The sequence below is a fragment of the Nymphalis io genome, chromosome 20 (assembly GCF_905147045.1).
Source record: "Nymphalis io chromosome 20, ilAglIoxx1.1, whole genome shotgun sequence".
NCBI classification, from domain to species: domain Eukaryota; kingdom Metazoa; phylum Arthropoda; class Insecta; order Lepidoptera; family Nymphalidae; genus Nymphalis; species Nymphalis io.
This window is the reverse complement of record NC_065907.1, coordinates 951,726-1,010,767: the sequence shown is the minus strand read 5'-3', so window position 1 is coordinate 1,010,767 and position 59,042 is coordinate 951,726. Positions and strand designations below refer to the sequence as shown.

The 59,042-nt window shown below is 36.1% G+C and overlaps 2 protein-coding genes across 2 annotated transcripts; both read left to right on the top strand.

Moving 5' to 3' along the window:
* The first annotated feature begins 26,276 nt into the window (after positions 1-26,276).
* Positions 26,277-35,009, top strand: LOC126776510 (Bardet-Biedl syndrome 5 protein homolog). The gene is made up of 7 exons (XM_050499095.1): positions 26,277-26,341; positions 29,571-29,719; positions 30,841-31,018; positions 31,351-31,441; positions 32,422-32,568; positions 33,600-33,791; positions 34,791-35,009. The coding sequence occupies exons 1-7, from the start codon at positions 26,277-26,279 to the stop codon at positions 35,007-35,009; spliced, it is 1,041 nt and encodes a 346-aa protein (XP_050355052.1).
* A 1,789-nt stretch (positions 35,010-36,798) lies between these two features.
* LOC126776541 (uncharacterized) lies at positions 36,799-50,909 on the top strand. Its single transcript, XM_050499137.1, has 9 exons — positions 36,799-37,041; positions 37,886-38,077; positions 39,309-39,462; positions 40,049-40,218; positions 41,032-41,098; positions 44,481-44,612; positions 48,586-48,725; positions 48,854-49,468; positions 49,651-50,909. The coding sequence occupies exons 1-9, from the start codon at positions 37,006-37,008 to the stop codon at positions 49,987-49,989; spliced, it is 1,845 nt and encodes a 614-aa protein (XP_050355094.1). The 5' UTR covers positions 36,799-37,005; the 3' UTR covers positions 49,990-50,909.
* The last annotated feature ends 8,133 nt before the right edge of the window (positions 50,910-59,042 follow it).

The window sequence follows — 59,042 nt, the reverse complement described above, 5'->3', positions numbered from 1 at the left end:
CTGTAATTCTAATTCGATGGAATAAATAACATCACATTACATAAAAACGGTTTTATCCCAATTCTAGACAATGTTAAATGACTAAGGTGGTATTTGGGTTCCGTATAATATAAATATTAAAATTAAAAAAATATATGTTTATTCTTAATTTGAAAATAAATATTGATTTGTTTTATTCGAGTTAAAGTGATACTGAGAATACTGTTTTTTTTTTGTTTTTTTTTTATTTGTGATAGGTAGGCAGTTTGGCAAATGGTTCAGATGGTAAAAAGTTGTAACCACCGTTAACTGTTGCCACCACAGAAGACATGGACACTGAAAGAACTATTTAGCAAGAAATATATTTTCTTTACACTCTTATTTATTATATATATATATATATATATATATATATATATATATATATATATATATATATATATATATATATATTGTTTTGTAGTCAATGGCTACTAAACAAAAAAAAAAAGAAAATCGATCACAAAAAAGTACAGAAAAGGATACTAAGCTGTTTTGTCTTTGCGTATTTGTATTTAAACCAGTTTCCGCCCGCTGCTTCGTCCGTGTAGGCAAATGCGCCACCAACTTTGGAAATTAAGATGTTACGACCCTTGTGCCTGTAGATACACTGGCTCGCTCACCCTTCAACACACGGAACGGAACACAACAATATTAAGTATTGGCGCTAGAATATGCGATGAGTTGGCCGTACATACATACCCAGAGTTTGCATAATGCCGTTCCTTAAAGTAAATTTTCAATTTTATATAAATATAATATAAAAATAACATCAAGCTATTCAAGATGCACAATAAGGCGCTCTTACCTATGATATTATCGCTTTAATTCGCTTCGCTGCTTCCATCCAGACTTTATTGGCTAGCGTAAGGTTTTTCCAAATGTACCGTGGATCCCTAAAAGCATCGAGAATAAACATAAAAACCCCGTAAGGCTAACAGGAGCAATAACAGTTACCAGTGGAACTCCAATTAGCAGTTAACACTTAACGCCTTTCCGTACAACTTGAGAACAACAAACACTATCCAAGCATCCCGGCTTTCATTTAGAATCAACTATTCATTATGTAAAGTAGTATGTTTGTTTGTATATTACCGTTAATCTCAGAAACATAGGATTTGAAAGATTTTTGGCTCTGCAAAAGTAAGCTTAAATAGGATATTTTATTTTATGTATGTATTATGTAAGTGTTTTTATCTATATATCGCTCAAATACTAATAAATATATATATATATATATATATATTTGATATATATTATTCTTCTTCTTCTTTCTTCTTTGTTCAAACCCTCTTCCCAATTCAGCTGGGATCGGGTCTCCTTGTACATCTGCGTCAGAGAGCTCTGTTCTGGGTTGTCTGTGTACTCAGATTCTCTTTCTGGGCATCTTTTTGTATGTTTGACCACCAGGTTGCGGGCGGTCGCCCATTTGATGTGTATTATATATATGGGCGAAATTTTTGGAATATATATATATTTTGGAATATATTATATTTTTATATATATATATAATACATAGCCGTGTGGTGACGGTGACGAATCACCACCCCATTTCATCCCGTGGGGGCGTAGAAGTCGACCCGAGGGAATATACCAGAGAACGGGCAGCAGCGTCTCAGCAGCAGTCATGATGATGATATAATACATATAGTTACGTGCTCATTGTTATATATTGGTATACGCATAATACACACAAATAGACAAACAATGATTATAGTCAACGCTTTTATGCTCCATATTGACTATAATATAACTTAGAATAATCTGTATGATCTTATCTACGGAGTATATGACGTCACTAGATATCTGAGATAGCGGACGGTGGCCATATTGCTTGACAAACAAAAAAAAGCGTCCTACTGCTGAACACAGGTCTCCTCTCCTCCGGAAGAACAGGCCGCCTTCCCTGGTGGAGTGTGCTGCATGGGAGCCTTGGAGGCATTCCCTAGTGGCGGTAACCGGCGGAGTTCTCTCCGGAGTTGTCGACCGTGATTGCATCAGATGAGTGAGCCAGTTTAATTACAGGCACAAAGGACACAACATCTAATTTTTTGTAGCGCATTGGCGATGTAAGCGATGGTTAACATTTCTTACAACGCCATTTTCTATGGGGATTGGTGACCACTTACCATCACCCGGCCCATATGCTCGTCCGTCTAGGTAGACGGACGAGCATATGGGTTGGTGTTTTTTTAATATAGAATATTAAAAAAACAACAAAAGATACACTTACGAATACATTACATTATGGGATTGCGTTGAAGACCACATCAAGTACATTAAATAAAACTAAAACTAAACAAAATTAAATAAAGAAAAAAAAGTGTTACATAGTGGGACTCAAAAAATGAACATACGAACTACAAATAAGGTAAATAAAGGTTATTAGGACTGTTACGAAAATGTGAATTTAAGTAAATGTTAAAAAACAAAATATATAAATCATTTAAATTAAAGAATATAATATAATTAAAATAACGAAAAAGGATTTCCGTCAGAATTCCACGCTGGTGTACTCACGGATTTTTCTAGTAGAATGAAGGATATATTTGTATAAATGTGATTATATGTAGCTGTTGTGTCATTATCATACTATTGTGGATGTTTGTTCCTTTTGGTGTCTTATATAAAGTTATTAAAAAAAAAACAATTTAAATATTGTATAATAATTTGAATATCGGTTAATATATTTATAACTAAATTGTTATGTAATCTCTGTTCTACCAAAAATATCTTCAGCATTTCAAAAGATGGCGGACATGAGACTTGACTGCAGTTAATTAGATCTTAAAGTCATTTGTAACACGCTTATAAAGCTAAAATAGTACTAAAGATATAGCGCTATATAGCATTTATACAATTGTCCTCTGGACGAATTGTCCATCAAAGACATTCTCAACTCAATATAACCGCAGACATCATATCAATCATGAGATCATACCACCAACCAACCAACCAAGACGGACTATACGTTATATAAACCCATTTCTGAGTGACAGAAGTATATCGCTTGCGCACACCGGTTGCGCCCCAACGGTTGGCCCACCTATGAAGGCCAAAGAACCCCAGCAGGAAGAGAAAGTGCGCATAGCACAGACGCCTTAAAAGTCTATATAATCCTTTACATAAATATGTAGCCACAAATGAACGTAACAAGTGTAAGCGAATGTCAAAAGAGAATCATTGATTAGTTAGAATTAAGGGTAAATGCAACAGCATTGCTGCTATTCTTTAAAATTTCACTTTGTATTTCACTCGCGTAACGTTGAAAACCGTTCTACATTGATACGGCATTTTGAACCTATAAATGTTATAATTATTATAATTAATGTCGCATATCACCTTTGAAATTTCACGATCATGTCCTAAGTTTTTAGTTACAGAATAGCTCTTCAGTTGCGTCACAAAAAAAAACTATAAGATAGCCAAAAATATGTCGCTTGAAAACGAAAATTATCGCATTAAATAGCGCTAGGTTAAACAACGAAGTGGAAGATTACTCTTAATCTGGAGTCACGTACTTGCAGGCGAAGATAACAGCTAATCTCAAGTCCTGAGATGTCTGTAAGATTTACCGTGTACGATCTGTTTACCTTACAGCTAATACTGTACCAGCTTACCGTTTCGTGTTACGACTTTTACCTTCGCTGTACAGATTAATGGAACCATTTAAGAACAAGCAAATACGTAAAAAGTATACTAATGCTGTTATTAATTATATTTTTACTGTAATTTTGTATATAATAATAATAAATATATTTCTTGCACACTCAAACATATATAATTAGAAATCAAGATAGAAACGTATGTCGACACGTACAATTTATCCACACAAATAGAACAAATGAATCAAAACTGAACAACTGAAATATCATTTCGGTGAGTTGTTCCAGCGACTCTGCTATGATGACGATATCGTCGGCAAATCGAAGGTGTGAGATGTACTCGCCGTTTACATTGACTCCATACCTAGTCCAATCCAGCGTTTTGAAAACGTCTTCCAACGCGTTGGTGAACAGTTTCGGGGATATTACATCCCCCTGTCTCACCCCTCTGCGCAGTTCGATCGCCTTCGTCTTACAGTCCTGGATGTGGACAGTCATTGTAGCGGCGTTGTACAGACATCTCAGTACCTCGATATATCTCCAATCGATATGACATCTCTGCAATGAGTCGAGCACTGCCCAGGTTTCGATGGAGTCCAAGGCTTTCTCGTAGTCCACAAATGCCATACACAGCGGCTGATTGTACTCTTCGGTCTTCTGCACAATCTGCCGAACAGTATGGATGTGGTCCACGGTGCTGTAGCCTGATCGAAAGCCGGCTTGCTCTGGGGGCTGGAACTCGTCAAGTCGTCTGGCGAGACGGTTCGTGACGACTCTTGAGAACAGCTTATACACGTGACTCAGGAGGGAGATTGGTCTGTAGTTTTTCAAGAGGGTTTTATCACCTTTCTTGAAAAACAGTACCACCTCACTCCCGCTCCACGTTTCCGGGGTCTTGCCATGTTGGATGACGGAATTAAAGAGGCTTGCTAGCTCTTTCAGGACCGGAGTCCCGCCTGCCTTAAGCAACTCTGTTGTGATTCCGTCATCTCCCGGAGCTTTGTTGTTTTTAAGCTGTTCTAGAGCCGCCCTAATCTCTCCTTGGTCAACGACCGGGATCTCCTCGGAGTAATGGCGCATAAGAGGGGCGCGCTGGTCATCAATACTGATTCCCACGTGTTTATCCGATCTTGAAGAGAACAACTGCCCATAAAACCTCTCTACTTCTCCGACAATCTCAGGCCTAGAGGTAACGACCCCACCATTTTCAGTTTTAAGTTTTGTCAGACGCGGCCTCCCAAACTTGCGAGCGAACACTTTCGATCCCCGATTTTGCTCAATCGCAGCCTTGATGGCACGGGTATTGGAGTGTCGGAGATCGCGTCGCGTCAGCGTTTTTATTGTTCGGTTTAAGGCCTTATCTGACAAAAACGATGGTAGTTCTCGTCGTTTTCTCATGAGCTCGAGTGTCTCAGCAGAGAGTTTTGGTGCGTTGTCTCTTCTCTGTGGCGGAAAACACTTGCGGGATGTGTTTTGCAGTATTTTGACCAGCGTGTCGGTTCTCTCATCAATGCTGCTTATGGTTTCCAACGCGGTGAATTGATTTTGAAGTTCCATTTGGAACTTTTCGGAGCCTTGAGCAGCTTGGAGCATGGTAGGTCGGAGAGTAGACCTCATCATTCTCGATCTTTCGGCTTTTAAGTTGATATTTAGAGTGCCTCGAACCAAGCGGTGATCACTTCCGGTATTAAACCTGTTGATCACTGAAACATCTCTAAATATGTGCCTTTTATTCGATATGATAAAGTCTATCTCGTTCCTTGTCACGTTATCGGGGCTTCGCCAGGTTCACCTCCTCTGAGGCTTCTTTTGAAAGAAAGAATTCATCAAAAAAAGCCCCTGCGCTTCGAGAAAGTTTACCAGCATTTGCCCCCTGTGATTTCTGCAGCCCAAGCCGTAAGGTCCGACTTTCGATTCACCGCTATCTTGTACTACCACTTTAGCATTAAAGTCTCCCATAACAACATTGTAGTGGGCCCTCGAGGTGTCGTTGAGGGCCTTTGCGATGTCCTCGTACATCGCTTCGACCACATCATAGGAGTATGTCGAAGTTACCGGACTCTAGAGTTATCGTGTCCTCCCCCTGTCTTCGGACTTCAAATAACCCCAGTATATGCCAGTTTATATGACTTAACTCTACTTCTAATTCGGCGAGGTGATGGTCCAGCCTCATCGAGCGTCCATTATATGTTGCCATGTTCAGTCGTTTTATACGGTAGCCTGCCGTGAACCGGTGATTCTTAGCACCCCCTGCCCTGCCGATACCGCGACCGCTACCTTGGTCGGGCCTAGCGGGCTTGCCGGTAACTGGGGGCCTTTTTTTGGGCGCATCTGCCATTAAGGGAGGGGTTTGCCCATACTCGCCGCGCTGGGCAGGCGTGTTGGCGAGCGCAGTAGGGGGGTAAGATGTTTATGGGAGGGGGGACACTGCTGCCCATCCCCCCTTTTCCCCTTCCCTCAGTCGCCTCTTACGACACCCACGGGATGAAATTGGGGGAGTACTATTCTAAGCCAGTACTCCACGGCACCGAAATGCTGCGTAGCCTAGGCGAGTCTTCCCGGCGTGTCGGTCTCGGTATGAACTTGGACAAGATCAAGGTCATGTTCAATAGGCATGTCGTGCCGGGACCGATATACGTCGAGGGGAAACCTCTCGAAGTTGTTAGTGAATATACCTACCTAGGACAGATAATACAAGTCGGTAGGAACAACTTCGAGAAGGAAGCCGATCGAAGAATTCGCTTGGGATGGGCAGCATTTGGCAACCTTCGTCAAGTCCTCAAGTCGTCTATACCGCAATGTTTGAAGACGACAGTCTTCAACCAATGCGTCTTACCTGCCATGACATACGGTGCCGAAACGTGGACACTAACTGCGGGACTAGTCCACAAATTCAAAGTCGCTCAGCGTGCTATGGAGCGAGCTATGCTCGGAGTATCTTTGAAGGATAAGATCAGAAATGAGATTATCCGGAAAAGAACCGGAGTCACCGACATAGCTTGCAAAATTAGCAGGCTGAAGTGGCAGTGGGCTGGTCACGTATGTCGTAGGACCGATGGCCGTTGGAGCAGACGAGTCCTAGAGTGGAGACCGCGAATCGGCAAGCGCAGCGTAGGGCGCCCTCCAGCCAGGTGGACCGACGACCTTAAGAAGGTGGCGGGCACCAACTGGATGCGGAAGGCGGAGGACAGGGAGCTTTGGCGCACCTTGGGAGAGGCCTATGTTCAGCAGTGGACAACGATTGGCTGTTGACTGATTGATTGATTGAACTGAAATATTATTTATGAGATATCCGCCACAACCGAGAGTCCAAGCAGAAGTGTCTAAAGCCAGCCCGGCCGGCCGATGAGCTCGGCAGGGCCAGTTCCCACCACGGTGATCAACAGGCGCCGCTAGGCCCGTCGGAAGACATTCCTAACAACATATATATCAAATTGCTATAAAAGAAGCCAATATTCCATTTTGTTTTTATTGATTTGATTGAATAAATCTTTCTTTTAATACTTTATATGGTTACCATTTACTTTTATACCGGAAGTGAGTAAAATATTAATTCAAAATATACAACTTCTATATTCAATTCTATATTCAATTCTATATTCAACTACTAGTTGTTGTATTGATGTAAAAGATTGATGCGTTGGTGTAATGAGGACAGTCTTTGGAGATTTCGAAGTCATTGATCTTTGCTAAATAGATAAGTAATTATTTTGTTTTATATAACTAATACACAATTATGTTTAAAAACGAAATATATGTTCTTTATTGAAGAAGGGTCTTATATTGATTTGATTTATCATATTATGTAGAATTAAATGTAAATATCTTTATTAAATGTAAATGTAAGATTCTACTAGAACCGACGAGAAAGCAAATTATTACCTTTATTATCAATTGTAAATTTTTAATTAGCATATAAAATTTTATGAAAATTCAACGAATTTTATGAAATTGAAATGTAGGTATTTATTTGTAAATATATATTTAATCTGTTCTTGCTCCAGGTAGGCTGTATTGACTGTGAAATCGAAAACTTGGTACAAATTTAAATATCGTTTAATAAATAAGATTGTTTATTTAATGCTTAATCGTTAGTTTTTGATTGTAAAAAATTGACAATTTTCTCGATTGTATTCGGATTTTAACCGAAAAACCATTTCATAAATATAGATAACGCCAGCGATATTGTGTATTTCCTGAATTTATAATACACGTACAAACATATGCAACAAAACCTTCCCGTATTGCAATCAGTTACTTCAAATTCCAGGCAGTAAACCTCACCGTAATGATAATTTACAATTAGAGAAATAAATTTTCATCTGAATCGGATTAAGGATGCCGTGAAAACTGCACCTCGTTCCATAAACCTGGGTCACGTAGACGCTGCTAAAGATTAGCTAATCTCCGGACGTGTCTTGAGATTTACGCTGTAAGATGCTTAATTACTTGACTGAATCCAAATAAATCTAGACAATGTTTAGGTGCAAATTTAAAATAAGACATTTTATGTTAGTATGATACAGTGATAATATGCTGTGGACTTAGTAAAGTAACATTGAATATCCAACTGCTGGATTGAAGAATCATCTTCCTTTAGTTTGGAGGTTGAAGTTTGGAGCTTATTCCACCACGCTGCTCCAATGCGGGTAGGTGTATACACACGTGGCAGAATTTCAGTGAAACAAGCAGGTTTGGTATTTAAGCTGGTAGATTTAACACTATAACGAGATAAAGTTTATATGTTTTAACAATTAGATATGAACATATGATCTTTTCAAATGTTAAAACCTAATTCGTTAAAAAAAAAAATATGATAAAGTCCTTACATTATCCGTACGAAGTCGGAACGTAAACCATTAAAAAAGCAGTAATAAATAAACCTTTAATAAAAATTAGTTAGGCTAGGTTACGTCCCATATATGATCTGCTTTACTTTGAGGAAAAGGTTTGCAGCATATTCAACCACGCTATTTAAATGCGGTTTGATGAAACATATGCAGGCTTTCATCCGACACATGCAGAACTCCTCACTATAAATTATAAACACATCAGATATTTATCAAACAACATTTAGAACAATAAATAACACTAATGAGGTAAGGCTAATGTTTATGAAGGTTATTTTTTATCCGAATATAATTACGTAATTTCCGACCATATTTTAGGTCCGAATAACATCTGTCGCAAATATTAATACGATCCTTCAGATGGGCCAGTCAGATAGGAGATATGTGGCGATTTGTGCACCATTAGAGGCGTCAGCAACCCGAGAGAGATTTGATGGGCCTTCACTCGGGTCGCCATTTATATTTTTTCACGAATAGTAAACTATTTCTTTGGGTTGTCGCTAATATTTTTGGTTGATTAAATTTTATTTTATATTTGAAAATATTTTTTTTACTGATTTTTATTGTGTCGACTATGTATTTAATTTGAGAAAAATATAACTTTTAAGTTTACATTCCGTACCGGCGATAGCCTTACCTGCTCTTTCTTGGTAGAGCTTTGTGTGTGTGTCTAGGAAAGTACCATGCATCACATATTCTACCGCCAAACAGCAATACTTAGTATTATTATGTTTCGGTTGAACGGGCGAATGAATTAAACTTTAGACACAAACGACATAACATCTTAGTTCCCAAGGTTGGTAACGCATTGGCGATGTAATGAGGAATGTGTCCACTTAACATCAGATGGCCAGTTGCTCGTCCACCTACATATACATATAAAAAAAACGTAAAATAAAACTTAAAATGTATCAAAGTTGCTACTGTCAGCCGCCGATCGGAAGCCATTGATAATTAGTAGGGTATTCTGATTTCAATAGTTCTTAGTTTGAAGAATATCCCATTATATTATGTATTTAATGTCTTTATATTTAAAAAAGCCGAGATGGCCTAGTGGTAAGAACGCGTGAATCTTAAGCGATGATCGTGGGTTCAAACCCGGGCAAGCACCACTGAATTTTCATGTGCTTAATTTGTGATTATAATTCATCTCGTGCTTGACGGTGAAGGAAAACATCGTGTGGAAACCTGCATGTATCTAATTTCACTGAAATTCTGCCACATGTGTATTCCACCAACCCGCATTCGAGCAATGGAGCTCAAAAAGAGGAGCGGAGGCCTTTAGCCCAGCTGTGGGACATACACAGGTTGTTACGGTTACGGTCTTTACATTGCACTGCTGGGCTTATTTGTCATTTATTGTGTTTTTTTTGTTTCTATGTAGTCACTGCGTTCATTTTAAGATAATAAAGGTACAGAATCATTATTACTGTGAATAATATTGATTTTATTTGATTTGATATAAATGGCTTCATAACTATTTTCAGGTCGAATCCGATTACAAGAACCACGAAACACTAAATACGAAACAATTTGATTTCAGTCGTACAGCTTCAAACGAATGGTTCACTGTGAATGGAAAATTAATCGACTGGACAAATGCAATTTATTCATTGAACTAATGAAACAAAATCATAAAAAATGCTATTATTCTCTAATAAAATACATAAACCTCTTTTTACAATTATATTTAATTGTCATTGGTAAACAAAAAATAGGAACTTAAAGCTATTTTATTATCTAGCTACTAAATTAATTATTTGTCTATTTACAACTTTCAACCGGAGATAGAGATTAGTGCAAGCAAAGAGCAGTCATTTGTATTGATGTTTTCTAATTTGAAGATGGAGAGAGTGTAATTACAGGCACAAGGGAGGACATTATATAGTTCCTGTGGTGGGGGTAGGGCTGGATTTAAGGGACATCCTCATCTACAGCCCCGGGGCCTCCACAAGCGAGGGCCCCCCACAATAGAAATTTATATAACAAAAAATATTATGCATATACATTAGTAGTCTGATTATTTTAAAATGAAATCTACAACAGCTATACTTATAAACGTTGCTTACACAGATTTCTCGCTTTTTATCGTCATCCAATGGAGATTCGATAGAAAAAGACACAGCATTTCCACACTTATATATATTGTTGTTTTTTTTTGTTCTGATTGCTATAATAATATTAATGTAATTAAAAATTAAATTAAAAAATAAGCCGAATGACCACGTACACAGTATGATTATATAAAAAAAATTAAATAGTATTCCATCGTTTACCCGATGTCTGGCGACCCTACCATTACATTTTATGACGCTTCAGTGGGTCGTGGGTGGTGCGTTTTAGAAAAATGTCCTTCAATGACCGGTCGCTTCAAATTTATTTCGGTCTGGTTCTGTGAAAAAAAGAGTAATAGTACAGTTATAATGATAAAGACAACTGTATTAATCAATGACTTATTCAAATAGAATTACGTATGAGATCGGAACATAAGAGTGAGGAATAGAGAGACACTCGTGTTTTTTTTTTAATGTATAGGCCTGCGCTTGACTGTTATCATACCTGACGGAAAGTGAGATACAGTCTAAGATGGAGCGCGCTTGCCTAGAAGATCCCTATTCACTCTAGACTTGAAGGTACCCACGTTGTAGGTGGTGGGGAAAACGGAGGTCGGGAGGGTATTCCAGACCTTGGCGGTGCGTATCAGAAACGAGGAAGCAAATCGTTTCGTACGTGTCTTAAATACGTCAACTACGTAAGGGTGCAGATCTATTCGATGCCTCGCAGTTCTATGGTAAAAAGGTGACGGGGGAACCAAATTAAATAGTTCCTGAGCACAGTCTCCGAAATATATCTTGTTGAATACCGACATTGTGTTGTATTATCGTGTAATACGTCCCGCGCATTGCGCTTATCTCTTGAATTTGGCCGCCGTGGACTAAATTGGTCCGGAATTATCATATCATATTCATAAAACGGAGCTAATTGTAAGGGCTTTTGCGAATAGTGCTTTTGTTTTGGTTTAGGCTACTTAATTGATATGAAAAAATATTTAATGTAATAAATTAATATAAGGCATTATTTATAATAACATTAACTGCGGTTTCTTTATTTTATTGATAAATATCAAAGAACAAAAAAACTACTTTTAACTTGACAAAAAACAACTCCTTAAAATTTAAAATAATTTCTAATTTTACTTCCATATATATGTATACCATACCATTGATAAACTCTGTTATAATCCAATAATTTCCAAAAGGAACATTTAAATAAAACATAAAACTATTCTTCAAATATAACTTTGATTAACCGAAAACAGCTAGAGCGTTACATTTTCAGGAGTTCATCGTTACGGACAGCCCGCGATAAAATTTTAAGACAACTCTCACAAAAGCTCTCTTAACTCAAGCTGCGAACGTGTATTTTTTTAGTTTTCGTACACTTTAAACTATATTTATTTAATTTGAATTTATACTTGTTACTTGATTTTAGAATGTTTCTGTTTAGTTGTCATGAAAATAGTTATCTAATATTTTTTATTATAAATTTATATTTTATTATTTTTAGGATTAGAGTTATTTATCTAAATGAGTAAAAACTAATGTTTGTTTGTGTGTCATCTATGCCTTACTAAACCGATAGTGATGAATTTTTTTAAAATGTTCATGGCGGTTTTTTTGTTGTTGTATAATTGTCCCTCATCATACCCGTGAATACCCGTGAATCTTACCCGTTGATCGTGGGTTCAAGCCCGGGCAAGCACCACTGATTTTTCATGTGTTTATATATATTCTACCAACCCGCATTGGAGCAGCGTGGTGGAATAAGCTCTAAACCTTCTCCTCAAAAGAGAGAGTTTATCCCAGAGGCTTTATCCCAGCAGTGGGACATTAACAGGCTGTTACTATAAATCAGGTCAAAAAACTAATACACATGAGAATTGTTCATATAAATGGTTTTATTTATAAACGTTGTTTGGCGGGTGATTATTTAACCAAAGCTGTGTCTTCTTCTTTCGAATGTCAAATCAATGATGACAGAAAGAGAGAAATACAGTGTTTCACTAAACAGCCGCTCAGTTTATAAGTAATAAACAATATAGCAAGTCGATAATGTGTTGTCAACCTATTATACAAACGAATCCTAATTTAATATTTATGTAAATAACCTCTTCTTATGAGTTAAAACAATTTTAACTTATAAGATAAATTAAACGCTAAAGGTGACATCGATTTGACAGTTAGATTCTATCAAGAAGAATCAGCGCAAGAAACTCGTTAGTTACTCGTTTTCATCAATATAAATAAAATTACGGGTGGTAGGGCTTTGTGCAAGCTCGTCTGGGTAGGTACCACCTACTCATCAGATTTTCTACCGCAAAACAGCAGTACTCGGTATTGTTGTATTCCGGTTTGAACGGTGAGTGATTGGTGGCGCATTGGCGATTACAATGCCAATATCTATGGGCGTTTGTGACCACATACCATCAGGTGGCCCATATGCTGGTGCGCCTACCTATACTAAACAAAAATCTTATATAATTAAATTTATAAATATTGGAGTTGCGTGGTGGAATAAACAAGAGACCCTAGTGGGATAATGACAATGGAATATTTACAGTTGGTTTACTTAATAATGACAATGGATATTTATAGTTAGTTTACTTGGCACATGTGAAAGTGCTAGTGGGACTTTTATGGAGAATCCAGTACCTTATTTAAGGATGTATTTCTTTAAAAATTGACATAATTTACCTATATATCTGGTTTTTATAAAATGATTTTCTCTATTAAAAAACAATCAATATTATTTCGAAAATAAATGATAATATTGTAGATATATAAAGGAAAATAAATTAAATTTATAAAGGATTCTCATCTTGTTAAAAACATTCCGACGGTATGCTCGGATTCCATGATTATAAATAAAAAAATACCCAAAAGGGCTCTTTTTTGTTGAATGAAAACAGTTTCAATATCTGTAGCGCTATCCCAATGTAATATGAATGAATGAATTCGTTATTTACAAAGAAAATTATATATTAATATGTGAAAGTTGAGAATCCTGTACATTTTTTTTTATTATTTTTATAAAATAATGGTACTAAAACTAATTGAATTGTATATAGTGAATTTTTGAAAGTAATCAAATGGTATCCATAATAAGGGCCATACCATCGGCCACACACAGGTCAGAGTCTGGAAGTTGACCGTGTTTGCATTCCATCCGACCAGCAGAAAGTGCTCACAACTAGAAAAGAGTTTATGATCTTCAAACAGCTGTACAGATTTTCACCTTTCAAATTACCTATCAAACAAAAAAAACTAAATCAAAATCGTTCAACCATTTAGAAGCTACGATGCCACAGACAGGTACACGTTAAACTTACACCACCCTTTTCGCATAGGGAGTAAAAAGTGCCCGCTTACCACAAGAATGTATCTTGATTGTTCTTTGTGTCTACCATTTATATGTATGTTATTTTAATACCCTACTAAACTTTAGCAATTATTTTATTAACTTATCACTTGGTGGGAGAGCTTTGTAAAAGCTCGTTTTGTTATGTACCACCCAGTTATCTCATGTTCTAACAACAATTAGTATTGTTGTGTTACGTCCCTTAGGATGGGTAAGTAGGCCAATTTATCTAGAGGCACAAGGGACGTATCTTAATTCCCAAGGTTTTTGGCGCAATGATTTATGGAATGGTTAATATTTCACACTCCGCCAATGTTTTAGGGCGGTGGTAACCACTTACCATCCGGTGGCACAGTCGGTCAAAAACTTTAGAACGTCTTTATTTATATTATTTTAATTCTATACCCAACTTTTATAAACTTTTCTTTCACCTGCACAAGTGAGCCTGGAAGAAATTTAAAGAATAAACGTTATAATCAAGTTAGGTCATCAATCACCGCGCCATCTGTCGGACTGCGGAGGTAGCACTGTTTGGCTTTACTCATAGTCAAGTGTAACAAATTTTAAATTTATTATAACAGTCCATAGAACTACGTTAACATACTTAACTTACTTAAGACAAAATCAATCGAAATCAAGCAAATATTTTACAAGAATTTTTGAAACATAATTGTTCAATTTTAATTCAAAATACGAAAGACCTAACTAGAAGGCATTTTTGTCTCCTTAATACTAATTTTAATCCTGGAATAAAATCAGCGATTACCAACTTTACAGTTTTCTATCATTTATTTAATCTTGTATATATATCTTGTTCCCATCTGCTTTGCCTGCGTTAGGGGTAGAGGTATTAGATGTCATTTCATGTATCCTTCCTTATTCCTTTTATGAGTACAAAACGTGAAAGAGTAACGAACGAAAACCTCCCTATCGCATGTATAATATTAATTAGTAGGGATAGATAATTAAAAGGTCAGCGTGTGTCATCAGTTTCTTGCCGTTCCGTTTCGGTAAAATCTACATTTCCAACCGGTGAGCTATGTTTCATGATTATCTAAAATGATGATTTAAAAGTATCTAGAAAAGCTACTGAAATAAAGTATAAGTTTCATTTTTCCGTGAATAAAATCCAGCTGAGATGGCCCAGTGATTAGAACGCGTGAATCTTAACCGATGATCGTGGGGTCAAGCCCGGGCAAGCACCACTGAATTTTTAACGTGCTTAATTTGTGTTTATAATTTATCTCGTGCTTGACGGTGAAGGAAAACATCGTGAGGAAACCTGAAGTGTCAAATTTCACTGAAATTCTTCCACATGTGTATTCCACCAACCCGCATTGGCGCAGCGTGGTGGAATAAGCTCCAATGCTTCTCCTCAAAAAAAGATAGGAGCCCTTAACCCAGCAGTGGGACATTCACAGGCTGTTGCTATACTGTACTATATGAATAAAATGGATGTAATTTATATCTTACTGGCTTAGCCGGCTTGTATTGCAATACTCCTTCAAATATTTTTATATACAATTACGACTTCTACATCTATTACCGATTAATGGTTTATATCAAACACTGATATTTCATGCTAATCAGTCAACTCTAATAGTCATTGGCAAGGCAGTGCTAATAAGGAATCTCTATAATCACGTACACTGCTTTTAGGTATTAGATAAAATCTGTGGGTATTACTTGGTAAGGCTTTGTGCAAGCCCGTCTGGATGGTTACCACTCACTGATCAGAAATTCTACTGCCGAACAACACAAGATACATAAAGTCTTAGTTTCCAACGTTGGTGGCCCGTTAGCGATATAAGGACCGCCAATGTATTACGGGCAGCGGTGACTACAAGCAAAAGAGGCAACATAATTTATAGATAACAAACAATGTCTACTTAAAAAACGTATACCTTTCTGTAGAGAACACGTCAATACATCATCGTTAAAATAACGAAAGTCAAAATAACAGAAACTAAAACAACAAACGCCCTACACATAGATCCCTCGGGGCGAACGATATTTACGTTACCGGAGTAACTTTTGTTGCTAAATATATTCACCTAATTGATTATTCCACTGTTTTCTAGAACATTCCCGCTTCAAATTCGTTGCTTTGTAACAAATGAATTATATTTATCTGTTGGTAGCTTCATGTCGAATACTTGATAACATTAAAAAATATATATCGTACTAGCTGCTTGAGGAATGTTTTTTTTCGAAGATTATCTTTTTTTACCTTAAATTAATTCTAGCTAAAGATCCAGTGTTTTATGTATATCAAGTAATTTTAAACGCCCGCATGTTAAGAGGGGAGAGGTATTCGGTGTGAGAAAGTCCATCTTTGGGTATCAAGCTTACTTTATAACAAATTTCATCAAAATCGATTTAGTGATTTATCCTTGAAAGCGTTGCATACAAATAAGAGTGCCTTTCGCATTCATAACATTTGTATAAAAATAACTAATTCATTACATGCAAGAGCATGTAATGGACTGGACTGGAAAATATTTCCAGTCGTGGTTTTTCAGAGTTTAAGTTGGGTACTGTCCTTTTCTGTACCCCTGACAACATATATGCAAAATTTCATGATGATCTGTTGATTATTTAATACATAAAAGCCTAATAAATAAACAAACATCATTTACAATATTAGTTTCGATTAGAATGTTTTATTAACACTACAGACAAACTTGTAAACAAGTTAGATTACTAAATAACAAACGCCCGCTGGTTCAGACCGGATGAGTTCATCGCCACGAAGTTCCTAAAACAAAAACAGGTTTTTTACTCAAACTTTGTCCGGAGAATAGTGTGGTTTTAACTAATTTACATTTTAAGCTTGTCCATACTAATACATGAGGGATTTTATTAAATGCCAAATTGAAAAAACAGAAAGGCTTTTCTTAAAGAGAATTTGAAAATGATAAGCGACATTGACCATAATAAATATAACAATTAATGTATATAGTCATCAAAATAGTATATAACCTTAAGTAAATATTATACGCATAACTGACGAAGTGGGTTACAGAATAGCACTGCTGAAACGATATACATAAAAGTATATGTAAAAGTATATACATAAAACTATATAATAAGATGCTGCACGTTTCGGTGAAAGTAATTATATATATAATACATAAGTCACTGACTCATCACGAGATATCTGAAACTATAGATCCGATCCGCCCACCTGATAGCAAATGGTCACTATCACCCAAAGACATTGACTGCAAGAAATATTAACCATTCCTTATATCGTCAATGCGCGAACAACGTTGACACTAAGATATCTCTTGTGCCTGTAGTTTTACTCGGTAACTCACCCTTCAAACACAAAAGTACTAAGCATTGCTTGATAGTAGAATTTGTGATAAGTCATTTTAATCTTCCCAGACGGGCTAGCACAAATCTGTACCAATAACTTTATTTAGCTAAACATATTTCTCAGCGTATTTTAACAAAATTTACAAATATTCTCAAGAAAAAAAAATCACGCAACGTTACAAGTTAAAAAGCAAAGCGGTTTTAATTCGGCAAACAAAAGAATATTTCGTATCTTAAAATAATTTCTCGAAATGTTCGAGGCGGTTTCTCCAACAATTGCCTAAAGAGCTCTGTAATGTCAAACAATAATTCCTTTGTGTAAGAAGAGTAAATAAAATTTGTATAAACGACGAAATTATTGAAGAGAATAATTTTGTTTAGGCGGTTTTTTTTACACGCTTAAAACTTAACCGGCGATTGTTTAGTCAACAGGAGTAGAAATACATAAACTTTGCTCTTGGTTTGACATGACGTCATTCTTTGATATAAGAAATAATCTATGGTATTCTTTATGGAGTCGTGAATTTTAGTAAATATATGTAGCTTAATAGAATAGTGTTATATTATAAGTAAATATATAAATATCAACACAATTCTTAGGCATGTTGTGTTCTCCTATAATTGTAATACATTTATTCGTTTTCTTAAAACTTGTATATTTATATTTTTATATGTACTTCTGTTGGAGTTCCATCTAAATAAATAAATGAACGTATAATGAAGAGCTGTATGTAGTACGTATTATAGCAAAGCCATTAGAAAATCGCTTGGAATATGTAAATCCAAGCCTGTTTATCTTTATCCACGCTTATTTATATTAACTAACTAAAACAGTAATAATGATAATAATAAATACAGCCGCAATCTACATAAAACAACTAAGAAAAACAACGTATTCATAGAAAACGCACAACCATAATAATAAAAATAACATGTGATGGAAAATAGGTATATATTAATATCCAAACATATTAGCCGTTCAAATAAATATGTATATTTCCTTTTAAAGTCATAACTTAGTTACTTTGCAAGTAAACCCCAACTTACAAACAACAGTTAGAATCATAATTTAGAAAAAAAACAGAGCCCCCAATCCCCTAATAATAGAAGTTACACCTCGCCAGATGTCGGCCATTGGGCTTTGCAGTGGTTTTATTAAAAAAAAAACTTGCCTTCAACTTAAACAGAATTGTGATTGTAGCGTCACTGTATTTGATATTTTTACTAATTGAATTTACATAACCGAATATTTAATAGATATATTTATATGACGATGAAATGATTATTTATATTGGTATATATTTACAAAAGAAAAGTAGTATATGTAGTATATCAGTTGTCTGGTTTCCATAGTACAAGCTCTGCTTAGTTTAGGATCAGATGGCCATGTGTGAATAATGTACCAGGATATTATTATAATTATTTAATTCAATTTATTTAATCACATTATAAAGCAATCAAAATATAATACATGACGATAAGGAAACTACGAGGGTAACGATTCACAAAAACTTTGAAAAACACCATCCGAGAAGCTCAGTGGTTAGAGCACATTATTCCATACCATTATTATTATATTAATCCTAACTGATAATTATGGGTCAAGGAGGAGGATCAAGTCCATACAATTACTACTAAATTTTAATGTGCTTGATTTGTGTTTCTTGTGCTTGGTGCGTAAAGGATAACGTCCTACGGGAACCTGCATGGGTCGAATTAAAGTCTCCCACAAATGTACATATGTATTCATCGACCCGCATTGAAGCAACGTGGTGGAATAAGCTCTGAAGTCTTTTCATCAGAATGAGAGTAACAGTACATAAAAAATACCGCGTTCGTTTTTATATTAAATTTAAAAAATCCCAAAAATATTGGGACACCTTTTAGATAATACCTATATTGGATACAACCGATTTTGATAAAACCTAAACCAGCAGGAACTCTGGTATTGCAGATATCCGTGACCACTCTCCAGCAGGTGAGCCTGTAGGAGGTATACAAAAACCCAGACACAATGGTATCTGTATCTTAATTCCCAAAGTGGCTGGCGCATGAAAGATGTAAGGGATGTCTAAGGGCAGCGATGACCACTTACCATCAAATGACCCATGGTCACTCTGTATTTCAAATCAAATTAAAATATATAATACTTACAAACTCAGGACCGCTCGCTTGTATTATGTGAAGGTGAATTGTGCGTATTGAGAGTTAAAAATCGACTCTTGTTTTTATTCGCTTCATAAACCCCTAATGTTATTTATAGCTGCAATAAATGGGGAATATAAAAACAACGCCTGGCAACCATTTTCATTCGCTATGTTCAAGAGTAAAGTGGTAATGTATTGGGTGTTTAGTATTCAGTTAAGGAATGATTAATCTTAGTGTTTAGCATTGTTTATTCTGGTCATCTTGTTGACCATAACACAAAAATTCAAAATTATTGTTTAACTGATAAGGGGTATGAAATGGTAGGTAAGAAAGAAGCCCACATCGCCCGGTACCCTAAGGGTATTTCATGAGCATCAAAGAGCTGTTATTTATTTTTTAAAAACCACCAATTCACCCAGTCTATTGATAGATTACCAATGCTTTTGATTTAAGGGGCGAGTGAGCCAGTGTAATTACAATCACAGGGGACTTAAATTCCTAGTCCCTAAGATTGGTGGGGCATTTTTAATCTAAACAATGTTTAATATTTCCTACAATGTGTATTTGCCGTGGTGATCATTTTGTGGCCCGTGTGGCCTATGTAATATAAATAAATACATATATTTATTCAATACTAGAATTATGTAAATATTCTGTTATATCTATCGTATTTTATGATTTACGTTTCACGTGAATTGGATTGTTAGTGAATCCGTGACATCGGAAAGTAAACACTTAATCATAATATTTATATGTAAAGTTTGATTTTCAAACCACAACTCCCTTCACGTGTACATTATGGTATGCATCATCGTGGTTTATTCAGTTTGTCTATAACCTAGCTAGCCGCCATCAGCCCATAGTCCAATCGATAGAACTAGTAAAAATTTAAGTGAAGTTAAGTAAAGTAACAGCCTGTAAATGTCCCACTGCTGGGCTAAGGCCTCCACTCCCTTTTTGAGGAGAAGGTTTGGAGCTTATTCCACCACGCTGTTCCAATGCGGTTTGGTGGAATATATATGTGGCAGAATTTCGGTGAAATTAGACACATGCAGGTTTCCTGGATGTGTCTAATTTCATGTGCAGGAAACCTGCATGTGTCTCATGATATTTTTCTTCACCGTCAAGCACGAGATGAATTATATACACATATTGAGGACATGAAATTTCAGTGGTGCATTCCTGGGTTTGAACCCACGATCATCGGTTAAGATTCACGCGTTTTTACCACTAGGCCATCTCGGCTAGAACTAAACTAAACTAAACTAAACGTGTAAACCCTTAAAATAAAATTAAAGTAACAGCCCCATTGCTGGGATACTGGAAGGATCGGATTGGAAAATATGTCACATACTCGAGCATAAGAAAGCAGTAGTATGCGTGTCCGGCGAAATTAGACGATGCTCCCTTTGTTCGGCTTTTGTAATCCTTTTACCATTTGATCGGTAAATTTAGGTAAACTTTAAAAAATGAGTTTTAAAACATTTAAATAAAAATTACGTTTTATTTTTCTACCACGTCCCTTATAAGGGTCTGTCCGGCTATATATAAGACCTGGCAACCCTTTTCGAGCATAATAACTCGGCGCAGTTAGCAAGACTCCGTTGAGAGTTTGAAGTCAGAAATCGGTCAGGAGGACATCATCATTTTGAACTCTAAAAATGTACTTTCCCAACGCAAATTTTCGTTAATACATTTTAATTGAATAATTTAAAGCATCTGTCCTCTTTTACCTACTTCAAAACTCATCTAAGTTAATTACTCAAGTCAATTATGAACTTACAAAGCGTATTACAAATTCGTTCATCGTTAAATGGTCTTTATGGTATACGAAATAAGGGTTATTGCGATTGCAATTAGAATAAACAAATTTTAAAGTAATAGAAAGCAATCTCTAAATCCAAAAATTCTTTTGAACCGAATATTATGTTCAACGGAATCCGAAGTGATTAAATGAAATCGTGAAATTAAATTTTTTAGTGCTTCGATGATCGGGTAACCCGTCATTTCGAATGTGTTTTATGAATATTTTATGTATTTCAAAACAAGAATATTAATTTTATAGTCATTTTTTTATTATTATTAATTGTTTTTTACAATGTTGATATAATTATATATAAAAGTAATATTAGAAGACCTATAAAAAGTAGGCAATCACCTAAATAATTATGTTGATTTTTGGTTTTATATTGTGTATATTTCTTCTACTATTTGCGTTGACAAATAAATAAACAAATAAACACCCTTCAGTTCACTTGTTACAACATGGTATTTATTAAAGCCATCGTTAATGACATCATCATTAGCCAATCACAATTTACAGCTGGACTCTAAGGTCTAAGGTTAGCTAAGCCTCTCCCGAGATGCATCTTCTTCACGTGTCAAAGTATACGAAAAATACTTGTTTTGAAGGTAAGCGTGAATCCCATTTGCTCATGTTAAACGTAAGGCTTGTGTTAAAAAATGGCTACGGCAATAATCCGTGAAGTCAGGATCGAATCCTCGGCTTAAGATCACAGGGCGGCCCGAACGGATTGTTAAAGGCTCTATACATGTATTTCTTTATGCTGATAGAATAAATAAATATTATCCTGGGACATTATTCACACACGGCCATCTGAACCCAAATTAAGCAGAGCTTGTATAAATAATAATAATTAATAATAATTTAACTATGAAAACCAGACAACTGATATACTACTTTTCTTTTTTAAATACATACTTATATAGATAATTACACCCACCTTCGGCGTGAAAGTATCTACCAACCACGCCTACCGGCCCGTCAAACATACGTTTCAATAATCATATACTCGTATGTTGGTAGGTAAAATACTAAGGCCATAGAGTAATAGATAAAACTAATAAAGACATGCAACAGGGACATGCTGACATTCTTGCCACCAATCCACGCAGTTATGTTTTGTACATAACTATTTTTTAATTTGAATTGTAAATAATCACTAAATTTCTCAATGTAAATAACTTTTATGTAAATAACTATTGTAATATCAGAATATGGAGTAAATAATCGAGTAATAAAATGTATCTTTTCAGGACCTGCTGAAGATTTTGAACCATTTATCTAACTTTGTCCTCAAAAAGGAGTTTCCGCTTTTTACTTATATAGAATTAAGATATTTTAATATTTAATTCAAGAGTTTAGCTATCATTGGAATCTTTAATGACATCTTCATCATTGATTGGGAATGTTGAGTACTAGCTGTCTTCCTCGAAAGGATGTTTTTTTATAGTATAGGTTGACGGATGAGAATATGTTAAGTGGTCTCCATCGCATATAGACATTGGCATTGTAAGAAATGTTAAGCATCACTTACATCACCAATGCGCCACCAACCTTGGTAACTAAAATGTTATGCCCCTTGTACCTGTAATTACACTGGCTCACTCACCTTCAAACCGGAACACAATAATAACAAGTACTGCTGTTTTACGGTAGAATATCTGATGAGTGGGTGATACCTACCCAGACGGGCTTGCGCAAAGCCCTACCAGTACCTCGTTTTTATATGGATTGTATTAATTTTTTGTTATTATATTTTTCTTTTATATATATATATATACTGTATTCTAGCACCACTCAAGCACCACTGAATTTTCATGTGCTTAATTTGTGATTATAATTCATCTCGTGCTTGACGGTGAAGGAAAACATCGTGAGGAAACCTGCATGTGTCTAATTTCATTGCAATTATGCCACATGTGTATTCTACCAACCCGCATTGGAGCAGCGTGGTGGAATAAGCTCCAAACCTTCTCCTCAAAAGGGAGAGGAGGCCTTAGCCCAGCAGTGGGACATTAACAGGCTGTTACTGTACTGTATTCTATATAAAGAAATATTATTGTTATTGTTTAGTTTTAACCAAAACATTGGGTGTGTAAATGGAATATCTTCCGAGCAACCGTTTATACGTGCGAGATTGTAACTGACATTTGTTACCTGAATGTAATATTGTTAATACTTTGCGGTAATATTTTTTTACTAGTATCGGAACTTACAAACCCCAACTTATTACTAGAAGTACTTTCATTTAATCATCTCTTTTCAGGTCACTTCCACGATGGTACTGTTGATTATATCTGAGTATCATTGATATCTATACTATGAGCAGTTTGCATTTAAAACGTTAAATGTGTTATACACACATTTAACGTTCGTTTTAATAGTGACCATCAAGTTTATGGAGTTCGTAACATAAACGCTTTAAGTAACATACGAGTATATAAAACCGGCCCGCAGGTTATTTCTTGTCATACCTTTATTTATATAGTAAAGTACACATTCTTTTTGGTTTTACATTAAAATACATACATACAAATATGTATGAAGTAATACTTTTACATATTATACTATTAATTTAAAGGTAAAGAAATTTAGAGGTTAATTGATTTTCGTTTTGTTTTTTTTTTTGTTTGAATGCTTTTGTCTCAGGAACTACCAGGCCAATTTGGAGAACAGTTATGATTAACGTAACCGAAAGTGCACGAATAATATTGTATTAAAAAAATACATTACTATTATAGACTTATAAATATACCAAAATCGTTTTTAGACTATAATTCATAGTGAAAAAGATGTTTACAGTAGTAGTAGTAACAGCCTGTTAATGTCCCACTGCTGGGCTAAGGCCTCCTCTCCCTTTTGAGGAGAAGGTCTCCATTTTGTCCATTTTGTTCTTCACGAATGTTTACAGAGGTCTCCATTTTTAAAATAGTATTATTCATTTAGTTATTGAATTTCTAAAGCGATTGAACAGTCCCTTACTATTTAGATCGATTGAATAGAGGGGGACTGATTATAAAATTTAATTTTATACATATTTAATTTTATTTTAAGCAAAAGACTACGTTACAATCTGGTCAAACATCTCCAAGGATCCCCAAGATATCCAAATATATCTTCCAAATAAAAAAGAGTTTTGGGATTAAACAACGCACAGAAAACAAATAATATATATATACGTTCTGGCCACAATGTCACTAAACTTCAAATAATATTCTGAAACACAACACATACAATATAATATTATAATTCGGACGGCAATACTTTGTAGTTAAACTGAAGCGGTCGGATCTCAGGCAAATTAAGATTATTTCTGCGTAATCAAGAAAAAAGGGGATTATTTTCTAACATAATTATAACAGCATTTGGTGAAACGTACTGGAAGCTTTTTTTTGTTGTAGGTTGGCGGCCGAGCAAATGGGCCAACTGATGAAAAGTAATCACCACTGGCCATAGACATTGGCGCTGTTAGAAATATGAAATATTTCATACATCGCTAATACGCCACCACACACGTAGTTACACTGACTCACTCATCCTTCGCACCGGAACGCAACAATACTAAGTATTGCTGCTAAGCGGTAATATCTAATAAAAGGATGGTACCTACCCCTAAAGCCGAGATGGCCTAGTGGTAAGAACGCGTGAATCTTAACCGATGATCGTGGGTTCAAACCCGGGCAAGCACCACTGAATTTTCATGTGCTTAATTTGTGTTTATAATTCATCTCGTGCTCACCTGCATGTGTCTAATTTCATTGAAATTCTGCCACATGTGTATTCTACCAACCCGCATTGGAGCAGCGTGGTGGAATAAGCTCCAAACCTTCTCCTCAAAAAGAGGAGAGGAGGCCTTTAGCCCAGCAGTGGGACATTCACAGGCTGTTACTACCTACCCCTACCTACCTTGCATAAAGCCCTACCACCTATTAAAGGGTTGAGCGTATTGAGTGCTTGTTTTTTACCGCATTCTTTTAATTGCACAGACTATGAAAACGTCTGATCTATGTTGGGTAGGCTAATATACACAATAGAAATTTTGTTTAAAACAATTAGGAAATTATTCGTTTAAAATATAAGTGGTCGAAAAGTTAGTTACAAGATTTTAAAATAATGTTATCGATAAAGGGAATTAGTGTAAACTATTTAACACTGACAATAATTTTGGTCTATTTGCTGAAAGTCATCAAGCATTAGGTTGAATAGAAAACTTCGTTAGTCATTAATTAATAATTCCTAAAGAAAATACGTCAAACCAATTTTCGTTTGACTAAAACGTCAAAATAACGATTAATTTTATTAAAACTTAAACGACAAAAGAGACAAATCCGATAATATTGGGCTTTTAAGATGTTTTCAACGATTAGTAACTTGTCGTTTACACTTAAACACTTTTAAAATTGACAGCACTGCCATAACGAAGTTATTGGCACTAAGCGAGCGGCCATCTTGCCTGTTTACGCGCGAAAAACTATAGACAAATATTTTAGATTGTCATATTTTAAGAGCACCCTACACAATATTTGATTACATTATTTTGAAATAAGAAATAAACAAAAACTCATATTTATATTAACATATTTTTTTAATAATTAATAATTAAATTGAATTAAAAAAAACAACTTTAATAAATTTGTCTGCTTGCAATCATCGCGTGATAATCTCTAGATGAGTTTGTTTTTTTTTTTGGATAGACGCATACAAGGAAACTTTTCATTCCATATGTAAAATATACCGACAGTGATGAGCTTTTATATATTTATTCCATTGAGTTATTCGTTTCATGGTTCTTAAAAATGGCCACGTGACGTAACCATTGTGTGCATTTCACAATATTATACCACTAAGCGTTGAGGTAAATAAGAATGTATATTGTTTACACAAATGATGGAAGTTTTGTAAATGTTGCGAAGAAATAAAATTGTGTAGTTTGTCTTTTTAGCAATCAAGTTGTCATTTTAAAACAAGCTGTAGACTGTACTGTAATTGTAGCTGAATCGTTTTAATGCAACAGCGCTGTATTTGCTTTATTATCCAACGCCGCGTTACCATAGATACAGAAATAAAAACACCAAAACCGATATCTTTTATGAAACACAATATATGTATAAAATGTCGAAAGCTAAAAAAGGCGTTGTGTGGGAAGACCGTGAAGTGTTATTTGATCTACCTTTTGAGTGAGATATTGTTTATTTGCTATGAACTATGACCGTGGTTTTGTTTGTGTGGAGCATGGAGATAGAAAATTTTGCTTGCACTACTATGTTTATTTTCCTTTTTATACCGTGTATTGTACAGTTACATTCAGTTGAGTGCAAAATATTCTGCTATTTTCACGTACAATAGAGTATTTTAGTATTAAAATGAAAATTGTATAAGTACATTCATCGTTCTCATTTTCATTCAAATCCATTCAGTGAATCCAATCCAAATGATTAGCCATTAATTCGAGATGGTAGTATATAATTTAATATAATATGTTTACTAACAATCGTTGTGAATCCTCTTGACATTGGCAGAATATTTTTCGCCTTCCCCAATTAAAAATATACGCCATAAAAGAAAATATATGTAAGGCTAATATTTAAAATAATGTACAGACAGATACCATTATTATTTATTATATAAATTATATCTTGTTACAGTATTGTATTGTTTTGTTATATCTCTTGTTAAACTTAACCTAACCTTTCACTATGGCCGTAAATAGAGAGGGCTATTTCTATTTACCCCTGACCCACAAATACTGCTGGCTGTTATTGTAATAATTCCTCAAAAAAAAATCAAACATACTTAACCTTAAACCTTAAATTCTGAGCTAAGCCCTCCCTTTGAGGAGACGGTTAGGAGCTTAAACCACCTCACTGCGCTAATGCGGATTGGTGGACCTATGGACAATATTCAAATCAGCCTAGAAATAATTGTCATTATATTTAACTATATATAGACTATAGAAACAGCCTGTGAATGCCACACTGCTGTGCTAAGGCCTCCTCTCATTTTTGAGGAGAAGGTTTAGAGCTTATTCTACCACGCTGCTCCAATGCGGGTTGGCGCAATACACTTGTGGCAGAATTTCAATGAAATTAGACACATGCAGGTTTCCTCACGATGTTTTCCTTCACCGTCAAGCACGAGATGATTTATAAATACAAATTAAGCACATGAAAATTCAGTGGTGCCGGGTTTGAACCCACGATCATCAGTTAAGATTCATGCGTTCTAACCACTGGACCATCTCAGTTATATATATTTAACTATGTCATATATTTTTTTCTTTTTTTAACTTTTTTTTAGTCGTTGGAGCTGTTTTCGATATATATAAAAACTCATTTAATATTATACTTTTTTTTTAAAACAGAATTATAAAAATCTAATTATTTTACAACTGTCAATGGTATATAAGTTCTGAAAAACAGGAAGTATATTGAGCACATAAATTTGCACATTAGTCTATATTTACGTATGACTAAACAACGAATGTGATATTACCAATATTATGCTTACATTCGTTATTTTGTTATTCGTTGTTGTTATTGTAAAATAACCGTCAAATTACCTTTAAAACAACTTGTTTATTTAATAAATGTACTAAAACTAATACAAATATATTTATTCAATAGTATCGTAACCAGAATCGAAAGTACAAAAATTATTTTATTATTATTTAATTAAAAATATGTAGGCGGAGTGGCAAATACGCAGCCTTATGGTAAATCCCGCTTAAGGACACCATCGCCTAGAGACATTAACGATGTTAGTAATAATAACTTATCGCCTTATGGAATAAGCCCCAAACCTTCTCCTCAAAAAGGGAGAGGAGGCCTTAGCCCAGCAGTGGGACATTCACAGGCCGTTACGCCTATTCATGGAATGCATGCAGAATGCGTCGCTCCGGCCCCTTTTATTAAAATCATATAATGTGGGTGTGCAATAGTTTGCTCGCTGCATCATCATTAAACTAAGCTAAGCTATTATTGAAAATGTGCTTATTTTTATTAATACATCATATACAAAGGAACAGATTATTGAATTAATAATATTATTGATGTTATTTAAATAGACGTTAAGTTGTTTTTATTTCGTATAATTACTTTGTGTTTTGCTTGTACGGGGGTGAAATAGCTAATCTGATTACTACACTCCAAGGAAAAATTAAAATATTGAAAAAAAAGACATACCCTTATAAAGCGAATGCGTCACCTAACTTGGGGACTAGATGTTATGTTCATTGTGCCTGTAGTTACACTGGCTCACTTACCCTTCAAACCGCAACACAACAATACTTAGTAAGTTAGCTCTACCACCAAAAAGACCTTTATAACCTCATTACGAAGCAACTTCTGAACCGATTGTGATGAAATTTGATAAAGTAGCCTGTGATATGAATAAGGATATAGGGATATAAATTGCGGGATTACTGAAAATATATTCAGATGAATGAAATCGCAAGAAACTGTTAGTACCTTCATAATTCAAATCTATTCATTTGCATAGAATTTAAAAGTGCAAGTCGCCCTTTTCCTATTTTCTTTTAGCAGAAGGAATAAAGATAAACAAGCCATAGGTCGATCATTTTATGCAAGTGGGACTCACTGGCATTTATCAAAATAGTGCGTTCAATTCATGTTGGTTTTTTTCTTTTCTTGATTGTGTTAAAGCTAAAAATATAGGTCTAAATTTTTTTTTTATTATTCTTTTTGTTTTAAATTTTAAAAAACATGTTGACGCGATAATTTCTGAATGTTGTGCATACTTTTAATTGATATACATATCAGAAGTTGTTTTTTTTATGTGTTGTGTCATCATGTAATATGTATATTATTAATGTGCTTATTAAATAAACAAACAGATTTACATACTCCATGCGATTTTCTAATATTAGCATGGCAATATAATGGAACTGGCTTAGAATTTAGATGCAAGATTTGAGTCTCACATACATACTAGACGAAGTTATATAGAATGTGTATTATTGTTGCTATTAATCTTTAGTCTTTCTTTATTTAACAATTTTTTTATAATATAGGTAGGTGGACAAACATATGGGCCACCTGATGGTTAGTGGTCACCAACGCCCATAGACATTGGAATTGTAAGAAATGTTAACCATCGCTTACATCACCAATGCGCCACCAATTGCGCTTGGGAACTAAGATGTTATATCCCTTCCTTCCTTTCCATTCCTCTAATTACACTGTCTCACTCACCCTTACCTAAACCGGAGTACAATAATACCAAGTACTGCTGTTTCACTATACACAATTTACATATTAATTGTCACTAACATGAGTTACCTGACATAGACCTTATCAAAAATGTTGGGAGAGACCATAGGCAATTGATTACTTTTTAAAAATTTAACATGTTCCTAACAAAATGTTGTAATGAGACATTTTTTTTCAGTTTTTTAAAACTTCGTCCTGGAGAGAAGGTGTTTGACAGAATAGAACCGATAGAAGACACGAAGGGAAACAGTGGCATGAAAGGACGGCTGATAGTCACTAATTTGAGGATCATATGGCATTCTCTGGGCTCTCCAAGGATTAACCTCTGTAATTTTTTTTATTTAATACTGTATCATCAATGCGCATATTGTTTATATTTTACTGGCTAATCGCCCCTGCTTCGTACGGGTTGATACGGGTTGATTGGCGGGATTTATTCGTCCGTAGTGACGTAAGACATTGTTTCGGAGATGAGATCAAGTTCTTTCGTGAGCATCTACGTTGAGGAAAGAGTAACTGTGACAAATTTCAAGTCGATCAATAGTTTCGGATATCTCTTGATGAGTGGTATTCCGCTTATATATAAACATCGATCTTATCATCATCGATATCATCGATGTTATGCAATAAAATATATACATTTACATACATTTGATATAAATTAAAATTCTAAAAAAAAATGCTACGACTAAACACCAGGAATGCTTACCATAATTACACATCACATTTATCCGTAGAAAGTTTAGTTGTACCTTCTTAAATGTGGCGGAATAAATCTGTTTAAGGAATAAGTATAATTAAAGCTAATTTCAAATATAATCAAAATTAATTAAAAAATTCTTTTCAAATATAATCATCTGTTTTATATCTGGTACGTATAATAATGTGTCAAATAAATATAAGGTTTAAGTTGAGGTTTTACGTTGAATGAAACGAATTTCAATGGAAATCCTAAGGTATTCATTCAATTTAAATTGCATTGACTGCGTTTTGAATACCCAAATTCAGTGACAGACTTATAAATGGACTATTCTAGCTAGATTTTCATTATGTTTACTGATTTGTATTCAGTTAATGTCACATTATAAATGTCCTAGTTATATCTTAAGAGACGTGTTACCCGTGCTTTTGGTGTATTTTTTTATAATTTGTTTTTGTTGTCAATAATATACGCAAAATATTTAGAAAATCGAAATTATGGTATTGCTAGAAGGTCCCAGACCAAAATCGGTCTAAGGCCTTCTAGCAATACTAAATAATCTTGTCTATCAAAGTTTGTTTCCCTGGAATTATGGCAAATACTTCAGAGTTTAGTATACTCTACCTATAATGATACTTAGTATACCTAAGTATAATGATAAAATAATATAATGATACCTAGGAATATAATCTGTATTGAGTCCTAATACTTCACTACAAATTAATCAATCTATTTTATTTTTTTCCAGCCATTGGTCTCAACTGTTTTCTATCAACAAACACAAAGATCGTCAACTCCGGTCTAAGAGGCACAACGCAGGCGTTGTATGTGCTAGCTGGCTACAGAACAAATAAATATGAATTTGTTTTCACCAACCTGTCACCGAACTGTGTGAGGCATTACACGTCTGTTGTCGGTGTTCATAAGTAAGTTATAAAAACGCGTTTAGCTCAACACGTGACAGAAGTGACATTCCATTTGGTGCCAAAAACCGAATGAATAAATATGAAACGTTCTGATTTTAAAAGGTACAGACGCTGCACAATAAATCATCATTTCATTTTTAATATATTTGGCTTAATTAAATCTTATATTTTTATTGTTGTCGTGAGTCGTAGTAAAATTTACAAATATTAACATTTTGCTGATATAAATTGAATAAGTGCACCTGGGCACACTCAAATAAAAAAACACATTTGACTTTCATTACTTTTCTCTCTGATTGTAACTATAATAATTTTGTTATTTCTATTTACAGATCATACGCAGTGTCAAGATTATATCGTGATTTAAAACTAAGAGGTGCATTTATACATAATAGACAATTACGAGTGTTGCCACTTGAAAAGGTAATTTAAAATTGTTAATAGAGTTTACCAGTGATGCTAATTGGCCCGTTTAATTCCCTTTGACATTTTGGGGACGATACCACGAATTGTTTTAATTGAAAACGTAAAACGTAACTTGCTCAACTTACTTTTATAAATAATAATTTAATTAAATATGATAGATGAAGAAGCCTATCTATTTAGTATAAAAATATTTCGGGCCGATTTCGGCCACGGCGGCCAATCTCAAGAGAGATTAGCCAACTGCGCAGGACGTATTATAGATTATACAAATGTATGCACTAGTGCACTCTCTATTCCCTCACTCTCATAATCCTGTTGGACGGCAATCCGACACGACCGGAAAGAGTTAAGGCGTAATCTAAGTAGTAATACGGATAACAAATGATAAGTCCACTCAACCGATTTATTATTAATTCTGTGGCCTGGTGCTAAAAGGGCTAAAGTTCACTTTAGAACAAAATGTAAATCACGTCTTGCCACATGCCAAATAATTTAAAATATAATATTTTTTTTTACAAATCGCCATAAGCTTAAAATAGCAATTTGTTTTTATAATACCAACATCATAACGCAATAAGATATATGTTATATTAATCGAGAAATATCAATTCATTGTTTCTGTACTGATTACCAAATTAAGGGTTGTTGATATTGGTCCTTTTAGGAACAGGCCGCAAAGTTGTAATTATATGAGCAGGGATAATTATAGCAATGAGTCGCTATACGTAAGTTGCGTTGACAATATTTCTTACATCGCGGGCGGCGGTGACCATTTGTCATCGGGTGGCCCATTTGATCGTCCACTTTCTTTTATTTTTTATATTAAAAAAAAAAATGTTTCTTACTTACTGTTAACACGACGACTAGCACTAAAGTGAGTGTTGCCAGCTCGACATTTATACTCCATCAAAGTGTGTATCTCGCATACTTCGCCGACATATATAAGAATTTTATAAAATTGATATTATTTCTTTTAGATTAGCCTCAATGAGTCAGGTATTTGGAACCTTTCCAGCGAATCTGGTAACTTGGGAACGATGATAGTTAGCAACGTGAGAATTGTCTGGTATGCAGACATTAACGACGCTTTTAACATATCGATGCCGTATATAACTATTGAAAGTGTAAGTCTTTTTATATATATATGTTATTATATAGCATTTATTATTATAAGGCTTATGTATATTTTCCTGCATATGTATATATTATGTTACCACAAGTTCATTTAATTTGCGTGTCTATCAACTGACGAGCTTAGACCAGATGCAACAGTCCTATTTTAAAATATATTTTGCGGTTGATTTATACCTACTTAGGTAAGAACTTACAGAGCGATTTTCACCCGCGCCCGTCGCAGTGGAGGAACAGCTGTTTTATTTCTAAACTGACGAGGCTGAAGTTCTGTTCGGTTAATGCGGACGTCGCTGTTGCGGTTGCCCGCAAACTTGGCGGGCGATTATCGCAAGACAAGCGGTTTTACAAAATCGCAAAGCGCGAGAGCGAACCCCACCACAACCAGCGTGGTTCCACTAGTTGCCCGCCGGTGCAGCGGGACCCGCAAACAATCGCACACATTGCAAGCGTAAAACGCGTCATGATATGTATTCAATTTTTTTACATACTTATCTGCATTCTACAGAAGCCACGGGCCCGCAACCGCGGCGTTAATTAAAACGACTTCGTGATCACTTGGGCTTATTGACAAAGATTATTAGACTGTATAAAATACCTACGACCTAAGGATATGGAATAGTAGCTTGAGTCAAGCCGCCTAGAGCAGCTAGTATATAATATAATATACTATCCTGGGACATGTTTCATACACGGCCACCTGATCCCAAATTCAGCAGAGCTTGTGCTATGGAAACCAGACATACTACATATACTATGTTTCTTTTGTAAATACATACTTATATAGATAATTACACCCAGATTCAGGACAAACAGAAATGTTCATGCACACAAATATCTGTCCTGGGTGGGAATCGAACCCACAACCTTCGGTGTGAAAGGCAAGTATCCACCAACCACGCAAACCGGCGTTATAAAGTTCTTGATTTTGATGTACAAAAATACTTGTTATATATTGTTAAAAAAGGAGATGCATTCTGATAAAATGCAATACTAATGTTAATACAATCTTGAACATAATCAGATTGCGATCCGAGAGTCAAAATTTGGCGAAGCATTGGTCATCATAATCCGAGCTACATCTGGCGGTTATGTGCTGGGATTCCGAGCTGATCCAAAAGAGAAACTTCGACCGTTACTTACTGAGCTTCAGACATTACACCAAGCGTACACTGACAAGCCAGTGTTTGGTGTTGAAATGAACTGGGGAACTGAGGTAATTTGGCAGAAGTTAATGAATAATGGTTTTATTTATATATTATAATAATAAATAATACGTCGCGAGATAGCAGCACTGAGCGCTTTCTATCGACTGTATCACGGCGAGTGCTCTGAGGAATTATTCTCTCTAATTCCTGCTTCTTAAGTCCACGCGAGCTGATTCTCGATGTCAAAGCCTAACTGTGATATCAATTCCATCGCGCACAAAGAAATTTGGTAACTCCTTTCTTTGTCGCACTTCCAAAAAATGGAATTCCTTGCCAGCTCACGTGTTCCCCTCCTCTTACAACCCGGGTTCCTTCAAACGAGGCGTGAAGAGGAATCTTGCGGGCCGGCAAGGCGGGGACGGCTAGTACAGAACATTCTTCCCGACTGTACTGGCCGTCGTCGCGTTTGGACTCTACTACCACTTACCATCAGGTGGAGTAGAGTCATTTGCCATCCCGGCGCATATAAAAAAAAAATTTAAAGAATATAATGTGTTCCGATTAAAGAAAATAAGCTACTAAACACTACAGTGTAAGCTTTAGTCGTGCTTTGGACGTTCATGTCTCATTTATTCTTTCGTCTATATTTATTTATGCTTTTACACTCTATAATTATTTGCAAAATATGGCTGTCTTAACTGAGCGAATATACAGTGAATTAATATGGTATATCATTAAACAATAACACCCAAACAGCATACTTACGATCAATAGGGCAATAACAATAGGGCACTGATAAGATTCTAAGCCGTAGCAGCTTATTACTTATTGGTTATGCATATATATTAGATAGGTGATAGGATGAAGCAATCTGCAAAATTAAAAAAAGAACGCAAAAACACAACTATTAAATTTCGAATAACCTATAAATATACATTACCCATTGTTTTGTATTTTTAGTTACTGACTTTCAATTTCCATAAGTTACAGAACTTCGTTTAGTGTACCTTAGTAGTAGTGCCGTAAATCTTTAAGAATTATTGTGTAGTAATGGTATTTTTTTCAAGGTCGTCAAGCCATCACATGATTTCATAGAAGAGTTGGAAGAAATCGGCGAACCTCGCGGTGAAATGGGACCAAGCTTATATTTGGCATCACAACAAGCGCATAACAGTCAAGATTCTGACATACAACCTATCTATAGCCCGTACTTAGGCTTAGCAATTGAGCCTTTGAAACATGGCTTTACGTTAAAAAGCCTTTTCGAAGTTCAAACCTCATCTTAAGTTTACATAATACGTATTACAACTGACAAACCAACACTTGGATTTTTTTTATAGAATAGGAAGGCGGACGAGCATATGGGCCACCTGATGGTAAGTGGTTACCAACACCCATAGGCATTGTAAGAAATGTTAACCATCGCTTACATCACCAATGCGCCACCAACCTTGGGAACTAAGATGTTATGTCCCTTGTGCCTGTAATTACACATGCTCACTCACCCTTCAAACCGGAACACAACAATACCAAGTACTGCTGTTTTGCGGTAGAATATCTGATGAGTACCTACCCAGACGAGCTTACACAAAGCTCTACCAATGGTATTTATAAGAGTAGATAATAAAACTGAATTTTCACTGTGTATATATATATATCTTTATTTCCCAATTATTTATGAAATTGTTATACTTAGGTGTGGGTTTTTGCACTATATTTTAAATCATTCGTCAGGACATGAATTGTACATAACATTTATTTTATTTGTATATCTTCGCTTTCTTTTAAGTGTGCTAGAAAAAGAAAAGCAAAAGTAATAGTTACTCATACAAGTTTATAAATTGTATAAAAAAGAATCATGTCTTAAATATTTGCATTTTTCATTGACATTAATGATATTTCTATATTCCTTCTCGATTATATTCCGTCGCCGCGTTTGGACTCTACTACCACTTACTATCAGATGGAGTGGCTTCATTTGCCTTCCCGGCAAATATTTAAAAAAAAAGATTACACCAAATATAAATTAGCAGGTGGTTTGATTTCAGCAAAACTGTTTTTAAAACAAACACGATCTAAAGTATCCAATTAATTTGTTATTAATAGTTAAATTCATAAATAATACTTTGATTTTAGGCCTACTAATTAAAATAAATATAAAATTTTAATAATAAAGGGATGTGTTAATTTATGTTCGTTCCAGCTCCATCACCAAATAGTATTGAATTACTATGTAATATAAATGATTAATAAACTTAAAACATTGATATTGGCATTACGATAACTTAAGTAATTTTTTAATATAATATCGATACATTAAGATGCAGTAAATACAACATAATATTAATAAAAATAAAAATCAGAATGTACTATTTGTACTTTGTGTTTCTAATAAATTAATTGAGCTAGCTATTAATTTTTAAATAATTTCGTGATTATTTTTTAAGTAATATACTATTATAATTCAAATTTAATTTGCTCGACAATGTATCCGATTATTTTGATGACATTAGCATAACATTTTATATCAGTTGACGACTGAACATAGTGATTTGCATTTAAAACGCGATTATCGATATATATCTTAAATTATTTACTGAATTAAATCTTTGGCCATACTTCTTCAACTTCTATTCAATTTTATATTTATACTGCGTAACTGCATGATTATTCAGAACATAGTATTTATACAAATAGTATAAGTAAATATATGCTTAATATAAATTAGGTTTTATAATTTATTAAGTGATGATTATCAAAAAGAAACATTAGAAATACTACTTTTTTTTATAATTCGTAATAATTATTATTCTTTTCACATGTTTTTCAATCTTATCTTATATTTTAAGAATATAACATTATAAACAATGTATTTTATTTAAAAAAAAAAGTATAATTTTATCCCATTTATTATATTTTAATTATTTACCGATAGGCATAGTATTGGTTTTTTATTTCTGTCTATCAGCGAGTATCGGCTTTTATCGATAACTTTTAAATTTGACAAACAGTACTAATACTGTCAAACGTCATTTGTCACTTGCTTATTTACAGTTGCATATATGCATTGCGTTGCGTAAACAAATTATACGAGGGACTCAAACCTGTTGTGACTTGTCGATACTCGATTATCTGTTATAATTTTGAAAAACAATCAAGTTTACATTTTTTAAATGAATTTTCCATATTATTAACCTTTATATGACGTTGTTTAGTGCTTTATAATATAATAAAATTGTTTTACTAAATGTATTTTTTTTACTATAAATATTTGTTGATAGTATGGATAAAGAAAATAACAAGAGTGCTGCAGGACTTGTAAGTGAAATGTGTTCATAATTAAATAATTGTGATAACTGCTTATAATTTTGTTTTAGGTCACCATAATATAAACATGAATATTAGATTCTATGCGATTTGCTAAGCTCTGCTTTAATATGCCTAACAAAATGTTCTTGATTAATAGATCTTTGAATGTAACTACAAGCACAAAGAACATTACATCTATCTTTATCACCATCCTAAGGTTGGCGGTGCATTGACAAAGTAAGGAATGGTTAATACTTCTTAAAGTACCAATGTCTATGCATGATGGTGCTCATTAACCATAAGGTGACCAGTCTGCCCATCCACCTTCTTGTATTATTAAAAGAAATTAGCTTTTTAAATTAACCTCTTATAATAATAATGTCCTCCAGACCGATTTTGGCCACTGCGGCCAATCTCAAGAGCGATTAGCCAACTACAGGAGATATTATAGTGCACAAATGTGTGCGAAAACACAGGTGCATTCTCTATTCCCTTACTCTCATAATTCGATGGGATAGCAATCTGACACGACCAGAAAGAGTTCAGGCGCAGGAGCAACAGCTTTACGTGTTTTCCAAGGCACGGGAGTGTACACACTTCCAACTTCCAGACTCCGGGCTGCTACTAAAAATTTTCTGACAGGAAAACCCAATAACTTTCAAGTGGCTCGACTTGGGAATTTAACCCAGTACCTCCGGGTCTGCAGCCTTACATCAAACCACTAGACCAACGAGGCAGTCACCTCTTATACTTTCTTTCTAAACATACAAATTATGAACTTCATTAACTGTACTAGAAAAAATTAACGTTAAAAAATTAAATATGTACTAACATACCGTGTAAAATATTTCAGAGACGCTCAGCTATTGTTGAAAGATTACGCCTGAGAGAGGAATGGTCGGCTTTAAAAGAGACAAGCAACGAACCAATATTAAGACAAAATAATAAAAATGTCCCCACTAAAAAGCCGAACAACCTAATAATATCATTCCCTAAGAGGAACGGACCGAGCAAACAGCTCACAAAAATCAATGAAGAATCAAATGTAAGTAATAAATTATTAAAAATTAAAAAAGAGGAACTGTTTTTTTGCTTACATAATTTAGTTAATTTTTAAGTTTTCTTACAGAGAATGTACTATTTTTTTCCTTTGCGTGTTAAGTTAGCCTATAAGCCTAAAATAAGAGAATTGTTTTCAGCGTTGGCTTCCTATTTAATAAAAAAAGAAATATATATATATATATATATATTTATATAATAATGATTTTCTTCTGAGATATTTTTTTAACAACAGATTAATAAGTCACAAATAAAAAACAATTGAATTTATTAATGGAGCGGTGCTATGAGGAGAACATACAAAAAGCTTATAGAGCCTATATATAGTTAAGAACCGTACACGGTCCCAATGGGTACAGTACAAAATAAAACATCAAAATTGGTCAAGACATTAATTAATTGAAGGATTATTTAATGCATATATTTATTTATTACATATATATGAATATTTTTATTAATATTACGTTAAAGGCCACCTTTATATGTATATTTAGCATTTGTTCTATATATATAAAAGTGTCTGATGTACTGTTCATAATAGATTACGTACTTTGCTAAATTAATTTTCTTTTATTTTAGAATGCAGTCATGATGTCACTTCTCCAATATTTTTCTATTTTACTGTTTTTTACATATTGCAATTTGGTTCTATACATACTTGTTATATACTAGAGCTCTACTGGTGGTAGAGCTTTGTGCAGGCTCGTCTGGGAAGGTACCACCCACTCATCAGATATTCTACCGCAAAACAGCAGTACTTGGTATTGTTGTGTTCCGGTATGAAGGGTGACTGAGCCAGTGTAATTACAGGCACAAGGGACATAACATCTTAGTTCCCAAGGTTGGTGGCGCATTGGTGATGTAAGCGATGGTTAACATTTCTTACAATGCCAATGTCTAAAGGCGTTTGATGACCACTTACCATCAGGTGGCCCATATGCTCGTCCGCCTTCCTATTCTATAAAAAAAAAATCGTTATTGATTCATATTAATAATAATGTTTTTAATTTGTATTGAAGTAGGAAATGCAATCTTTCATCTTTGTTAAAGTTTATAATACAAATTTTACAGTCCAGTTTTTTATTATATATTTTTTTATAGTGCCGTAAAAAAAATACATTTAGTAAAACTATTATGTAGGAGCCGCTGACATAGCCTTTCCTCGAAAAAAAATTATATTATATTTTAAATCTTATCATTTATAATAAACTTTACAGTATGCTGTCTCTGAAGTGCTTCGTGGAACAGTGGTTCTGGTGGACGTGGGTTCGGAGCTCAAAGCTTTACCACTCAGGGCTGCCCTTACAGCTCTCGGTGCATCCGTGGTACCATCGTGGAGTCCCCTCGTCACTCATCTAGTTTGGTGTCAAGGTAAAATAAATATATTCTTTTATATATTATCATATATGTTGTTTTTATGAATTAAAAAAGTACAATATTCATAGAAGTTTAAATTATCAATTTAAAAAAAACTGTAAAATTAGTAGTGTGAGAGATGAATGAATAAATCAGCCATCTAGCCAGATGTTGGGTTTTTATTTCATATTTGTTTAATACTTCTTTTCACCCGCATGTTAGGGGATATACTGTATTCGCATTTCTAACCGTAACCGTCTATGCATGCCCCACTGCTGGCCTAAAGGCCTTCTACCTTTTTGAGGAGAAGGTTTGGAGCTTATTCCACCACGCTGCTCCAATGCGGGTTGGTGGGAAACACATGTGGCAGAATATCAGTGAAATTAGACACATGCAGGTTTCCTCGCGATGTTTTCCGTCACCGTAAAGCACGAGATGAATTATAATCACATATTAAGCACATGAAAATTCAGTGGTGCTTGCCCGGGTTTGAACCCACGATCATCGGTTAAGACTCACGCGTTCTTACCACTGGGCCATCTCGGTCATAGTATAGATAATTAAAAATAAATAAAATATGATTAAAAAAAACACGTTGAAGGCGGCGGCCGTGCCGTGCGGGCGCGCGCGCGCGCGCTGGCGGCGGCCGTGGTGTCGCCGCTGTGGGTGGAGGCGTGCGCGGCGGCGGGCCGGCGCCTGCCCGAGCGGGTGTTCCCCGCGCCCGCGCGCCCCTCCGACCTGCCCTCCCCCGCCACGTTACGCCGCCTGCTGGTAGACTCGCTGTCGCTATTTACTTATATATATATATTTTTTTTTTATAGAATAGGAAGGTGGACGAGCATATGGGCCACCTGATGGTAAGTGGTCACCAAACACCCTTAGACATTGGCATTGTAAGAAATGTGAACCATCGCTTATAGCCAATGCGCCACCAACCTTGGGAACTAAGATTTTATGTCCCTTGTGCCTGTAATTACACTGGCTCACTCACCCTTCAAACCGGAACACAACAATATCAAGTATTGCTGTTTTGCGGTAGAATATCTGATGAGTGGGTGGTACCTACCCAGACGGGCTTGCACAAAGCCCTACCACCAGTAATGGTGTAATATATGGAACTCCAACAGTTTTACGTATTATAGAAAACACGCTTTAAATTAACGTAAAACTAACCAAGCACGACCGATTACAGGAGAACGACCCATTCCCAGACACAATTACGAAAAGAGATAACAAAATATACAAATCAAAATAAAATACAGAAACGAAATGTTCTAGCTAATTAAATTTTAAAACGAATAAACGTTTTAAACTAAAAGCGTGTTTTGAAAGTTATCTGTACCAATGTGACGCATAGATGATACTTACTAAGCTAATTTAATAATAATGAGGATCAATTTTTTTTTTAACTTTTTAGTCAACAGATATTTAAATCATAAAAAAATATATAATTTTTCATGTATAATTCGAAACTGAATTTTCTAATCTGAGTAGAATTTATAATATTTTGAGTTCGATGTAAAATTTCTCTAAAATACGTTTGTTATGTAATCTTGGAATGAGCGTTATTATTATTATTTGCAGAAAAAAGCCGAACAAGAGAACATATCATTGCAGAATCTCTTATCGGACAGTGTCGAGAGTGACAAAGGTATTTAAACTGCAATTTGTAAGGAAAATTGTTGTTGAGTTTCTTATATATACATATAATAAAGCAGTAGCAATATTTGTCTGTCCATTGAACTAATTTATCAAAACCACGTGTAGGTATAAAAAAGAGTAACAGAATTGAGAATTAAACAAATGCCAGGGTTTGCGTGGTTGGTAGATACTTGCCATTTACGACGAAGGTTGTGGTTCGATTCCCACCCAGGATATTTGTGTGCCTGAACATGTCTGTTTGTCCTGAGTCTGGGTGTAATTATCTATATAAGTATGTATTTACAAAAGAAAGTAGAATATGTAGTATATCAGTTGTCTGGTTTCCATAGTACAAGCTCTGCTTAGTTTGGGATCAGATGGCCGTGTGTGAATAATGTCCCAGGATAATATTATTATTAAATTCGTTCATTTTTTAGTATATCGTAATCTTACATGCGAATAAAGTCGCGGACACTTGCATTCATTAATAAGAACGTTGTAATAAAAAAAAGAACGTTATAATAAAAAAAGATCGTTATAATAAAAAAAAAAAGAACGCTAAAAAAAAAAAGAAAATTCGAAAAGACACGCAACGGATGCAAGTCCTTTGAGAAATATATTAAAAGCACATTTTGACATTAACTTTACATTTTCACAGGGAAACCGGCCCGTTTGCGGATATCCAGTGAAACGGAACACGACACATCTATTTTTTTTTTTTATATCGCCGGGAGGGCAAATGACTCTACTCCACCTGATGGTAAGTGGTAGTAGAGTCCAAACGCGACGACGGCCAGTACAGACGGGAAAAACGTTCTGCACTAGCCGCCTTCGCCTTGCCGGCCCGCAAGATGCCTCTTCACGCCTCGTTTGAAGGAACCCGGGTTGTAAGAGGAGGGGAATACGTGAGCTGGTAAGGAATTCCATTTTTTGGAAGTGCGACAAAGAAAGGAGTTGCTAAATTTCTTTGTTCGCGATGGAATTGATGTCACAGTTAGGCGGTGACATCGAGAACCAGCTCGCGTGGACTTAAGAAGGAAGGGGGAAGCAGGAATTAGAGAGAATAATTCCTCAGAGCACTCGCCGTGATACAGTCGATAGAAAGCGCTCAGTGCTGCTATCTCACGACGCGATTGTAAAGGTTCAAGGGTGTTTGTGACCTTTACGTCGCCAATAATGCGTACGGCACGTCGCTGCAACCGGTCCAAGGCCTCAAGTAGGTACTTAGCGGAGCCATCCCAAAGGTGCGAGCAATATTCCACGCAAGACCGTACCTGTGTTTTGTACAGCAGGCACAGTTGTTGTGGCGTGAAAAAGCGCCGCACCTTGTTCAGAACTCCGAGTTTCCGTGAAGCTGTTTTTATAACAGCCTCGATGTAATCCCTTGGACTAAGGTCGCAGCGAACGTCAATCCCCATGACACTACAACACGTCTAACACTACAGACACGTCGCACGACACGTCTGCGGATAAATCGCGTGACAAAACCGACACGAGTATCACGCCAGGTATTCATCTTTAATATTTATTATATTTTACAAAGATATTTATATACATATACCAATATACGTTACGTTTAATGACTGCTCTATATACTCTCAACTACCCGCCCCGCCTTCGCGCGCGTCTAATGTTTGCCCATACTCGCCGCGCTGGGCAGGCGTGTTGGCGAGCGCAGTAGGGGGGTAAGATGTTTATGGGGGGGGACGCTGCTGCCCATCCCCCCTTTTCCCTGTCCCTCAGTCGCCTCTTACGACACCCACGGGATGAGATTGGGGGAGTACTATTCTAAGCCGGTACTCCACGGCACCGACATAGCTTGCAAAATTAGCAGGCTGAAGTGGCAGTGGGCCTAGAGTGGAGACCGCGAATCGGCAAGCGCAGCGTAGGGCGCCCTCCAGCCAGGTGGACCGACGACCTTAAGAAGGTGGCGGGCACCAACTGGATGCGGAAGGCGGAGGACAGGGAGCTTTGGCGCACCTTGGGAGAGGCCTATGTTCAGCAGTGGACAACGATTGGCTGTTGATTGGTTGATTGATTGATGTTACATAGATACAACTATTACTTAACGCGGCGCACGTGGAAAATGCTCCCAGTCGTAATTTTTTTTTTTTTTTCGATATTTTCATTGTGGAATTTTCTATTTGTTATATAATCTAATTGTTCCATCTTCTTCGTCGTCATATTTTAGCCAATTTACACAAAACCATAATAAATTATACATCTAAACTTTAAGCCGAGATGGCCCGGTGGTAAGAACGCGTGAATCTTAGTCGATGATCGTGGGTTCAAACCCGGGCGAGCACCTCTGAATTTACATGTGCTTAATTTCTGTTTATAATTCATCTCGTGCTTTTCGGTGAAGGAAAACATCGTAGGGAAACCTGCATGTGTCTAATTTCATCGAAATTCTGCCACATGTTTATTCTACCAACCCATACTGGAGCAGCGTGGTGGAATAAGCTCCAAACCTTCTCCTCAAAAAAGGGAGAGGAGGCCTTAGCCCAGCAGTGGGACATTTACAGGCTGTTACTGTACTGTACTAAACTTTTCCTATAAATCACTCCATCCATTGGTGAAAACCTCATGAAAATCCGTTAAGCAGTTTTTGAATGTATCGCGCTTAAACAGACAGAGGTGGACCCTTTGTTTTATAATATGTAGATCGGGCTGGTAGAGACTGGTTGGAGTGCTACGCTAGCCTTTGTCTAGTGGGACTTGCAGGAGCTTCTTTACTTTTATTATCTAACCTTATTTTATAAAGAGTTAAGGTTTCGTATGTTTGTTTCTAAAGGATAAACTCGAAAAGTACTAAACTGATTTTTAAATTTATTGCATCTGTAGAAAGCTACATTAACAGTAAGTAACAAAGGCTATTATTTTCCAAGGTATCAATTTTCGTCCTAAAGACTTATTAACCTTAGGAAGTCAATTACACAAAGATAAATAGTTTATTTACACCCTTAAATTTATATAAAATGCAACAAACACACACACACACTCACACGCACGCACACGTACACACACACACACACGCGCACTTGTATACTGGTGCGCGAACACGTACTCACGCTCACATAAGCATGGACATCATATTTGTTGCACTTTATATTTTTATTATTTCTCACTTCTCACTTTATACATGTATTTTTCTTTTTTGTTCATATAAACAGGAGTGGAGACCTGGTGTCTTGTAGAACAGCTTATCTATTGCAATCACTAGTTTTCACATTATTTAGCTGATATTTAAATGTTATATGTCAATTTGTAAACTTTTTGTGAAGAAATAAATAAAATATTATTATTATTATTGGGGAAAATAAGATAATTATTCAAACTGGAAGAAGTGAAGAATATGGTGAAGGGCTGGTTATTATCATTATATTTTTCAGATGCCGAGACCCGTGTGAACACGGCGCCCCGTCGGGCGCTGCCCGCGTCACCGACGCCGCAGCGGCCGACCAAGTCCAAGAGGAAACTCTTCACTCAGAAGGAAGCGGACATCAATTCTGCCGATGAATCGGGTAATTATAATGCTATAGTTATAATAGGTGGGCAACTTGACAAGTGCTCACCACCATTGATATTGGTTTAATGGCCAATGCGGCTTGCGCCTTTTTTTACAATATAGGTAGGCGGACGAGCATATGGGCCACCTGATGGTGAGTGGTCACCAATGCCCATATAAATTGGCAATGTAAGAAATGTTAACCATCACTTACTGGAAGCTAAGATGCTCTTGTTCCTGTAGTTACACTGGCTTACTCACCCTTCAATCTGGTAAAGAAATTATACTATGTAGTACTGTCTATGGAGTACCGGCTTAGAATAGTACTCCCCCAATCTCATCCCGTGGGTGTCGTAAGAGGCGACTGAGGGACGGGGAAAAGGGGAGATGGGCAGCAGCGTCCCCCCTCCCATAAACATCTTACCCCCTACTGCGCTCGCCAACACGCCTGCCCAGCGCGGCGAGTATGGGCAAACCCCTCCCTTAATGGCAGATGCGCCCAAAAAAAGGCCCCCAGTTACCGGCAAGCCCGCTAGGCCCGACCAAGGTAGCGGTCGCGGTATCGGCAGGGCAGGGGGTGCTAAGAATCACCGGTTCACGGCAGGCTACCGTATAAAACGACTGAAAATGGCAACGTATAATGGACGCTCGATGAGGCTGGACCATCACCTCGCCGAATTAGAAGTAGAGTTAAGTCATATAAACTGGCATATACTGGGGTTATCTGAAGTCCGAAGACAGGGGGAGGACACGATAACTCTAGAGTCCGGTAACTTACTCTACTTCCGCGAAGGTGATAACCTCTCCCAGGGTGGTGTCGGTTTTCTAGTCAAAAAGGATCTCATTAGCAGCATTGTGGAAATCAGTAGTGTGTCGAACCGGGTAGCGTACCTTGTCCTAAAACTTTCCGACAGGTACTCCCTGAAGGTTGTACAGGTATATGCGCCAACTTCGACATACTCTGATGATGTGGTCGAAGCGATGTACGAAGACATCGCAAAGGCCCTCAACGACACCTCGAGGGCCCACTACAATGTTGTTATGGGAGACTTTAATGCTAAAGTGGGAGTACAAGATAGCGGTGAATCGAAAGTCGGACCTTACGGCTTGGGCTGCAGAAATCACAGGGGGCAAATGCTGGTAAACTTTCTCGAAGCGCAGGGGCTTTTTTTGATGAATTCTTTCTTTCAAAAGAAGCCTCAGAGGAGGTGGACCTGGCGAAGCCCCGATAACGTGACAAGGAACGAGATAGACTTTATCATTTCGAATAAAAGGCACATATTTAGAGATGTTTCAGTGATCAACAGGTTTAATACCGGAAGTGATCACCGCTTGGTTCGAGCCACTCTAAATATCAACTTAAAAGCCGAAAGATCGAGAATGATAAGGTCTACGCTCCGACCTACCATGCTCCAAGCTGCTCAAGGCTCCGAAAAGTTCCAAATGGAACTTCAAAATCAATTCACCGCGTTGGAAACCATAAGCAGCATTGATGAGAGAACCGACACGCTGGTCAAAATACTGCAAAACACATCCCGCAAGTGTTTTCCGCCACAGAGAAGAGACAACGCACCAAAACTCTCTGCTGAGACACTCGAGCTCATGAGAAAACGACGAGAACTACCATCGTTTTTGTCAGATAAGGCCTTAAACCGAACAATAAAAACGCTGACGCGACGCGATCTCCGACGCTCCAATACCCGTGCCATCAAGGCTGCGATTGAGCAAAATCGGGGATCGAAAGTGTTCGCTCGCAAGTTTGGGAGGCCGCGTCTGACAAAACTTAAAACTGAAAATGGTGGGGTCGTTACCTCTAGGCCTGAGATTGTCGGAGAAGTAGAGAGGTTTTATGGGCAGTTGTTCTCTTCAAGATCGGATAAACCCGTGGAAATCAGTATTGATGACCAGCGCGCCCCTCTTATGCGCCATTACTCCGAGGAGCTCCCGGTCGTTGACCAAGGAGAGATTAGGGCGGCTCTAGAACAGCTTAAAAACAACAAAGCTCCGGGAGATGACGGAATCACAACAGAGTTGCTTAAGGCAGGCGGGACTCCGGTCCTGAAAGAGCTAGCAAGCCTCTTTAATTCCGTCATCCAACATGGCAAGACCCCGGAAACGTGGAGCGGGAGTGAGGTGGTACTGCTTTTCAAGAAAGGTGATAAAACCCTCTTGAAAAACTACAGACCAATCTCCCTCCTGAGTCACGTGTATAAGCTGTTCTCAAGAGTCGTCACGAACCGTCTCGCCAGACGACTTGACGAGTTCCAGCCCCCAGAGCAAGCCGGCTTTCGATCAGGCTACAGCACCGTGGACCACATCCATACTGTTCGGCAGATTGTGCAGAAGACCGAAGAGTACAATCAGCCGCTGTGTATGGCATTTGTGGACTACGAGAAAGCCTTCGACTCCATCGAAACCTGGGCAGTGCTCGACTCATTGCAGAGATGTCATATCGATTGGAGATATATCGAGGTACTGAGATGTCTGTACAACGCCGCTACAATGACTGTCCACATCCAGGACTGTAAGACGAAGGCGATCCAACTGCGCAGAGGGGTGAGACAGGGGGATGTAATATCCCCGAAACTGTTCACCAACGCGTTGGAAGACGTTTTCAAAACGCTGGATTGGACTAGGTATGGAGTCAATGTAAACGGCGAGTACATCTCACACCTTCGATTTGCCGACGATATCGTCATCATAGCAGAGTCGCTGGAACAACTCACCGAAATGCTGCGTAGCCTAGGCGAGTCTTCCCGGTGTGTCGGTCTCGGTATGAACTTGGACAAGACCAAGGTCATGTTCAATAGGCATGTCGTGCCGGGACCGATATACGTCGAGGGGAAACCTCTCGAAGTTGTTAGTGAATATACCTACCTAGGACAGATAATACAAGTCGGTAGGAACAACTTCGAGAAGGAAGCCGATCGAAGAATTCGCTTGGGATGGGCAGCATTTGGCAACCTTCGTCAAGTCCTCAAGTCGTCTATACCGCAATGTTTGAAGACGAAAGTCTTCAACCAATGCGTCTTACCTGCCATGACATACGGTGCCGAAACGTGGACACTAACTGCGGGACTAGTCCACAAATTCAAAGTCGCTCAGCGTGCTATGGAGCGAGCTATGCTCGGAGTATCTTTGAAGGATAAGATCAGAAATGAGATTATCCGGAAAAGAACCGGAGTCACCGACATAGCTTGCAAAATTAGCAGGCTGAAGTGGCAGTGGGCTGGTCACGTATGTCGTAGGACCGATGGCCGTTGGAGCAGACGAGTCCTAGAGTGGAGACCGCGAATCGGCAAGCGCAGCGTAGGGCGCCCTCCAGCCAGGTGGACCGACGACCTTAAGAAGGTGGCGGGCACCAACTGGATGCGGAAGGCGGAGGACAGGGAGCTTTGGCGCACCTTGGGAGAGGCCTATGTTCAGCAGTGGACAACGATTGGCTGTTGATAAGTATAAGTACTGTCAAGTGTTACAATTAGTGATAATAAGGTGGACGGTACCTACACGGCCGGGCTGACATCAGCCCTATCACCATGAAAATATTTATAATTAATATATTGTTAATACTATTATTTTTTAAGTAAACCTTTTCGAGGTCTATTAATAGATATGCTATAGGCGCAATATGAAATAAATTTTGTATTACATTTATAATTCTGTACCGTACAGTAATAACCTGTGATGTCCCACTACTGAGCTAAGGCCTCCTCTCCCTTTTTGAGGAGGAGGTATGGAGCTTATTTCACCACGCTGCTCCAATGCGGGTTAATGGAATACACATGCGACAGAATTTCAGTGAAATTTGACACATGCAGGTTTCCTCACGATGTTTTCCTTCACCGTAAACCACGAGATGAATTATAATCACAAAGTAAGCACACGAAAATTCAGTGGTGCTTACTCGGGTTTGAATCACATGAGATTCACGCGTTCCTACCACTGGACCATCTCGGCTATAGCATAGTAACTTTAAAAATTTTACATAGACAAAGAAGATACGCCAATAGCTACCAACAAGCCGCGCGGGCGCCGGCAGCTCGCGCGCGCCGAGCGCCTCGCGCGGCGCCTCGCCGGGCGCGGCGGGCGCGGCGCCGGCACGCCTGCGGGCGACGGAGCTCCGAGGGTCGTAAGTAGCCGTTCACTGGCTCCGGTTGAGTCGTATCGTACACGAGTAGCGTACCGTTTATCAAGCTGAGTGACGTCAGTATTTATATGGAAGATACTCGCATAGTTTTAGTACGAAATTCATTTCAGGTGTTAACGGGCATGTCGAGGGGGGAGCGCCGCGAGATATGGGAGGCGATAAAACGATTGAACGGCAGGGTTCAAAATCAAATTAATAAAAAAACGACCCACGTCCTGATGGGGTCCTGTGACGCGTCCTCGACGGAGATCCCGGCGATAAACGATATACAAGTGGCCGGTCAAAAGAAAAAAATAACTATGTGTCAAAATTGCAACACACCAGAGGATATCCTCTCTCAGATGTTCCTCAATCATGTGACCGTTCATCGACCAGCTGAGGCGAACGTTGGCAACATTATCTGCAGCTGTAATAATATATCTGGCGTTGCCAGGATATCGACCGCGCATACAGCTGAAGATATCACGAACGTACCGCACAATGAAGGAAATAATTTTAACAAAAATCCATCGAATACCAAAGAACCCGGACCGGATGTTCAGACAATTTTGACAAGTTCAATGGAGTTGGTTAAGAAAGACAAGCCGAGAACGGTTAATGCGTTGTTGGGTGCGGTGAGGGGCTGCAGGGTGCTGGTCGCGCAGTGGGCGAGGGACTCGGTGAAGGCGAAGCGTTGGTTACATCATTTTGGCTATGAGGTGCCACATCTGATGAAGATATCCCAGGTTTGCCTTTTCAACTTTATCTTCAAATAAAATTATAGACAAAAACTATACAGATAATAATAAAAACCTTTCGTATATTGACGAAAGTTTTATTTAATAATTATTATTTTAAAGTCATTTATTTATGTTTAATTATTGTATCTAAATATTTTTTACGAAAATAAAACATCTTAAACCTACAGAAAGCACGCATCGAACGTTCAGCTCTAGGGAAAATGAATTCCGAATATGCATACGACATATTCAACGGTATGCGAGTACGCGTATCCGAGAATGCAGAGCAAAAGGAAGCTGTGAACCAACTATTGACACTCTGTGGCGCCATCACACATAATAAAAGAAATGGCGCGAAAAAACAAAATGGCGGAAACATCACAGCTGATTTTGACATAACAGTAGGGCGGGAAAGTGGTGAAGTTTGTTCGAAGTGGGTTTTCGATAGTATCGCAGCGGCTAGGATAAGAACTACGAGGCGATATGTCAATAAAGACATACCGAGCGATGTGATAATATTAAGCTAGTGATTATGGGTTGTGCTTTATTTTGTAACGCGTGCTATCTTTGTAAATTTTTATCATTAATTGTCTGTAATAAATGCCGCCAAGATACGGTTTCGTATAGGATGCGGGATTTTTTTCCCAGCTTAATGCAGTGAAAATCTGCGTCGGTTTGTTTAGGCAGTCATGAATCTAACTGACTGAGTTCCTGACGAGATGTCAGGAACCGTGTAGGTTGGTGACGGCAAGTGGAAAAACGACCTCTGTACCTTGATATTTGACTTTGACATTATTGGCTAGTCACACATCAGTTTTGATACATTAATGTTCTCTACAAAATATTCTCTAGTCGTATATTCAATTATATAAATTATAATTATGTTTTATTTCATATGTTAGTAAAATGTTCCACAAAGGCCCCATCGTTCGCCATAGCTTTCCTTTGAAGGGGACAGTTTAAATCTTATTTGATTTCGCTGTGTCACTGCGGTTTGGTGGAACACACACGATTTCAAGCGCCTAATGAACTTTGAACTCAAATTTTGTAAACCAACCAGTGTCTAGTGAGCTGATGCAACTTACCGAATAAAGTCTATTATAGATGACAGTCATCAGACATTTTAAATTAATTTGAATTAGTTATCTGTGTTTAACTAACGACTGTTTATTTAAACACTATTTCTCTCTTTCTCACATTATCGACTTGACATTCGAAAGAAGAAGACAAGCATTGTTCAACTGTTCACCCGTTCACAACGTTCGTAAGTAAGGCCTAGTCTTTACCTTAAAGTAACCAATAAATTGACAACGTGAATCAACGCTGCACTATTACGTTGAAGTATTTTTTTTAATATGTCATTAGTCTATAATCTATTGATATTTTAGATATCGTTGAATTTCTAATTTATTCTTATTTATTTTAATTTTTAATTAAGTGTTTAATGAACTGAATGTAAATTGCTGTTATAAAATACAATGAGTTTTTGGATTTGTTTTTTTTTATATACGATGCCTTACCTGCATCTTATTACCTACACTATCTATGGCCTATTTTTTATAACATATTTAGTCGGACGGGCAAATGGTAAATGGCCACTATCACACATAGACATTGGCGCTATAAGAAATATTAACCAATAACCATTTCTTACATCGTCAATGCTCCGCCAACCTTGGGAGCGAAGATTATGTCCCTTGTACTTTGTACGTATAGGTGTCCTGGCTCACTCACCCTTCAAAGCGGAACAAAATACTAATTATTTCCATTTTGCTTTTGTGGTGGAATATATGACGTGTATGGTACCTAACCTACCACCAAATAGAATCCAAGTAAATACAAACGTTGATTGGACGTGACGTCATTGGTCGAAATCTTGTATAATCTATGATATTCATTATGGATTCGTAAGCATATTTCGAATGTCGTTTGTTGTCGGAAATTTGGAAGTAAAATTAAAGTTGATAATATAATTAGTAAATGGCATAGTGTTGCATAATGCATTATAAATAAGGAAATAAACTATTTATTCAAAATGTTAAACACAACACTCTTGTTTACGAAGGATTTTTTTTAGTTATTACTAGTTCATTTACTTAGTAATTTTTATTATAATAAAGATATATTTTTATTATAATATTAATCAAGATTCTATGGAATATGTTAAGTTTATTTATCGTACTCCATCGTTTTGAATAGACAATAGGTCTAATGGCATATTATATTATGATATTTTCGGTGTAAAGGTTATATGTATAATAATATCCTGGGACATTATTCACACACGGCCATCTGAACCCAAACTAAGCAGAGCTTGTACTATGGAAACCAGACAACTGATATACATATACTACTTTTCTTTTGTAAAGGCATACTTTTATAGGTAATAACTGACTTGTTCATGCACACAAATGTCTGTCCTGTGTGGGAATCGAACCCACAACCTTCGGCGTGAAAGGCAAATATCTACCACGCCAATCGGCCCGTCAGCTTTCATACATGAAATAATCTTTCTATAATATAAACGTGAGACGAAAACTTTGTACTCCTTTTTACAATTATTTATTAATTAGTTAAAGTTTAGATGGAGGAGTGCAAAAAGTTAATTTTTTGTGTAATATGCATAAGAAATACCTGAAATTGATAAAACAAATCATTACACACACTACCATACATTTAACACTTATATGCAATTACGTATATGTATACACATCCATCCTTTTGGTTTTAGTCTCCAGTATTATATAACGATTAAATAAAAATTTCGACAAAGTTCAAACTATAAATTTTATTTGCAATAAACATTACATTTATTTTTATGATGCACAGGTAATTGATAAATAAATTTAATAAATCGTTATGATTTTTTGACATAACCATTTGAACGGTGAAACAAGTGTTTTTTAGATATTTTCCGGACATAGGCCTCTTCCAAAATGCGCCAAAGCTCCTGGTTCTCGTCCTGCATCCACCCGTGGGGTGATTTTACCTTTTTTATTTACACATAACTCAAAAAATAAAATACACAACAAAGTAACTTATTTGTAATAAGTTTAACATATGATTCAAATAATTTAAAGAACACTAAATCATACATGACAGTAAACATCTCACAGCTGGGCAAGGCTTTTAAGGATAAGTTTCAGAACTTATTCCGCCATGCTGCAACTGATTATTGAATATAAATATGACAATATTAAATTGAAATTACATTTCTCAGGATGTTTTCCTTCGCTAAGAGCGAGATAAATATAAACATATGATAATTCAAAAGTATTGAACCCACGGTCTTAAGTTACCATATATCCACTGGGTCAACACCGCTAATTAACGAACACATTTTAAATCCATATTAACATTTACAATTTAGTTAATTGCATATGTATAGCAATTAACCTAATAAATATTTACACATCTAAAAACCTACACCTGCTACGAATAACTTTCTTTTTAAAGTCGCTTCTAATTTACAATTTTTAATTACGCACTTCAGAAATCAACGGCTACCACAATATTTTCTATTAAACTAGTTAACCGTCTAGTCTTTGCGCAATTATTATATTAAAAGAAAAACATATACAAAAAAACCCTTTTTTACGAGAACAACTCATAGCATCTTTACATTCGGATGATTTTTTTAGGAACGCATTAAAGACATTGTTTTTTTTATATTAATACAAAAAACAAGGCAGGCATACATTCTCAACTGAAACAGCTATTGAATACATTTTGTTTAGAGGTGATCACCGCACATTTACTGGTGGTAGAGCTTTGTGCAAGCTCGTCTGGGTAGATACCACCCACTCATCAGATATTCTACCGTAAAACAGCAGTAATTGGTATTGTTGTATTCCGGTTTGAAGGGTGAGTGAGCCAGTGTAATTACAGGCACAAGGGACATAAAATCTTAGGTCCCAAGTTTGGTGGCGCATTTGCAAGGTAAGCGATGGTCAACATTTCTTAAAGTGTCAATGTCTAAGGGCGTTGGTGACGACTTACCATCAGGTGGCCCATATGCTCGTCGGCCTTCCTATTTTATAAAAAAAAAAGATACCTAAGCACTGGCACTGCTAGAATTATAACTTACTAGTTGGTCGCATATCAGGGAGAATGTATGTCCTTTTATATAACTCCGACATGTATACGAAACTCCATGATGATCGGTTGGGCAGTTAAGACTTGATTGCATAATAATTTTTATAGTTATCCAGACCGATTTTGGCCAAGGCGGCCAAATCAAGAGAGATTAGCCAACTGCGCAGGAGATATAGTGCACAAATGTTGCAGATCTTTTCACCTCTTCTTTCACCGCTATAAACGAGATAAACAATCACCTATTCTGTCCGGATTTGAACGCGCTATCTTCGGTTAAGTTTGACACGTCCACTGGGCCATATCAGTCTTATATACCTAATTTTATTAGACTCCATTCGATAATGATTATGTTACATATAACCAAATACAAATTTGCATATATAATAATTAATTTATGGTATGTTTACGTCATACCTACGTCATAATTACATTTTATAAATGTATATAATTATCATCGTATTATCATACACAATTGTTTGGCTAAATATAGATCAATATGGCATTCCTGCTCGTGTATCATAAGGCTTTAAGATGTTTAAGGGACGGCTGATAAACAAAAAAAAAACTATTATTATATGTCTTGATATATATACTTTACATTCATTCACTGATGGTAGGGCTTTATGCAAGCTCGTCTGGGTAGGCACCAACCACTCATCAGATATTCTACCGCAAAACAGCAGTACTTGGTATTGTTGTGTTCCGGTTTGAAGGGTGAGTGAGCCAGTTTAATAACAGGCAAAAGGGACATAAAATCTTAGGTCCCAAGGTTGGTGGCGCATTGGCTATGTAAGCGATGGTTAACATTTCTTACAATTCCAATGTCTATGGGCGTTGGTGACCGTTACCACCAGGTGGCCCATATGTTTGTCCGCCTTCATATTCTATAAAAAAAAGTTCAGGAATGCGACACAGACAATGAAACATTACTTTTATGTAAGTATATAAATAAACAGATATGATTACATTTTGACTCGTGAGCCTGCGTGATCAACTTCTCTTGTATCACAATACTAGTTGCCGACTGCGTTTGAGTGGAGGGGGAGGCATAGATACCCTGTCATTTTTTTGTACCCATGACAACATATACACAAAATTTCATAATGCTCAGTTGAGTACTTATGACGTGAATTCACAAACAAATAAATAATAAAACTAATTTTCTCAGGATTAATAGATAACGCTCGGTATACGTTGTTAAGCCCCTTTAATATTTTCTGTGAGCAATTATCCAATAATAAAACGTGTAACACGTTTTGTATTTTGTTGATTAACATAAATGTCAATCAAGAAACAGTCTTACAATCAATCATTGATAATCAAAATAAAAACTGCAATGCAAGAAACATTCATTTATTTGTATACAGTCTATATATGACTACTTCATTGGTCTAGTGGCTTGATGTAAGGCCGCAGACCCGGAGGTCTTGGGTTCAATTTCCAGGTCGGGCCGACAAAGTTATTGGGTTTTTCTGTCAAAAAAATTCTCAGTAGCAGCCCGGAGTATGGAAGTTGGAAGTGTGTACACTCCCGTGCCTCGGAAAGCACGTAAAGCCGTTGGTCTTGCGCCTGAACTCTTTCCAGTCGTGTCGGATTGCCGTCCCATCGGATTGTGAGAGTTAGGGAATAGAGAGTGCACCTGTGTTTACGCACACACTTGTACACTATAATATCTCCTGCATAGTTGGCTAATCTCTTGAGATTGGCCGCCGAGGCCGAAATCGGTCTGGAGGACATTATTATTATTATACTTTTTATTTGTATTTTTTTTTTGTTGTATTTGTGTTAATGAAGAAAGCATAGGTCAATAATTATTATTTTTTACTTTATGTTGACGCGATACTTTGTGAATCTTGTGTACTTGTAATCGATATACTTTCAGAAGTTGATTTTTTCTCTTTGGATGTTATGTATGCCACCATTTAATGTGACTATAAGAAAACTTTTGCTCTTCTTAATTCATATTACCCTTATTCCATACATTTTTTCGGCTTACCTCTACCCTCCTTAAATTAAAGTTAATAACTTTGACAGATCTGTCCGTGCTTGTATTTATAATTCTTTTACGGCTTTAGATACAAGTTATTTTAACAAGGTCATCTTCTTTTAATTTTATTTAAAAAAAAGTACAATAAACGTTCGAATAACCATAAATTATAATAATGAAACACCATTTTTCGCTTATCATTCATTTCATAAATTTAAAATGAGAACGGTGTCAAAATTAGGAAAGCTCGTATCACTGTTATTTAACGTTTAAATGTAATGCTTTTATACATTAATAATGAATATATTAATTTTGAACCAAAACTTTTATACATCTTAAAACTCTATTTTAGTCTATGACATTTGCCAAAATTATTGTTACATTTCGTGTTATTCAAAAATACTTTAGGTATGCCTACTTACGCTATATGATCTAATAATGAAATGCCAAGTAATAAACAAGAAATAACTATAATATTTTTTATTAAAACAGATACATATATCAAAAACATTAAATATAAACTAGTTTTATGAAATTAAGAATTAATTGTTATCTAAAACATCGAAAAAATATAAATATTTTTTGTTTTTCCACATTAGTATAACAATTATGACAATAACAATTTATTTAAATGATTAATTTAATATACAATTCTAGACTATGGTAAAAAAATATAACGGTTATATTATTAAATATGATCGTAATATCGTAAATTTTACAATAATGGTCTTTGAAGACTGTTTAGAGGATTCTCTTTCGAAGGTCAAATCAATAATGACAGATAAAGCAAAATCAATGTTTAACTAAGCACTTCACTTAACCCATTTATCCAAGCTCTGCTGGAATCTTTCATTAATTTCTTCCCAAATGAGCCGCCAATAAGCACAGAAAAAAAAACTGTTTTTTTTTTATTAAATGTCATGTTTTATTTAAAAACAAACATATGCACAGTTTCTTTTTTATCAAAATTAATCTAAAACTATCTGTTGTAAAAAATATTTTATATAATTTGATAAAGTTTACAAATGTCGTTAGTTCATTGTTAAGAATAAAATAGCGATTAAAAGTTTGATAAGGAACAGCTTTCGTTTGTTTTACCGGCAGAAAACGAAAAAACTACCTCTTCCGTTAACTCGATGAAAGCAACATGGCTGCCGTTCCCGCTTCTATCTCATTCCAATGCACGTGAGCAAATATAGCCGTCTCACTCATTTTAGTGCAACGACTTTTCAATTGCAGCCGTTAAACAGGGTTGCCAAATTTTTTATCCGTAAAATTATCAGATGTCATTTCTTTATTTACTGTAAATTATTATAAATTACAGTATTATTAAAAAAATACATACATATGTATTACATGCTAATAGACATTTTTTTTAGATATTTAGTAACATAATTCGATTACTCTATCCTATTCATATTCAATACAAAAGTGTGTAATGATGTTGTTTTGAACGTATGATACTTTACAATAGTTAAATAGATAGGAAACTTGGATAGACGAATATAAATTTTCAAAATAATAACATAAATGGTTAAAGAATTAATTTTTCAGTGATAAATACGTATCAGCCTAAATGACGAAATTACTAATATTCCGCCCGTATTTATATCAATTTTATTCAATAAAAATAATTAATTAAAATCGGTTTACAATATAAGAAACTATCGTCCACAAAAATATCGTTAATTTTTTCGAAGTAAAATAGGAACTAGAAATCAAGATGTACCTGTGACAAAAACAGGCAAAATTGAAAATCACCTTTATTTTCTAAATGGCTTTCCTTAAAAAACAAATAGAGCTCTGCGTGCAAATTATGATTTAAATAAACACGAGTACAATGGATGTTTTTAATTGTATTCATCGTGTATCAATGTATCATGTATAATCTGTATCAATGCTCTGTATAAATACACAAAGCTGGAGAATTTGTATAAAAGCGCTTATCTATGATCTACCAGTACTAAAATCACATACCGATTGTAAAAAAATATAGCTTTAGACAAGAATTTTCACATTGTAATTGAATAAATAAATCATAAATGTAAATATATTGATTAATATATAATTATAATACTGTGTACTTAACGATAAAATAAATAAGAAATAAAAATATATTTGTGTTTTTGAAGTAATTTATACTATAATTACACACGACAGTTATGATCTAATCGTCAACGAAATGTGCAAAATTTAGAAACATATATAACACAAATGTATAGCGGGTAGACCGCGACATTGTATATAAATACTGGTATATATAAATACCTAATGTGAGTTTGCCGCGCTGTCACCATTGCACATCAATTTTTGCAAGATTAGTACAAGACAGTGGTTTTCAATCATTGTACTGTCTAAAAAGGGTACTTGATTACATTATAATACGTTCCCGATTCAATTCCAATCCAACTTTGGAGTATTCTATATCAATTCGTTTCGGAACCAAACCGATATGCATATGCTTTAATATCAAAGCTGAATATAAAACTTTTGTCACTAATAGTTATAAAAATTAAAGAATAAATAATAAATGGCAACGATTATTCTCTGTTTTTTTTATATAATAAAAAAAATAACTCCGCTCCACCTGATAGTAAGTGGTATTGGAGTCCAAACGCGACGACGGCTAGTACAGTCGGAAAGAATGTTCTGCATTAGCTGCCCCCGCCTTGCAATATGCCTCTTCACGCCTCTTTTGAAGGAACCCAGGTTGTAAGAGGAGGGGAACTCGTGTGCTGGAAAAGAATTCCATTTTTTAATGGTACGACAAAGATAAGAATAGCCAAATTTCTTCATGCGCGATGAAATTGAAGTCACAGTTGGCGGTTATTTGCGATAAACTGGCTCCCCTTCTTGTAAATGTTCGGCGACTGGACAAATGGCTCCTCTTTCTTCAAGAGGTCTGGAGTTCATTTCACCACAATGCCCCAATAATACTTACTATTCCACTATTTCCCTTCGTGTCTTCTATCGATTCTATAAGTTTTAGAAAACTATAAATAACTGTCTCATTACAACCTTTTATATAACTTCGTCTAGTAGTATGTCTGAGTCAAATGCTTCTAAATTCTAAACCGGTTTCATAAAACCAATTGGGCTAATATGGTGAGCCTTCGTGAAAGCCCGTCTAGAAGTTACCACCCTCTAATCACATATTCTACTTCCAAACAATACAAGTATGTTGCGTTTTGAGGGCGAGTGAGCCAGTGTAACTACTGGCACAAGGAATATAACATCATAGTTCCCAAGGTTGGTGGCGCATTGACATTGTAAGGAATGATTAATATTAATAATGTACTCTTCGCCCTTCCCAGCCCTTTACCGCCACGAGATGATTTATAATTAACACAAATTACGCACATGAAAAATCGGTGCTCGCTCGGCTTTGAACCTGCTGCAGTTGTGATTCACGTGTACAAACCACTAAGTTATATAGGTTCTAAATGTACTGTTTAATGTTATATAATTATAATATACCATATATAAATACATAAATTA

Coding starts and splice junctions, on each gene's coding strand:
- LOC126776541 (XM_050499137.1), top strand. CDS start 37,006: ATGGATAAAGAAAATAACAAGAGTGCTGCAGGACTT. Junction 37,042..37,885: donor ACAAGAGTGCTGCAGGACTT/GTAAGTGAAATG, acceptor AAAATATTTCAG/AGACGCTCAGCTATTGTTGA. Junction 48,726..48,853: donor GCGACGGAGCTCCGAGGGTC/GTAAGTAGCCGT, acceptor AATTCATTTCAG/GTGTTAACGGGCATGTCGAG.
- LOC126776510 (XM_050499095.1), top strand. CDS start 26,277: ATGTCGAAAGCTAAAAAAGGCGTTGTGTGGGAAGACCGTGAAGTGTTA. Junction 26,342..29,570: donor TTATTTGATCTACCTTTTGA/GTGAGATATTGT, acceptor ATTTTTTTTCAG/TTTTTTAAAACTTCGTCCTG. Junction 33,792..34,790: donor AAATGAACTGGGGAACTGAG/GTAATTTGGCAG, acceptor ATTTTTTTCAAG/GTCGTCAAGCCATCACATGA.